At 32.0% G+C, this 66,081-nt stretch overlaps 10 protein-coding genes across 12 annotated transcripts; 4 read left to right on the top strand and 6 right to left on the bottom strand.

Moving 5' to 3' along the window:
* Positions 1–18,248: 18,248 nt before the first annotated feature.
* LOC109599429 (uncharacterized) lies at positions 18,249–24,554 on the bottom strand. Its single transcript, XM_020015420.2, has 4 exons — positions 24,460–24,554; positions 23,791–24,403; positions 23,534–23,742; positions 18,249–18,407 (listed from the first exon to the last, which is right to left on the bottom strand). Exons 1-4 carry the CDS (start codon positions 24,552–24,554, stop codon positions 18,320–18,322), a joined length of 1,005 nt encoding a protein of 334 aa, XP_019870979.2. The 3' UTR covers positions 18,249–18,319.
* Positions 24,555–25,049: 495 nt separating this feature from the next.
* LOC109599426 (nucleoside diphosphate kinase 6) lies at positions 25,050–25,908 on the top strand. The gene is made up of 3 exons (XM_020015416.2): positions 25,050–25,358; positions 25,405–25,565; positions 25,617–25,908. The coding sequence occupies exons 1-3, from the start codon at positions 25,144–25,146 to the stop codon at positions 25,778–25,780; spliced, it is 540 nt and encodes a 179-aa protein (XP_019870975.1). The 5' UTR covers positions 25,050–25,143; the 3' UTR covers positions 25,781–25,908.
* Positions 25,909–25,934: 26 nt separating this feature from the next.
* On the bottom strand, positions 25,935–27,228 carry LOC109599425 (enkurin domain-containing protein 1). Its single transcript, XM_020015415.2, has 4 exons — positions 26,958–27,228; positions 26,492–26,902; positions 26,202–26,444; positions 25,935–26,143 (listed from the first exon to the last, which is right to left on the bottom strand). Exons 1-4 carry the CDS (start codon positions 26,995–26,997, stop codon positions 25,983–25,985), a joined length of 855 nt encoding a protein of 284 aa, XP_019870974.1. The 5' UTR covers positions 26,998–27,228; the 3' UTR covers positions 25,935–25,982.
* Positions 27,229–28,008: 780 nt separating this feature from the next.
* Positions 28,009–29,258, bottom strand: LOC109599421 (endonuclease III-like protein 1). Its single transcript, XM_020015412.2, has 4 exons — positions 28,810–29,258; positions 28,589–28,759; positions 28,381–28,540; positions 28,009–28,329 (listed from the first exon to the last, which is right to left on the bottom strand). Exons 1-4 carry the CDS (start codon positions 29,200–29,202, stop codon positions 28,064–28,066), a joined length of 990 nt encoding a protein of 329 aa, XP_019870971.2. The 5' UTR covers positions 29,203–29,258; the 3' UTR covers positions 28,009–28,063.
* Positions 29,259–29,276: 18 nt separating this feature from the next.
* On the top strand, positions 29,277–30,542 carry LOC109599416 (endonuclease III-like protein 1). The gene is made up of 4 exons (XM_049961647.1): positions 29,277–29,686; positions 29,742–29,912; positions 29,967–30,120; positions 30,173–30,542. The coding sequence occupies exons 1-4, from the start codon at positions 29,369–29,371 to the stop codon at positions 30,412–30,414; spliced, it is 885 nt and encodes a 294-aa protein (XP_049817604.1). The 5' UTR covers positions 29,277–29,368; the 3' UTR covers positions 30,415–30,542.
* Positions 30,543–30,783: 241 nt separating this feature from the next.
* Positions 30,784–31,961, bottom strand: LOC109599436 (nucleolar protein 12). Its single transcript, XM_020015435.2, has 4 exons — positions 31,834–31,961; positions 31,633–31,737; positions 31,339–31,513; positions 30,784–31,235 (listed from the first exon to the last, which is right to left on the bottom strand). Exons 2-4 carry the CDS (start codon positions 31,719–31,721, stop codon positions 30,822–30,824), a joined length of 678 nt encoding a protein of 225 aa, XP_019870994.2. The 5' UTR covers positions 31,722–31,737; positions 31,834–31,961; the 3' UTR covers positions 30,784–30,821.
* Positions 31,962–32,017: 56 nt separating this feature from the next.
* On the top strand, positions 32,018–44,971 carry LOC109599435 (TATA-binding protein-associated factor 172). The gene is made up of 15 exons (XM_020015434.2): positions 32,018–32,171; positions 32,502–32,536; positions 32,602–32,843; positions 34,074–34,381; positions 34,442–34,640; positions 34,691–34,866; positions 34,921–35,902; positions 35,956–36,168; positions 36,224–36,904; positions 38,815–39,387; positions 39,446–40,811; positions 40,865–41,077; positions 41,130–41,351; positions 43,547–43,808; positions 44,619–44,971. The coding sequence occupies exons 2-14, from the start codon at positions 32,523–32,525 to the stop codon at positions 43,803–43,805; spliced, it is 5,448 nt and encodes a 1,815-aa protein (XP_019870993.1). The 5' UTR covers positions 32,018–32,171; positions 32,502–32,522; the 3' UTR covers positions 43,806–43,808; positions 44,619–44,971.
* A 1,293-nt stretch (positions 44,972–46,264) lies between these two features.
* LOC109599439 (DNA fragmentation factor subunit beta) lies at positions 46,265–50,486 on the bottom strand. The gene is made up of 4 exons (XM_020015445.2): positions 50,327–50,486; positions 48,911–49,172; positions 48,678–48,847; positions 46,265–48,195 (listed from the first exon to the last, which is right to left on the bottom strand). Exons 1-4 carry the CDS (start codon positions 50,481–50,483, stop codon positions 47,606–47,608), a joined length of 1,179 nt encoding a protein of 392 aa, XP_019871004.2. The 5' UTR covers positions 50,484–50,486; the 3' UTR covers positions 46,265–47,605.
* On the top strand, positions 50,465–51,826 carry LOC109599438 (uncharacterized). 3 transcript variants are annotated; one of them, XM_049961649.1, is made up of 4 exons: positions 50,547–50,673; positions 50,741–51,077; positions 51,414–51,559; positions 51,615–51,826. In XM_049961649.1, exons 1-4 carry the CDS (start codon positions 50,584–50,586, stop codon positions 51,654–51,656), a joined length of 615 nt encoding a protein of 204 aa, XP_049817606.1. In that variant the 5' UTR covers positions 50,547–50,583; the 3' UTR covers positions 51,657–51,826. The 3 variants fall into 3 exon arrangements, with proteins under 3 accessions (XP_019871002.1, XP_049817606.1, XP_049817605.1); XM_020015443.2 differs by having other exon boundaries at positions 50,465–50,605; positions 51,414–51,826; XM_049961648.1 differs by having other exon boundaries at positions 51,414–51,826.
* A 999-nt stretch (positions 51,827–52,825) lies between these two features.
* LOC109599418 (probable tRNA (guanine(26)-N(2))-dimethyltransferase) lies at positions 52,826–54,917 on the bottom strand. Its single transcript, XM_049961645.1, has 6 exons — positions 54,589–54,917; positions 54,229–54,537; positions 53,801–54,175; positions 53,586–53,748; positions 53,012–53,529; positions 52,826–52,959 (listed from the first exon to the last, which is right to left on the bottom strand). The coding sequence occupies exons 1-6, from the start codon at positions 54,696–54,698 to the stop codon at positions 52,875–52,877; spliced, it is 1,560 nt and encodes a 519-aa protein (XP_049817602.1). The 5' UTR covers positions 54,699–54,917; the 3' UTR covers positions 52,826–52,874.
* Between the last annotated feature and the right edge of the window lie 11,164 nt (positions 54,918–66,081).

The following is a 66,081-nucleotide window of genomic DNA, read 5'->3' as shown; positions in this document are numbered from 1 at the left end:
CGATTGTCTACAAATTCGTGCGCGATTAATCGTCATTATTCGACCGGTTCAATTATTGTAATTTCGAGTTTCGGTGAAAGTGCCAACGAACGGAATCGGAATCGATGCCGTTCTTTTGGATAAATATCAGGACGTCGCCGAAACGAACGATTATTAACTGTTTTTTTTTTGAGACATTTTATTGTGGCTAGGCGCCACGTCGAAAACGTGAGACAACATTTTCACGAATTAATTTAAGCACGTGGAGAAATCTTCGGGTCGAGTTGAAAATCGAAAAATTTCAATTCGTAATGTGGGCGCGTCTGGCCTAAATTAAGGAAGTAAACGTTCTGTTTGTTTGTCGAATTTTTTATAAATATGATTATTTCATATTCCAGTATGCAAATTGGACAGACGATTTTTGCACGTGCCATTTCCGCCAATGGTTTTCAATTTGCACTGTTTGCAATGTCCTTCGAACAAAATTCACACCGTTTTGAAAAGAAAAAAATTGTGTTGGTCCGTTGAATAGAAATGAGTATTTAAATGTAACAATGTAATAAAATAAAACACACACAACATTATCTTTATTCATTTGCAAAATCTCGATTACAGAAACAATCAAGAAAATTACGAGAGCGACGCGAATAGAATAACTAAACAGCACATTACAATTGCAAATTGTTCTATCAATATTATCGGTTTTGTAAAAAATCTTCCTCTGGTTTTGTCCATCGTTTTATGTAATTTATTAGTTAGACGTCGAATTAGCGTTAGATTTTGTGCGTCAATGCTATTAAATATTTAATCTATTACCCGACATTACCAGTTAATAAAATATTCAACAAACACAATCTATTTTTAAAGATAATGGTTCAATTGACCAAAAAATTACACTGGAACTAGATTAAGCGGGCGATTTTCGAGATTGTGGCCCGAAGGTTTAGAAACGATAATAGAGTCAAAGCCTCATTAGTCCCGTCTAATCTCCTTTACTCCGCATTAATTGATAATCAAAATTATAATATGGTACGAGCGCAATAATCGACTTTCGATGCAATTACGGCTAAATCGCCGTCAATTAAACCACGCGGATGCAACGAATCAAAAAGACTGGGAACGAGTTTCTACAGTGCAATCTGAAAAATATATATATGTACGCAGTTGTTGCGAAATTCATAAAACAACAAATACTAGTGTATATTGACCAATGCACCTAAAAATAAACAATTTAAGTACATTAATAATTCAGAATGTGTGTAAATTGCGTAATGCCTAAACACAAAATTAGAAAGTCCGATTGCGGTATAAATGCTTGTTTGTCACATATTTTATTTTAGTTCGATAAAGGCCCACGAGAAAAATGATGCATGTGACACGTGTTGTTTTAAAATTAGCACCACGAATATCCCTTATTTGGGACAATTTGCATCTCGGATTCCTTTCGGTGCTTTGACTCTCGATGTTTTTTCATTGACATTCATCGTTTTCCAATGCGTGGCCTTTATTAATAAAGAAATCTGCACAAGTGCATACATTACTTAGGTTATTGCCGTTTCGGTGGGATCTTCTCTATTAATATTTCATTTCGGGGTCCTTAAACTCACTAATAATTTCAGCATAATTTCAGTCCTTCAGTTTTTAAGCAATTGCTCCAAGTTACATAAATTCGACGGTTTTTCAGCGTGCCAAATTAGCAGTAGAATTAACTTTTGTACCGAAACAGGACTGCAATGATGTTCCGATTTTTTTACGACTCTTTGTGACCAGCATATTTATGGTGTTTTTATGTCAAGCCACAAGTTTATTCCACAGATGTTTCTTGGTCGGCACTCTTGATTCTTCCATAAAATATTGCCTTAAGAATCTAGGTAGACTTACACACTCACATTCGAACGTGATTTTTAAAAAGTTAGAAAAGATCTTGGGGTTAATTGGGTTCTTGTTATAAGAGATTTTAACTCTCTCAAATTGTATTTTTTCATAATAAAATTCAAATCATTTTTTAAATTTAATATTAAGAACTAAATTAATATCTTCTATATGTTTTTTGTTAATTTCTAGAAGAACCAGTCATATTAAAATGTTCATAGACTGATAAAAATTTAATAACAACATAGGCTAACATCTAATTAATAACTTATCCAGATAGTAGTTTTTCTTAAAAAACCTCTAGACGAAACCAAATCAAAGATTTAAAATCAATTTTTTTAATAGAATACCAATAACTTAATCAAGATCCTCTTAGGAACAAGTGAACAACAAGTTCTAGAAGAACCAATCACATTAAATTATTCACGGAGTAAATAAGTAAAATTAAAAAATATTTTCTTCTAATTCTAATTAGTAACTGATTCAAATTGCGACATATAAATAACTAAATCAATATTTTCTTTAGAACAAGTGTTTTTTAGATTCCAAAAGGAGTAATCAAATTAAACTATTCATAGAGTAAATAACTAAAATTAAAGAACATTTATTTAAATTGATTCCATATCATTTTGAAAAAAAAAAAATTAGTAATGATAAACATTTAATAACTTCAAATGCTCTTATCCAGATTGTGGTTATTCTTAAAAAACCTCTAAACGAAACCAAATCAAAAGTTTATAAAGTAAACACTTCTCGAAGTAAGTTACTTTAAATTCATTCTGATATTTTCAATCAATAAAAGAAAGAAGCATTATAGTTTTTAGAGAAAATATCCACAATCAGAAAAATAGAAATTTCATAAATAAGGAAGGTAGAATGAAGTCTGTAACATTCTGAAATCATGATTTTTCTTAAAACACACCTAGAAAACACTAAATGAAAGATATAACACTGAAAGAGTAAAATACATAATTCATATCAATTTTTAAATTAAATAAAAGATTAATAAGTTATTATATTTCTTTAAAAACTTCTAGAAGAACTTTTTCTGAAAAAGCCATCAAATAATAAAGATTTCTTAGTTGAAATAATATCAAATAAGAAAAACATTTTCTTCGGGCCGTAGTTCAAAAGCACCTAGTATAACATAAAAACAAAAATAAAACATTTTTAGAAACATGTTCAAAATGTGACTGTTCTAGTTGAAAAACCACAAATAAGAGAACCATCGGTGAGATAAATTGATAGTTGTTTTCTTCATTTTTTGTGTTACATGCAAGATTAATATTAATACCGGTAGCTACGGTTCGGAACCAGTTTTTTGGGTACCTAGGGACCATGTATCGATTTAATCTTATACCTGACTTCGAAGTCATTTGTCAGTACATGGGCGTAGACCATAATGATAAAACCAATACTAATATATTCAAAATTATTCAGTTAATTCAATCCCGAAAATGCATTTATGTTAATAGTGTGGGGGGGGGGGATTTTATGGTACGACCAAAAGTGGACTGTAAATAACACACAATTGGACGATGTCGCATTAGATTTCGATTTAATGGAGTGTTTTGATAACGAGATGATGTTGTGATGTTGGTTTCGAATCTCTGTCTTCGTGCCACATGTCAAGTGTTCAAAACTCAATTTTTTTCCACTCTAGCCAATCCCTCCACCACTGCATGCAGAACTTGTTTCTTGTTTTTTTTTTCAGCGTGCGATTCTCTTAAAGGGGGAGCCTTTTCTACAATCCATCAACCTGTCATTGGGTGGGTTCAACACCTGCGACCGTGATGGTGCAACAAAGTGCAGTCGGATTCTGGGATGTTGCACTTGCTTAAAATTTTGAACCCTTTCGCCAACATCATCCTTATGCGGATGGATCTAATGTGTTCGAATATTTTACGAGCGTAGTGGAATCGTATCTCCCGAAGGCATCGGAAAGATTTCCTGCAATCAATGCGAAGCCGTATTCGTTTAGTACAGGAGATTTATTATTATTTTAAAATTCCATTAGGCGAGCGTAATGAACAATCATAAATACCGGGTTCGGACACCTTAAACTTTATCTTTATCTCGGACGATGGAGTTAATGTGGCTGCATTAGAACTGGCCGCGATATCATCTTGATATTTTTTTTATGGTGCTCGACGGTGAAATTTATGTTTTTACCGGTTGTAGTCTATTTTTTTATAATTATAAATATTCACTTCCATAAAAGATAATGAGGTTGGAAAATTTTAAATTTTCGTTTATGACAACGTTAATTAAAAAAGTTTATCAACAAAATTGGAAGGTAATAAAAGTAATTATGGAACTTGGTGGAAAATCCAAATCAAATATGTATCTATACCCAGAAACGTTGAATTATTAAAATTACTAGAACCATACATAACCATAATTTCGAGGCTACGCTAAAATTATTTCAAGTTTAAAATTCGAAACTATTATAAATTGCTTCTTGTGTTGAATCGATTAACTGGTTTTTTACCTGGGAAATTATGTAGATTGTGGGGTGCATAAAAAGGGTTACAATAAAGGATGGAACAAGTGATGTTTTTTGTAACTAAGATGGATGAAGGAGCATTTTCTATAGAGGTTTATCGAGTTTCATGGTTGAATTTGTATAGTAAAGAGTTGTATTATAGTTCTTGATGATTATGTTATTTTTTCAGGCTGTTGAAGATTGAGAACAATTAAAATGTAGTTGAAAAGGCATTACGGCTTCAGCAGCAGGGATTTAAAATATTACATTTGTCACTAGGTATCATTATTATACTAAATGAAACATTATTTTTGTAATAAAAAACAATAGTAGTATTAATATAAAAAAAAATAATCTTAAACATTATTAATATGCCTAGTTAGTTCTGCATAAAATTTAGTAAGTTATGAAGCCATTTTTAGATAATTTAAAACAAAAAATATTTAATATAGTTTAGTTAGTAATCTTTTTAACAGTACAATGTAAAATTTCTAAAATTTTTTAATTAAGACAATAGTGAAATCTCATAATCATTTTTTATATAATTTAAACATTTTTAAACATCGATAATACTTTTATAGATAATTAAAATTACAGTGAAATTCCCTACTTTAGCAGTTTAGCAATTTTTTAAACAATTTAAATAGTTTAAAATTCCCATAATGGTTTTGTACATATTTAAAGCAGTATTGAAACTTCTTAAACAATTTTTATACAGTTTAAACATCATGTTTCTATAATATTTCTGTAATAATAGTGAGACTTTTTAATAATTTTTTATACAATTTAAGACTTGTATAGTATTGTATTGATTAAGTAGTAGATTAGTATTAAATTTTCATAATATCTTTGTAGATAATTAAGATATTAGTGAAATTAACAATTTAAGGTAACTTTAAGTATTTTTTATACAATTTTATTATACAATTAAGATACTAGTGAAATTTGTTAATCAATTTTTTATACATTTATATTTATTTATACATTTTAGAGAATACAATACTATAATTGAGTAAGACAGTAGTAAAACTTCTAAATCATTTTTTTACAAAATGTAAATATTTAAAATAATAGTGAAACTAATTAGTTAAGAATTTTTTAAATAATTTTTACAGTTTTAAACTGTAAATTTATCAATTTAAACAATATTAAACTTTCATAATACTCCTACAAGTTGATTGAGAGTATTGATACTTCTTAATTATTTTTTTTACATAATTTAAGTATATAGATTCAAACTCCCATAATGGTTTTGTATATATTTAACTTCTAATTTTTATATAATCTATACAACATCCAACTTTCACAATACTTCTATAAATAATTAAGATAGTAGTGAAATTTCTTAAGCCAATTTTATACAGTTTAAACAGTACAGTTACAATTAATAATAGTTGTGTACATAAATAAATCTTACCTAGAAGAGTTAAACGATTTGACGTAATTAATTAAAATAATAAAGCATTTTTTTTTACACAATTTATAAAAAAGTTTCCAATATCCTAATCATTCCAGTAACCCATTAAAATATAAGTTCCCAAATAATTCTGTATAAAATTAAGGGAGGAGGGTGGTATCCTTTAGACTGTTTTATAAAGTCAACCAGTGTCAAATCTGGAGGATACGCTGACCCAATTCGCCTTAACGAAAAAAAAATTAGTTAACACCATACGTAGTGTCATTAACATTTCGCGAGTAATTTATTGCTTTGTTTTTCGCTGGCATAACGCGAATTATCATATAAATTATTCCGACCATAATAATAAGCCAATTTAATATTTGGCAACTTTTTTGCCGGTCTATTTTCGGCAGGTTACAAGTCCGAACCCGTGTAAATAAACTGGATTTGGCGAAGGAAACAGGGTTCATTCAAACCTGTGGGAATGCGAAAGTAAAGCTCGCGGCTAACGTCCAAATTGCCGGTGTATTTTCGAGTTTATTTACGTATGCGATAATTTTAATTATCGTGAGCGATTGAAGGAAAACATCAACATGAATGTAGTAACTGAAGATAATGTATTTTTATTGGCTAAAAATAAATGGATGCGATAAGTATGGGTGTAATGCATCCTTTTGTTGCGTCATTATCTTTTGTGGTGTCGAATCTGCAACGAAAACAAGGACGATGATAATAAATCTACCGAAATAGAGCAGACGGTTCAATAATGCCATTTACAATAAAAACGCAGCAAACCAGTTTTTACTGGATGCGTGTTTTTCAATTTCGCAACGGCAGATTAAACCAATCGATTGGATGAATAAATAACAAAATAATCTGTGTGCATGTATCAATTTATTTGTGTCCACTGACACATTCTAAACTGTTTCGTTCACCCCCGTAGAAATTAATCAGTAGTAAAGTAATTGAAAAGTTAAAGCACAGAGGTCTGAGCTTGTGGAAATTTCCACTGATCGATGCAACACCGGTTTCTCTATCCTTTTTGTCCGGTTTGTTTTGGTTGTGGTTTGTCCATCAACGCAAACAAATGTCTGTCTTAATACATATTGAAAGGATTACTTGTTTTTAACATTTTCTGATTACCACTGTTCTAAATTCGAGATATGGATTTAATTAATAAACTAATCAGTTCCATTAATCGAGACAAATGCTTTTGATAAGCACAAATGGACTAGCGGAATTAATTACAATACATTTTCTATACAATTTAGAAAATTATCGGAAATAATTAGTGTATTGTTCGTTAGGTTGTAAAAAGATGTGTTCTTGAACTTAAGTGTCGTGGACTAATGTGGTCAATTAAACTGACAAATTAGCGCTTAGATTGATATTAACTGTAAATGGCTCTATTTTACAGTTGTTTATTTGCTTCATGAATTATGTAATGTTTTTATTCTGAAATAGTCTACTTTTTAATAAGTTTCTCTATTAAAATACAATACAACGTCTAACTTTGTTATCAAAATAACACCGACTTTAACAAGAATCTTTACAGTTACCTTAATTATTTATAGTACTACTTTAGAAGCCGGACATTCTTTAAAATGTATAAAAAATTGATTAACAATTTTCACTACTATCTTAATTGTTTATCCAAGTATTATGGAAGATTAATATTGTTTAAATTATATAAATGTTGCCAGTCAAAAGACTATTTGATTGTTTAAATAATTACTTAAATTGTTAGTTTCACTAATATCTTAGTTATCTACAAAGATATTATAAAAGTTCAAAAAGGTGTAAATTAAAAATGTGTAAATAAAAATCATTAAAATGTTTCACTACTGTCACATCTACACTACAGTACTATACAACTCTGAAATTGTTAACAAGTTTCACTACTATCTTAATCAATTACAGAAGTATTATAAAAGTTTCATATTGTCAGAACTGAATAAAAATTGCTTAGGAAGCTCCAGTAGTGCCTTAAATACAGAACCATTATGGGAGTTTAAAACTGTTTAAATTGTTTAAAAAATTGCGTAATTGGTTAGTTTCAATTATTTACAGTACTATGGGAGTTTAAATTGTATAAAAATGAGATTTCACTACGGTCTTAATTATATACATAACTATTTTAGAAGTTTGGCACTGTCTAAATTGCAGAAAAATTATTTGAGAAATTTTAGATTGCATGTATTGTAATGTTGTATTGTATTGTACTCAGAAGTAGTAGGACTTCCATGGAGAAAATATTCTCTTCAGTGCATTCGATAGTCAATGAGGACGTATGTATTATCAACATATGCAAGTTTGACTTTCTCAACATTTTTAAATATGTTCTCTGTAGCTTCCTGAATTAATTGCTAACCAATTAAATCAGTGACAAATTATCATTCTCTCTAAGTTCAGGTAGTACTGTGTCAATGACTCTAAAGAGTTTGGTGTTCTTTTTAATTATTAGATTATTTTTTGGAAGCTCTAAAAGTGTACAAATGGCTTAAGTAAGTAGTTTCACTATAATTTTAATTATTGACAAAATTATTTTGGAAATTTAAAATGTTTAAATTGTATAAAAAATGATTATGAGGTTTCACTACGGTCTTAATTATATACATAACTACTTTAGAAGTTTGAAACTGTCTAAATAGTAGAAAAATTATCTGAGAAATTTTAGATTGCATGATTTCCATGGAGAAATTATTCTCCTCAGTCCATTCGATAGTCAATGTGGACATATGTATCATCAGCATATGCAAGTTTGATTTTCTCAACATTTACGTCATCCTCTGATTCAAAAAACTTCTACATTTGTAAATATGTTCTTTGTAGCTTACTGAATTAATTGTTAACCAATTAAATCAGTGACAAATTGTCTTTCTCTCTAAGTTCAGGTAGTAACGTTTTCGTTATTCAGTTTATTTTCTGTGTCAATGACTGAACAATTAGGTGTTCTTTTTAATTATTAGATTATTTTTTTTTTGCTCTGAAAGTGGAATATCTTCGTTATCTGTGCCTTCTAGTTTTGTAGTTTGAGGTCACAATGATGTGCAACATTTTTTAATATTTTAGTACGTAATGGTTCCAAGCAAAAGAAAACGTAAATAGCTAATATTTGCTTGTTCACTGAATTACATAGACAAAATACTCAAAGTGTTTATTAAAATGTCCGAATTACTGGAGCGTCCATGTTAGTGTGTGTCCACTGTACATGGTTTTGTTATATTGTGACCCGCCTTTTGTTATATTAGTTTACAAAAATTTGTTTTTTTTTTGCGTTTTATGCCCCACTATGATTTTTTTTTAGAAATTGTGGCACATTAAATCTGAAAATCGCTCTTAAAGTTTTTTTCAAACAATGATTTCTTAATTCCGTGATTTTTAAATTTTGTGAGCCAAATTTTTTTTAATAGACATTTTTTAACTGTACAAAATGGAAAAAAAAATACAGTACAAACAATAAAATCCAAGTCCATAAAATCGCATGTAAACTTCTAAAAATAAATGGGAATTATTTGAAAAAGAACTTCACGGACTCGATTACATTTATCGTTTCCAAATATCTGTCCAACACGCGCACTAATTTCTCCAATGATTATTTGGGGGTTTATTTTCGTAGATAATTTTTCGTTAGTGACATTGCCGTGTTTGTATTCCATTTTCACTTGTGTACAAATGGATTTTATTCACGTCCACGTACATACACGACTGCAGTTTTCACAATCAATATTAAACAATCGCTTATCGCGTCGAGGTTAACGACTCCGCGCTAATCGATTGCTTTTTAAACCGAGCCGCACGATGCGAAAATTGCACTCGCAAATTGCAACGCTTCTCTTTATTTCGAACGATATATATATTTTTTTCTTCAGGTGAGGAAATAATTTACAACCTAGACCTTGACCAGTTGTTTTGCTTTTGCGAAAATCTGGGTATTTGGGACTCTGATGTATTATTTATTGTACGATTTGATGTTTTATTAAACGACTATTTGCATAGTTTAAATGCTTTCCTTTTTTATTTTTTAATTTTCACATATTTCCTATGCATTTTTGTTCATTAAAATGATTAAAAATGTATAGGCGTTATGTGATCAAAAAAATGTTTGTGGTAGTTTCAGACGCAAAATCAAATTTGCAATTTAACCTAGACCTTGACCACACAAATCAGAAATGTAATTAAGTCAATTGTATTCTTCCAATTGCAAAATTTCAGGAATTTAGGTCTGTATGTATTATTTATTGTTTTTCCCTTCGTAAAATCGATGTTTTATTAAACATATCGTAAAATTAGGCGTCAAATACGTCATAGTATTTTGTTTCTTAAATTCAAATAGCGCATTAAAAATTATAAAAAGAGTTTATTTACACGTTTGATCATTCAACAATCTTTTTAAAGACACTTGCCTTTGAAACAATAAAGTTTAAAAACTTTGTAATATTGTATGTAATTTAGGCAGCTCCAAACTTCCTAAATTATTTTTTTGTATAGAGATAGTAAATCAGTGGTAAAACTTCATAATCAAATTTCCATGTAATTTAAATCGTTTCAAAGTTTAGAGTGTATTTGTTACAAAAGAAAATTTCAATTCAACAATCCAACTGTAATTAGCATTAAATAGACGATTAATGTCTAGTATACTTTTATTAATATTAGTGAATAGTGCTAACATCTCTCGTCAGAAACACGAACCGCAAAGCATACACGAAACCAAATGATGTTTACATACGCGCCTATTTATCTAGCGTTTCGAAATCTGTTGATGCGGGTAAATATTTGATTTTATCTCAGAGATACGACTCATTGTTCCACGACAGACAGTATGTCGTTTTTTTGTATTTCTTCCAAATTCCCAATGATGTTAAAACGTCGGTGACAATTCACCGCTTGATTATAATTTATAAACCAGCCCCCGGTTCGATTTCATTTATTTCAACAATAAACATCCCCAAGTGAGTCAAAACACGATAAAACAATCCGCAACATTGTGTCTTACGAGTAGAATCGAGTTAAGTTCGGTGCTACCGGGCAAATAGAACGACGACCCGACTTGATATTTACCGATAGCACGGCCGAGGATAACGATCCTCCCGCCCCGCGGTTACTGCCACACTTGCCGCCTTTCGGCCCCGCTCGCGACGATCCATAATGCAATAACCGTGTTTATGTTGTTAGGTGGTAAAGTTCAAACGGCGGAGCCACACGAAAAATTCATGTTTCTATCTGTTTTCCGTTTCAATTTAATTTCAACTTTTCAAAGAACTTTTAATAATAATTTATCAAATAACTACCGTATTTGGGATGACATTTTATTACAACATTCATAATAATTCGTTCAAAAATTCATAAGAGACTTCAGTATGCAATTTAAACGGTTCAAACAACCACAACAGTCCTATATATATATACTTCAAGACATCTGTAAAACTTCTAATTCAATTTTTAATTTAGACACTTCCTAAAAAAGTATGTATACAATTAAAGGAGTTTCTTTATATTTTTATTTTACATTTGTAAAATGTCTTAACTTGCTTATGTAATTTAAACAGCGCCTAAATTGTTATTATATTATATAGACTAAAAAACACAGTTTTATGAACATGTATACAGTTAAGTTAGTTAGTTTTGAAACTTTTAAGAATTTCTTATTTAATTTAGGTTTCAAACTTTTCATATATAAATAAAACAGTTCTGAAACTTCTTAAACTGTTCTTCTTTTTATATTGTTTCAGTTGTTAAAATTCTTAAGCAATTTTTATATAACTTAGACAACGTCAAATATTTTGAAAGCAACTGTTGATACAATGTAAATACTTTAATAACAATTCAGTGAACGATTAAGGCAGATGTTAAACTTCTTAAACAATTCCAGGCTATAGGCTTCATATAATTAGTAGTTTGAAACTTCCTATACAACTTTTTATTATGTAGACAGTTTGAAACTACCTAAATAACTCCCAATTCTGAATAGTCTTTACAATGAAGATGTAGTTTCAATGTTCCTTAATAGTTATGTATACAATTAAAGGAGTTTTATTTAATTTAGATAATTTGAAATTATTTATGTATAATTAAAATACTTGGCAATCTTCTTAGGCTTTTCTTCTTTCTATATTGTTATTAAAGTTCTCAAGCAATTATTTACATATTTAGAATTTTGACAGTTTCAAATATTGTGAAAACAAACAGTTTTCTATACTCTAGACATCGTATAGTTAGCAGTTACAAATTATCTTAACAGCTCTACATACAATAAAAAGTTGTGAAATCTTTTATTTATTATTTAGATAGCATAAAACTATCTAATCAATTTCCACTAGTGTGTAGACTGATTATACAATTAAGACACACTTATGAAAGAATTGTTTTATACAACGTATGTAATTGCAATCCTCCTTACTATACATATACATAATGATTTTTAATTAATTAAAAATAGCTGAGTAAACAGTCAGTCAGACAATTTAGTTTTATAAAGTAAGTAATAAGAAACATTTTTTCTAGTTATTTTTTCCTCATCGAAAATTCTAATAAATCTATTTTGGACCGAAAAACCCGTTTGGTGTTTTCATAAAAATTTGGCAGAGCCTCCGTCGCAATTGAAAATACTCTATGATTCAAACAAAATACCCTGTGAAAAAAATGAACTAAAACACTTATCGCGATTATTTATTTTTATTGAATTTTATTTCTGTGCAGGCGAATTGAGACGTATTTATATTATGAGGTGACATATTTGTGAGTATAGAATTGGGAATTATCATAAATCAAGCAGGAGTGTTGTCCTTGAGTAAAATAAGTGGATTACTTACACCAAAATGTTTATAAACATTATAAAAATATTTCATTTTGTTGAAACTTAATACTACCAACAACTACAACTACATTTCTGCCATTTCTGGCATTTAAGTGCCTGGTTTTTGTTTTAATGTTATAATTAAATAAGTTTGGTACACGTGTAATATAAAATCGAAATTCAAATTTTGCGACAAGTACATTTGATTTGTTAATACAATTGTTTGGTGACGTGTTGTTTGTGAGCATTTGTTACCAAGGAAGAGCACTTATGTAATTGTCAATGTTTAACAACAATTCAATCGTCAAACATTTGATTTAGATAACGAGAAACCAATATGCACAAAGATGTTTGTGTACATTATCTACTATTGTTATTCGAATCTCCAACCAACTAAACTAACATTAATTTACGACCGAAATTTATGACTGATATTTAATAGTACAGACAATAAAAACGTTATTAAACTTTATTTTTAGTCGGGGCGATAATTAAAACACTTCATTTCGTTTTCGTTTTCTCACCCCCCGAAAATAGAAAATAGAAACTCGGCGTTCACCACGGTTGTTTACGCGTTGGAGCAGGTGAATTATTCGATTCAGCTTATGCATTTATTTCTGGCGGCAATAAAAGAAGTTGTTTCTTATAACTTAACTGGTTTAATTCGTTGTCAGACCGAAAATGACACTATCAACAACACGTACGTAATGTGGCAACACAAAATGATTGGGCTCAATCGTTAAGTGTTGCATCTCTGAAAGCTGATTAATGAACTTACCGCACTTACCTTTACAACCTGATACGCATTGAATCTAGTGTGTAGTAGGTAAGTAAGTACGAAAGAGCCATCGTTTTTAAAAAGCGTAAATCGAGCACGAAATACAACAGTGTGTTCGATCCAAGGCCGTAGCTAAACAACAATCATATAAATTAATTGCCAAGCCCGAACAGATGTGGGTGCATGTGTTTTATGTTTTTCTTACAGTGGCCTGACAAAAAAAGAGCCACAGCACAGCTTGTTGTTGTTCTGTTATTTCGTGCACATGGAAATTTATTATCGGGCTGTGTCGCAACGCGACGAGAGCTGGAGGAGCTGTAAAATCGGAGATGTAATTGGAGTAAGGCCATGTGTGAGTTGGGACCGTAAACAATGCGAAGTTTTATGGGAAATCTATTGTATGTACATTGTCAAATTCTATTAATTGGAACGAGAGGAATTGTACAAAGTGGACAGAAACAAAAACGCTTTATCGTTTTTATTAATATTTTCACCTTGGTCCGTCACATGAACGCACAATAAAAATGTAAATGCGGGGTATATTTATTACAATTGTCCCGTATTTGTCGCAGGCCAAATTTCAAGCAGCGTAACATCTACCGGCCCGGAATATAAAATTAGATTGCGGTAAACTGTTTAATTGTGTGCTCGTGCAAAAGCCATGAGGAAATAGAATGATAACCGACAACCAACAACTGATATCTTGAAACTGAAAATACCTTGCGACATGCCAAAACCCATAAAACTTAGAATAAACCTGGATGTTAAAAGTCAGCTTCCGGCATGAACAAGCCAAAATTATGATCTGTTAAATCTATTATTTTGTAAGTATATTAAACGAAGATATGCATAATGCATAAATTGATGATTATTCATGCACTTTTTAAACTAACTATAAAAAATCAAACTTAAATATATTATTATTCGAAATTATCTAATCTAATGTAAGATATGCCCCCCACATGGAAACTAAATAATGATAAATATTATTCTTTGATTGATATTAACTAATTATTTAATAAATATATATTTACTGATAAAATTTCCCATTGTTTTAATTTGATAAAGTGCTCTTCGGAGATGTACAAAATCACGTACATAAATTTCCAATCACTCTCTAAAGTTCAAATCAAATTTCATAAATGTTTTGTTACACTTGACGTATAACCTTTTGAACAATAGAACAAACATTATTTTTTTACTCTATTTAGATTATAATTATTTTTGTTACAATTAAAAGAGTAGTGATACTTTTTTCATATATTAAATATTATTTCTAAAGAATGTAGTGATTCTCAAATTGTATGTATACACTCCTTAACTATTCTTATATATTCCTACTCATACACATGAAAAACAGTAAAATTTTTATACAATACAACGGTCATTTCAAACTCCCATAATAGTTCTATATATTTCCAAACATTAACTACAACCCACCTACTAAAAAACTCTGGGACATGATTTAGATATTGTGTATAGTGTATAGTGGATATTATATAATATAATCAGGGGTGTATTGTGTTGGACGTTACCAAAAAATATTAATAATAGTTCTATGTATAAATAAGACAATAATAAAACTTCTTAAGTAATTTTTATACAATTTATACAGTTCCATGCTTATTGAACTCTTTTGTAAATTACTTAAATTTTGAAATTTTAAAATTTATATTTATTAAACTTTAAACTTTGAAATTTTAAAATTTAAATTTATTAAATTATAAATTTTGAAATTTTAAATTTAATTTTATTAAATTTTAAAATTTAAATTTATTAATTTTAAATTTAATTTTATTAAATTTTAAAATTTAAATTTATTAAAATTTTAAAATTTAAATTTATTAAATTTTAAATTTTTAAATTTTAAAATTTAATTTTATTAAATTTAAATTTATTAATTTTAAATTTTGAAATTTTAAATTTTTAAATTTTTAAATTTTAAATTTTTAAATTTTAAAATTTAAATTTATTAATTTTAAATTTTGAAATTTTAATATTTAAATTTATTAAATTTTAACAATTAACAATAGTGAAATTTCTTAAGCATTTTTTGTATAATTTAAACAGTTTTAAACTCTCTAAACAATTCTGTACACAATTTCACTATAAAATGTATATACAACTAAGTTAGTTGTGAAACTTCTTAAGAACATTTTTGTATATACTAATGATATTTTTTAAGCAACTTCTTGCTTCAATGATGAAACTTCTTAGACAGTATCAAACATTCTAAAAAGTCCCCTAAACCGTTGATATTTTTACTATTTTTCAAACAATTTTTATATTATTTTAAACGTTTCATTAGCGAAACTTAAATATTTTTTATACAATTTAGACAAACTTACTAAATTCTTTTGTATACAACTAAAATAGTAGTCAAAACTTTTTAATCAATTTTTTATACAATTTTGAATTAAATTTTAGTTATCCATTCAATTGAGATAGTAATGTATTTTTTATATTATGTGAAATGGACAGTTTAGATCTTGATAATCGATATTATATAAATTTAAGAAGTAAAATTTTTTTTAATTTTTAATTTAGATAGTTCTAAATTTCATGTACAATTCTATGTACAATTAATAATGTAATTAAACTCGTAATGAATTTTTGCATATTTTCGATAGTTTCTAAACTTTTATAATCGTTAATACAGTAAGTCTAGTCCACAACAAAAATAAACTGTATTTTATAAAAGTTTCAAGGATTAATACGTTTATCATCGTTAATTAAGTAAAAAATGTGTCCGAATAACATTTAGCACAGCTTTACTTGTGTGTGGGACATAATGGATTCTGTATCGGAATCTAACCAGAAATAACCAGACTCGTCGGCCAAACCAAATATTTTATAATATCTAAGCAAATCCAGAGCTACGCCAATATTTACCCGTTTTCCGGGATTAAAAATCACGCATCGATTTCGCAACCCCCTGCAAAAGAAAAACTACAAAAGCATTTCCAACATCGGCCCAATTACGTGGAAACTGTAAACATGTTTTTCCAAAAGTCGAGAAAAATAAACCGGGGGGGTAAATTAGCCGTCCCGGAAAATTTGTTTACATGTCGAACATCCGGACGCAAACAGTGTTTGTCTGTTCGATAACAATCCGCCGAATTGCTTTCATTTGATCAGCGAATTCAAATTTATTTTGATAAAGTGTTTATGGTTGAACAATGTGGGCAAAAATTCGCAAACAAATCGCCTGGCAAACTGGCGAATTAATGTCGCCGTGCAACAATCCAATTTGGATACTTATTAGCACACGTGTGTCGGCCCACTTGTAACATTTTGCAAACGTGTGACAAAAAAAATAGGTGGACATATAGCCGTATGTGGGTTTCGAAAACTGTCAGAAATGCAGCACACAGAAATAGAACTTGCATATAAATTTGCAGTGCAATTTTTGATTCGCTTTCAATTTCTATAGCGTAAACAACCCGGAAATAGATAGATAGTACTGTTTTAACAGGTTGAAAGTCATATAACATCAAAGCGTCCGAAAATTGTTGGGATTATTAAAATAGATGATTTAATGTTACAATATTAGTGAATGTTTGACCCTGTAACTCCTGAAATGTTTCTGGCAATAGATTAGACTGCCTGGTACCAATTGAGACTAATTACACCGCAGAAAAAATTCCTGGAAAAAATTTGTACAACTGGGTGCTTTCAAAAGTCGGTCGCACACTTAAATACATTTTCCTGGCTAAAAAAAAACAATAGTTAATTAATCACTTGCGAGTATTTAAAGTTTAGACACGTGCAAGAACAAGTTTCCAAATTCGATAGTGAATAATTATTCAAGTGTTATGATTTACAGTCAAACGTCAGAATTTTACGACCCGAGGCTCAGTTATTGGAGTCTTGTTGTAATGTTAATTAACGCAGCGCAGAAATTCACGATTGATTTATTAGTGTAATTTTTTTACGTTACATACGCAACACGGATTTAGGAAGAGCAGAAATCGGGAATTTCATCAGCCCGACAAAACAACAAATTTTCAGGCGCCGCATGAAATAATTTCAGTCGTAATACGTTTTAAATTCGTACTATTTTCAACTGACCTTACATCGCTTTTTAATTCCGCCTCACAATATTCATATTGTGTATTTTATATTTAGACGTTTTTGCATGGACGACACGTGATTAAGTCGTGCACCTCAAAAGCGTATGATGCAACAAGCTAGACAATCTCGATCAGGCGAGATGATAAAACTATTATCATACTTACACTTATTTATCATTCATGTTTATGCACTAATCTACTCAGATTTACAACGATTTCATGTCTAGATACAAACGATAAATCAGACCCCTTGTCGTCTTTGGCCAAATGCTTTCTTAAGTCTTAATTCTTTTCTTTTCTTATACAACATACAATTGAGAAAATTATAAATAAAATTACAGATATTTGCAAACAAACAAACGTCGTAAAAATTATTTGTAACTTCACACAATTACTTCAACCAAATTGTAAAACTCACTTCAGATTCTTATCAGTTTTTTACCACTTAATAAATAGTTGACGTATATATTAATCATTTAAATAAACTTATGACTTAAAAAAAATACACTATTGTATTAAAAAAAAAGTCATGCAACTCAAGCATGATCGCCTGGGAATGGATTTCCAGGGAGACAATCTAACGCAATCGTTAAAATATTACGTTATTTATTGTCCGCGCATTTAAAACCCTCTCAACGATCGGATCCATTAAGATTCTTCAACGCATCCATTAATCTTTTCGTGGATGCAGTCCGATGCCAAAAATAATTCTTTCAGCGGTAGGTCCAGATATTATTTATAATTTAATCTGTAATTTTTCGCCCCATCTAGATTTAATCTGAACGGACGGAAATAAAAATTTTAAAAATAAAAACAGTAATAAATAAATAAAACTAAAAGTTTGATAAAGTTTAAGTACTCTTGTTTTATTGTTTTTTCTAATTTAACGGTTACAACAAATATCGAATCAAAATGCAGCATATAAAACATATATAATTTACGTCTTAGACTTCCGAGATTTCTTTCCTTTCTTACTTTTATCGTCCTCTACTATTTCGCTGCTGATTTCAAACTGCGTCTCGAATCTGAAAAAGAAACCATAACGAAATTAACTTATTCATTCACCCTCTAGGGTGGGAAAAATTATAAACACCGACATTAACGATCATCCCTTTTCAAATTGATCGTAAAAACCGGACGAAATTTCGTGGCATTTCCAAACATTAACTGCAACCCACCTACTAAAAAACTCACCCCCTGGGACATGATTTAGATGCAAGTGGATAATATATATAATCAGGGGTGTATTGTGTTGGACGTTAAGAAAAAACGTATAAAAATTTTAACCGATTTCGTTTACGAGTATTTTACGATTCTTAGATGCGATTTAGTTGAGTTTATGTTGCTTTGTTATATTGTTAAGGGGTGCTGGAAATTTCATTACGATGGAAAGTAATGCATTTGTCACAGTTAATGTATATTAAACAACTTGATGTTGTTTTTGATGATTGCCATCTTATAAATTTCAAACGTCACTTAAAGAGGTATTTTTTAATATTCAAACTTTCACAGTTAATCAAAATCGGAGGAATCCCGCTTTGTTTCCCACTGATTTAAGTCGTTTTTACCGTGAACAAAGACACGGGGTGACAGTTTAATACCACTCGAAAGGGCTTTTGATGAATGCTAGAGCTACTTTCGGAGACCTAGACAAAAAATCGCGTGACATAAGTGTGTACGATTGGCATTGCAGTGTCGTAAACCTCGACGAGATGCAAAGACACATTTGGCATTTTAATGAGCAAAAATCAAAACACGAATCAAATCAATCCGTTTGAATACTAATATAAAACTGCATGTGTATGTGATCGGAAATAGTTAGATTGTATTTTCGAGAGTGGAGAAACCTTGCGGCGATTTATGTCCTCCACTTGTCCGGTTATGACGGATCCTTTGCCATTTAATACGGAAAAATCCGGGCTTTTCTATTAAGGGTATAAAAGTCGATCGTGACCGGCCTTCCACCCTCTACTCATATTATGTTTTCTCCCTTGGACATATTGCTCTGTTTGAGGCATATGGATTAAGAACTGTTTTAGATGTATCACAAGTGCATGACGAACTTGAAACTTTTGCTATATTCTGTTTGATAGAATACAATGTTGAATTTCGTTCTTGTAAATCGTGTTGAAACTTAAAAGTGGCCAGAAGGAATCATTACAGACGAACAGGCAAAAAAAAAATGTTCATAAAACATCATAAGGATCTGGTCCAGCATTTGTGACAATTGAAGTAGCATTAGAAATCATAACTCGTCACCGATAAAATCTAACGACCAATAAAAACTTACACGAACCCGTAGATTATTTCCGATCACATCTCCGTCAGTTGGACGGCATAAGAAACGCGGAATTATCGAATGCACTTCTAGATGCATCTGTATTCAATTCAGGTTCTTGAGATACGTGTTCATTCGTTGGGACTTTGTTCGGATGATCAAAATCAAATGTAATTGTCGCTAAAAGTAACCTTGTTGTAAATCCTAAAATGGGTCTTTCTGCCTCCGGAGATTTACATGATTACAACTCGGATATAGATTTCTTAACGCCCCAAAACCTATGCCTACAAAAAGGCACGTTATAAATTTTTCTTGTAACCGTGAAATATGGAACAGTAATCCCCACACCCAGACAATTCCGATCCACCTTTTGCCATTTTCTCTCGGCTGCTTGATGTATTGAATCCGTTTTCGACCCCGCCGCCATTTTTTACACTTATCAGGGGGACGTTCAAAGTAATGGACTACGGAGAGGGACATTTTTTAAAACCACTGGCCAATATGTATTCGAGGGTTCGCAACCCTTGCAATAAATACAACTGGGTCTATAAATAGGGACGTTTATTTTCTGTATGAGAATAATTGTAATATCTAATGTGTTTTGTACCATCATGTAGTTATTAAAATCATTATCATCTCGCTCGTTCATCGTCGACGTTAATTATTTAAATCGAGTTTAAGTGAGGCCGTAAATTAATACGTAAGGATGCTGTATTGTATTGTTTAATGACATTAATGGTTGTATCAATTAAGCGCGTCCTGAAAAAACATCCACATACGGGACTAATTAAATTTCTGTCTTTTGCTGGTTGACACGTTGTTATCGTTGCGCCCTTATGACATATTAGCATTGCGTCTTCGGTTCCAGTTAGTTGACGAGATCCACACAAAGGGTACAACAATTGATGCATCGGGTTGTAAAAAAAGCGTCCAAAAATAAATGGCTTTTAAAAAAATGGGTCGTAAAACGCTCCCATTTCCAGATTTTATGGGACACACGCACGGATTTACGCCGATTCGTCCCAGCAGGAGAAACCCCATAAAAAGCCTACAGTGATCGAAACCCGATAAATAAAATTTATCAAAAAAACTGTGCTTCATTAGAGGTTCTTGATATCAGTTGAGTTGACAGTGCGTTCTTGAACCGAATCCATTGAAGTGCACCCTTCTTCACCTTTTATTTAAGTACCTATTAACAAACTCAAACATCGGCCTGCACAAAGACAACAGTGTTTGCCGTTCGTCCTATTTACTTTTCCAGTTACCGGTCTGTATTTTCTTTCCTCCGCATATTACGACACAGTACGATCGCAACGATAATTACAAAGATCCCAGTATAAACGGGACTGCATGGGGGAGAGTTTTCGACCTTCCGTCGATCTCAAATCTAGTTTCCGCACAGCTGAGCCCGTAAAAACGCCACGGGGTAAACTATAAAAGTCAGAGACAACGAAACAAGTTTTGCAACGACGTTTTTCAATGCACTATTAAACTGGGATGTTTTTTATTGTTACGTCGTTTTATAATATTGTAGTTTTGTAGCTATGTAATTTCGTAGATTCATTAGTTTCATATTTTCATAGTTTCATAGTTTCACAGTTTCACAGTTTCACAGTTTCACAGTTTCACAGTTTCACAGTTTCACAGTTTCACAGTTTCACAGTTTCACAGTTTCACAGTTTCACAGTTTCACAGTTTCACAGTTTCACAGTTTCACAGTTTCATAGTTTCATAGTTTCATAGTTTCATAGTTTCATAGTTTCATAGTTTCATAGTTTCATAGTTTCATAGTTTCATAGTTTCATAGTTTCACAGTTTCACAGTTTCACAGTTTCACAGTTTCACAGTTTCACAGTTTCACAGTTTCACAGTTTCACAGTTTCACAGTTTCACAGTTTCACAGTTTCATAGTTTCATAGTTTCATAGTTTCATAGTTTCATAGTTTCATAGTTTCATAGTTTCATCGTTTCATGGTTTCATAGTTTCATAGTTTCATGGTTTCATAGGTTTTTCTTCTAGTCTTTTTAGTTATATTATATAGTAGTCTAAATAAGTTTGTATCTATCAAAAATAATAGATCGTAACGATGTCATCAATTATTTTAATCTAATTGAATCGAACCGGTTAAAAAATTGTTGGATCCATTACACGATCTAAAAATAGTGGCAAACAAAATAATCCACCTACTTATTCTTATCACCAGTAACTAGATTAATATACAAGACCCGAATTAAAATACACTCGTTTTATTTTTACGTCACCAACCTTAATTCATTAATAGAGGAGCCGAAAAATTCCGTAAACAAATATAATTCGTCTTATTTAATGTGAATGTGACAATAACGAGAGTGTTCACTACGTGTAGAAACTGTGTGTTCATGCTAATAAACAAAACAAAAGTCACTAGAGCTGTGAAACTGTTCAAGGGGAGAGTTCGAGTCATCGGTTTTATGTGATTCTTTCACCGATCTCCCTTCTAGCGTTTCGATCACATGCACTCCATATTCTTTATCGCGTCTTTGTTTCTATTTATTTCCTTTTTGCTACGCGTGAGTGCGAAATGTTCGCTCGTAAAAGTCATTCGAAATGACGCACAGTAATCGCAACCAACACAAATTCACCACCCTCAATTTCGGAGGCAATTTTGTCAAAATATCAGTCGCAAATAGAACAAGCAACGTTCCAACGAGACGTAACTGGAGCCAGAAACTGTATTCAATAAAGGAAAGTCGAGCGATCTTATCTTCGGTTGACGTCGCGACGCTTCTCAGAACAGGCCGGTTTTTTCGCGCGGTATTTCGAGTTTGGCAACCGCACAACGGCCAATGCACCTGATAACACCGATTATGTCTATTTCGAGCGGTTGCTTCATTCCAAACAGGTGGAAAAGTGCCATTTTAAACTTTCAATGTAGCATCTATTAAACGTAAAAACATGCAGTTAGTTATGTGACGCACCGAAATTATTTAATGTGGACAGTTTTATCGTTCGGGGTGCGACTTGCACCCCTGCAATAATTCGCGGGGATGATTCCGTCGGATTTGCATGTATGTGTGTGTGTGTGTGTGTGTGTGTGTGAGGTCCCATCTGGTTTCCGGGACAATGAAAGTCGATTTCATTAAGCGGGGGCGTTTTATGTCCGTAGCACGGTTTTACGAGCCGCCGATAACGCGAGAGGGTTGGAATTAAGTTTTTTTACGTAGGAATACGGCCCGTTACGCCGTTTGATGGATTTACGGGGGATGAGGGTGGTCCCGTGAATTTGTCGATCGTTATTTTTGTTGCGGTGACATGAGTGACGGTCTCATTGGATTCTGTTCAAATATATTAAGTAGTATTGAAGAACATGTCAACACAGTTCATCGTCGCATAAAAAATCAACGAAACAAACAAACACACAGACAAGAACAAAACGGAACTCTGTAATATATGTCGATGTTGTGACATAACTTTGGCAATAAACCGGTCGCATAAATCCACCGAAAATGTGACTAACAACAAATGACTTTTGTTATTCAACAATGTGATACACTATTTTAGATGTTTACTACTAAAGAAAGACTATTTTTTAAATGAAATCGGTCAGTAATAATAATAAAACTAATAAAAAACATTTTGTTAAATTTGTATCTGTTCCAGCAGACTCCCAGAGTCCAAAGCAAACAACAATACGTGCCGAACGATGCGTAAAATTGCCAGGCACTTAAAATAACGCAAAATATTGCGAATTTAATCCAGCTGACCCATTTGTCGACCATACGGCAAAAATTCACCATCACGCACGCAAGTGGTGTATTTTTAATTTAGTATGGCACGTGTAAAATAAACAACAGCACACGGAAGTTATGGAGCACAAAAATAACTTTTCTTACCGAATTGGCGGAAGTCCTTCTAAAGCAATACTCTTCTTTTCGTTTTTATCTTGATCCTCTTTTTCAGTCGACAATTGAATCGGTGGCAATTTAGTCGATAGTTTCTTAGGAACCTTTTGCTGCGAAACTTCACACGTCCCTAACTTCTTCAAAGTCTTGGCAAAGTTTAAAAAGTTGTATTCACTTCCTGCAGCCTCTCTGTCCACTTGCTACAACATCCGACAATGATGAAATAAATAACAACATTGAAAACTTACCTCCAAAATTTCGTCAAGAATGTCATTAATAGTTGGATGATCAGACTGTACTTCGCTTGCAATCGAAGGAGTAGATTCCTCCTCCACCACAACTTGCGTCTGCTGTGCCAAATACTTGAACAAATCCTCCTGGTAATCCACATCCGTTGAAACCTCGGTGATCTCAACCTTGTCCAAAGATACGTCCGTTGAAGTCTCACATGTCGGATCCCTGAAACTAGGGTACGGTGGCCAAATATCAAATCTGGATCCTTCCGACAACTCTTGTTCCGAATGCAAAGTAATCGCTGTCTCCGATTTGACTGGAACTTCCAATTCTTCGGGGGGTAATTGAATGTCTTCGCGACGATGAGCCCATGTATCTGGCGGCGACGGTTCGGGTGGCAAGTCCGACGTCCACGCCAGATCTGCTTCGTAAATCGAGGGTATGTGGTGGAAGTAAAATTCCATATTCAAAAATTGGATGAAGGCGTCAAAAGTACATTCAATCACGAAGTTGTACATTTCCTTTTCCAAGTACTTGTCGTAGATGTGGTTCATAACTCGGTCCAGAATTTCTTCACGGATCGCATACGGTACCATGTCATCTTCCTCTTCATCATGAATTTGTTGTCTAAAAGATGGTGGTTAAGTTTAATAATTATCGTTTGTAGTTTTTAGAACACTTACAAGTAGCTTTCTCCTGTATATTTGTTCACGAATAATGTTTTCGATCGGGTGGCCGACAAAGCCGATTTTGATTTTCTTACAGTTAGTTCTGTCATTTGGACTAGTGAAATTATGGATTAATCACTTGTCAATTAAAGGAGAAATTCATAATTTTAGTCAGTCATATGTTCACCATCATCGAGTAAATATGTTTAATTAAATACATTAAATTATTTTAATATTAAAGTACTACTCAATATTTTAAAAGCATCTTAAAAAATACTGATAATCAATATTAAAATATTAAACTTTAATTTCTATTTATTATATTTATATTATATAAGTAAAGATTGATGCAAATATTAAATTTAATTATATTTTTAATTTGTAAAACAATAAATATCACGAGGAATCCCCAAATAATTCAAAAGACATGAGAATTGTTCGCAGAAATGCGCATGTGCAAACAATATAAAATATTTAAATTATTTGACTAACAAATATTCAATTTTATTAAAGTATATAAACGAAAATTATTTTTTTTTAACTGCTTCGTATAATATTAATATTTTTAGTTTCTGTTCAGAATTCAACTTCACACATATATATATATAACCTAAGTTAACCTAAAAAATGTCACATTAATAAATAAAAAGACAAGTGAGAAATTACAACATTTAATTAAATTTGGTACACTATTTAATTATGATGGATAGATTACAACTGACTTTGGCTATATTAAAACCACACGTGGTTAAAAACCCAATATTCGTTCAACGAATTAGAGACATAATTTTGAGTTCTGCCTTCAAAATAGTGCGCTCTAAACGCTCACAAATAACATTATCACAAGCTGAGGAATTTTACGGTGAACACAAGAAAAGATTCTTTTACAACCGCCTAATAACTATGATAACAAGGTAATATGCAACTAAGAGTCCTAATTAAACTTAAAAGATATTTTAGTGGACCTTCTGATATTTTAATTATGGCAAGACCAAATGCAATACAACACTGGAGAAATTTAATGGGACCAACACAATTCTTTAGAGCTCAATTTGAAGCACCTGAAAGTATAAGGGCACAATTTGGATTATCGGATACTAGAAATGCTACACATGGCTCAGGTTTATTGTTTCATTAACTTGATGATATTTTTTGCAATTATTTTATTTCAGATTCCCCAGAATCAGCCAGAAGAGAAATACGATTGTTTTTCAAAGATTTTGATTACGATGATTGGTTTTTAAAGGAAGAAATGCATTTTAGGGAAGAGAATGTACATTTTTTGGCTGATATTTTTGTTCACAGAATAAATAATGATGAAGAAACACCTACTTAGTAAGATTATAAATGGAGAAGACTTTATTATCAAAATGTGTTACCAAAGTTATATTATATATGAGTACCCACATTGTTACCTATTTAACAATATTTGGGTTTTTAAATAAAATACTATTTATGAATCGATTTATATCTATAATTGCAAAAATATGTCAGATTTAATCACACAATTTAATTTATTTACAAGTTAGCCTAAACAATCAATCATTTATTTTTACATATACTTTAGGTCTTTGAAATATTTTTATTCCTCCATCAATTTTCTTCAACTCCTCCTCAATCTCCATCTTCCTCTTTCTCATCCTCAAAGTATCACTTCTAACAGGCATAGCATTGAGCTCTTGAATTCTATCTGCGTAGCCTGTAACAAAATAAAAATTAATCCAACTGCAGAATTACCACCTTCAAATACATAATACTTTGTCTCAAATTCCTCAAAGTAATCTTCCTATCCTCCTCAGGCAAAAGCACGTAACCAGCAGGACATTCTTCAACATCAGTTTCAGCCTCTTCCTCCTTTTTCTCCTGCAAATATTTGGGTAGAGCTCCAGCTTCATGTGTTCCTAAATCGGGTTTCTTTTGTGGCGCCTTCACGTGTTTAGGTTTGATGTTTTTCATGTTTTCCCTGACAAAGTCTCGTCCCATTTTTGTTTCTGATAGTTCTAAAATATTCCATTATAATCTGGATAAAATGAATAATGAGTGTTACCTAAACTTTCCATGCCTTGGCTCAAAGACTCATCGCCTTGTCCGCGTTTGGGGCCGACTTTTGCCTTGGGTCTGGCGAATTTGATCACCCCAGTCTCGTACAGTTTGCCAATGTCATCACTCCTTTCAGTCTGCATAGACCTGTTGATGAACTTCTCTACTTTCCTAGTGATTGTAGATTCCTCCTGCTTGACAACGCGTTTTTTCAATGTGCTGTCATTTGAAGTAGACCTTGTCATATTTTGAGAGGATTTTTCCCTTTCCGCCCGCGACATCGATTTTCTAGGCACATTTCTGAATCGGCCCTCTTTTACTTGACGTGGTTGTGCGATCGCGGTATCATGCAAGATACCCTGCATGTGCTTTATTTGTTTAACATTTTCTTTAATGAAATTCCGTCTGTGGACAGGTCCTAAAATTATTCAATTTGAATATTTAAGTGATTATATGAGAACGGGGTGACTTACTTGGCTCTGGGAAAATGCCCCGTAAAGTTGTAGAATTCATAGCTCATTTATACGACGTTACATCAATTAATTTTTAAGAGGAAAACTATCAAACATCCGTCCCTATACAAATTGACAACAAATTTGTATTTTGAAATTGTTTGTGCAACCTGCAACATAACAGAAAAAAAAATACCACAACTCGAATTTTAAACGAAACATTATCGAGTTTTTTTATCGGCTGTCTCGAAATAATTTGTTGTATTCAAAATTTATAACCAATTTCAGTAAACGCTTGAACAAACTGGAAAAATATTGATCCATGTTTTAGTTATTTAATTTTAATTATGTTGGTACTGTAGTTCAAACAATACATATAGATGGCGCCACTAATTCCTTATATTATTTTAAATTATTTTAACTTTGTTGGAGTTATATGATAAATATTTGGTAAGTTTGTATTATAAACATATATTTATTCAAAAAGTATCAATTATACAGTTATATGGTAAATAAATATAGAAGTTGCAAATATGGCTACAAATAAATAATGCATTTAAACCAATAACTTTAAGAAATTATTTATAAAGACAAAAGGCTGTGTAATTTGAAACATTCAAAAATAATGTTTTCATATAAATTGTGATTTAGGAGAAAAATGTTTTCCCAAAAATATATTTTTAATGAACAAATTCACTTCAATAGTGAATTATAACTATTAAAAGCAATGATTTGTTCACAAGTTCTAATAATTATAAAAACTGCAATCATTTTCTTTATTACCATATATAGGTGAATAGAAATTCTAATTTTCTGTCTTTAATACATCAGGAAAATTAATTGAGCACTTTTGAATATAATGTATGTTAAAATTGGAGAAAAGTTGTATTATAGTTGTATGGAATTAAATAACTTAATTTTTTACATCTGATTGTGAGTTAGTTTGTAATTATTGTACATTAAACATTAACATTAAGTATTTTCTATTTTTCTTTTTGTAGCCACTGAAGAATATTTCATACAAGTAGATAATTTATTTAATGCTGTCTTACATTTGACAAAATAAACTTAATTATAACAAATATTTTATTAAATAAAAATTTGTTATAAACGCAAAATAAACACAACTACTTAATCTTCTTAACTTTTTTAGATCCCAATTCTCTTTTGATATAGTCTATTCCATATGGACAAAGATCATGATTTAAACAAGTGGCACATTGTGGCCTAACAGGTTGACAAACCTGCTGTCCAAACCCAACGAGTAAGTGATTTACTTCACTCCAAAATTCAAATGGTAACCAACACTCCAAAGCTTTCTGTGTTTCCCCTGGTGTTTTGGTGTTCACCCAACCCAATCTATTGGAAATTCTATGAACATGTGTGTCAACTCCTATAAATAATATATATAATGTCATAGCTGATTTCTAAGAAATATTGTTACCGATGCCTGAAATTTCCCCCCAAGCAGTTTTCATGCATAAATTGGCCATTTTTGGTCCAACTCCAGACAATTTACATAAATCCTCAACAGTTGAAGGAATATCTCCATTATATTCTTTCTTTAAAATTTCTGTTGTCTTCTTTATGTACTTCACTTTGCTCTAAAATTATCAAAATATATTTGATTCAAATAATTTGCAAACACCCACTTTCCAAAATCCAACAGGATAAATGAGTTTTCCCAATTCTTCATCAGTGGTCTCTAAAATGTTGTCAACAGTACATCCATGTTCCCTCAATCTTAACATGGCATTATATGTGACCTCATCTTTAGTTTGACTACTCAACATCAAAGCCAATAATGCCTGGTACCTCTTCACCTATAAATAATATTTTAAATAATCGTATAAATTTCAAGAAGCACACTTACCTCTGGTGAGGCTTTCTCATCAACACATCTATCACAGCCCATTGTGTCAACAGGTGCATCACAATTTTTTCGCATTTCCCTCACATTTTCCAAAACTGTTTCCCATTTATATGGTTTATTGTCATCCTGAGTCTCATATTTAATTTTGATGTGTTCACGTTTTAGTTTTGATGATGTGGGCTTAGGGTTTTCATGTGGTTCTTGTTTTATTTCAACTTTAATTGGTGATTCACTATCTTGTTTTACTTCTTGAGTTTCTTGTTTTTCTTTTGTAGTTTCTGGAATTTGTTCAGCAGCAGATATGTGTTTGGAAAGTTTCTTTCTTGTTTGCATTTTGAATTTGGACAAATCAATGTTGGCTTTACTCATTTTTAATATTTTTGGAAAAAACATAAGTTATTTAACCAGTTGTTTGTAAACAAAACCGCAGTGTAAAACAAAACATTACTAAAACTAAATATTAGTTGGTAGAACTGGCGTCCGTCACAAAGTTTGAAATCTCTGAAACGTTTCGATAAATCTGTGAAATTAATACATATACATTTGAATTTACGGTAAAATGCAACCTAATCAACCTGCAAAGAAAAAGACACGCACAGTCGTAGACAAAGAAAACAAAAACACCTCGCCCAGAAAAATGGTAAATAAGATGCAACCGAACGTTGAGCAGTCCGAAGTGCCTCCGTTCGAAGGATCCAGAAAACAAAAACCGAAGCGTGAGCACATTATAATTCAACAAGATAATGAACCAATCGGCATAAAGCCCCCTTACATGGACGAGAATTTGTTAAAAATAAAAAAAATGTGCAATTTTCCGGAACAATTGCCAGACGATGAAAAATGGGATAAATATGCTGACAAGGATGAATGTCCAGATGTAAAAATTCTTTAATATTGGGAAATTAATTAATTATTAAATTTTTCATTGTCAGGTGAAGAGATACCAGGCGCTTGTGTCGTTGATGTTGAAAAGCCACACTAAAGAACCGGTCTTGAAAGCTGCCATGGAGAGATTGTTACATCACGGATGCACCGTGGCGAAAATCTTGGAAACACCAAAGGAAAAGCTCGAGGAGCTCCTCAAACCGGTTATATTTTACAAGGTCAGTATCGAAATTTTTCTCTGTTGTTCTTCACAATTCTGTTTTTTATTCCAGATCAAAGTGGGGTACATAAAAAACACCACGGCGGTTTTAGATGCCCGATTCGGTGGAATCGTCCCTAGGAGTCTCATGGACTTGAGTGTGCTTCATGGTTTGGGTCCCAGTAAGCTACTAGATTACATGAGAACTGCTTGGTCAGCTAGCTTCGGTAAAAACACCTATCGTTTTCCTACCATTTTATAACCATTTTATTTTTGTAGAAGTGGGTCCGCATCTCCATAGGATCGCAAATAGAATAGGTTGGGTAAACACCACCACACCAGAGAAGACTCAGAAGGAGTTGAAGGAATGGCTGCCCAATGAGTTATGGACGGAAATTGACTTTGTCATGACTTGTTTCGGAGAACGAATTTGCCACACGACCAAACCCAATTGCAGCAAATGTTTAAATTACGAGTTTTGTCCGCAATTGGGAGTCGAGGATTGTGATGCCAATATCTAGACATCCTTACTAGTTTTATTATCTATTAATCTAGATATTTTTTTTTGCAGTATGCATTTTAATTTTATGTTAAGTTATGAAACACAAATGTTGTTAATTTACTAAACAATAAAGGTTTAATTTTCAATTATTAGCATTGATTTTACAAAATTTATCAGTTGACACGATTATAAATAAATCGTTAAACCAATTTTATGAGTAGTATTGTTCTTTAACTAGTCATAGAATTTAGTGAAAACTTTACAATTTAACAGTTTCAATTTTGTCTTAAACCTGAATAGTTGTAATTCAACCTGCTTAAATTTATAATATGGATTTAGTATATTTATATCTCATCTATTGCGCAAAGGTAAGAGAAACAATTTAGTATAAATTAAAAAATATTTATTAAATCATAGTCAATTTTTCTATACTTTTGGTTTACTCCTACCCCTTTTTTTAGTATTCTTCTCTCTAATCTTCATCCTTTGCTTTTTCATCTGCATTGACTTCTTTTTCTGTTTCTGCCTCTCCAATTTATTCTTCATCTGAAAGACTTTGCTTTTTTGCACGTTTTTTGTTGCCTGTTTCTTTAGGGTTCTCTTTATTTGTAACTGTGATTCGAATTTTTCTTTGACCACTTTCAGTTTCTGTTTTGATTTGGATTTAAGCTCCATACCCGGAATTTCTTCTTTATCCTCGTCTTCATTTTCTTCCTCTTGTTCATCATCTGATGATTCATATTTGGGTTGATTGGCGCCAATCCAGTTATTCTTCTTTGCTATGTCATTTGTAGAGAGTTCAACAACACTCACTGTCATATCGTCATCTTCATATTCTTCCTGTAGATAATTTTTTTAATTAATAACAACTTTTAATATTGAAATTTAAACATAACATAAAAACAGTTAAATAAAATATACGAATTTTTAATAAAATAAGTACCTTCAATAAATTTTCAACTTCTGGAATTGGTCGATGTGAGACCACTAATTTTTTATAAGATTCCTTGGCCTCCTGCTTTAGACGTTTTCTCTCTTCCTTTAATTCCTTTTCTAATTTTTCTTTAGCATATTTCTTCCTTTGTAGTTTTCTTTTGTGAAAACCAGTTAAAAATTCTCTGCAAAACAACACATCGTTAGAATAAGCATGGTTTTTTGAGGTTATGTTCGAAAAAATTTTAAAATGATAAAAAAATAAGAATTGATATGTGTAATGTTTTTGTTTTGTAATATTTACCTTCGCTTTGCTTCATCAAAGACTAAATTCACTTTGTTAAATTTATTTTTCGATTTTTTTGCTCCTCTTTTGACAGATACGTCACCCATATTTGTTTATGTTAACCTAAAAAATATCAATGCTATGACTGTGTTCATAACTTCTCTAAAATGTCGATTATAAAATTATGACAAGCACTAAATTAAAATCTAAAACACTTACAAGTGAAATTATGTGAAATTTTAGTATGACATCCTAGAATAGTCAATTAAAACTTGTTTTTAAAATATTTTATGAACAGAGACAACAAGTTGGGTTATCAACCCTTTCACACCTTATGTCAAAATTCCGACCAATCAGAAGCAATTCGCAGCATAAAGTCGGGCTCATCGTGAACATGGCAGCCAGTATAAATTTGAAACTCGAACGATGAACTTCCCTTCCGTAAAATCTGCATATAAAAACATATTTTCGTCGATTTTTATATTAAAATGTCCGAAAATCAGCATGAAACGTTATAAAATGTCGTTACAAGTGAAATAGGCAGCCGATTGAATCGTGTAAGTGCCCAAAAGTGATGGAATTGTGGTGAAATTCGGTGATAATAGGGAAAAATTTGCCCGACCGTAATCTCCATATTAGAGGAAATAGAACTGCATCGTTGGATGTGATCTGATTGGACGGGTGTCGTGCAGTCACTGTAAATCGATCAGTTCTAGGAATTAATTGATTTGCTATTGTGCAATTCGCCACAAATACGAAGTAATTAATCACGAATTGAGGTGCAACAATGAAAAAATTAGGCCAGAAATTTCACTGCATTCCATATGGACCATCCATAAACAAATTGCAACAATTTATTCTAATAGCCAACATTTCTTCCATTGCAGGTTGATAAAGCAACTATCAAAATGACTTCAAGCAGGTAAAACAACCCCAGACAGTCAAATTAAGTTGAATGCCTGTTTTTTATACATTTATTTTTTTTAGATTGGACAGGTTGTTTGTGTTGTTAGAAACTGGCAGTTCTTCAGTCACAAGGTCAGCTGCTGCCAGACAGTTAGGAGAGGTGCAACGGTTACATCCCCATGAACTTAACACTTTATTATCAAGAACTGCCACATACTTAAGGTCTCCCAGTTGGGAGACCAGGATTGCTGCTTCTGAGGCAGTTCGGGCAATTGTCAGCAATGTACCCCAGTGGAATCCCAAAGGGGTGGACACAAAAACAGGTAGAAAATTATGTAATTGGATTTGTTGTGGTTTCGTTGTTTGTTGAAATTCTAATCTGGTTTTGAATTGGTAATGTTTTGTTTGTGTTGATCAGATGTAATAAATGTTGTTTGTAGAGTTGAATTTTAATTAGTTGAGGCCATTTGTTGGAAAATCCAGTAATTTTTCATATCTGAAATTCTTGGGAACTTTATAATTAAAATTACATTTATAATGACAACATAATTTAACATTTTATCTGGCAAAATATGTTTCTTATTTAACAAATTAATTGATATAATATTTGATTAAGAATATTTCGTTTTTATTTTAAAATATAAGGAATTTTATGAATTCAATGATATTTATTGTCTGGATACATTTTCGATACGTTTCTTGTGTTATTAATGAATATTTTAAAACATTTAACCACAAATACACATCATTATTTAATGACTACTGATTGTTTGTGCAGAAAACTGCAAATAATGGCATATTTAAATTTTATTAGTATTAACAAGAGACTCAAAACTATGAAAATATAAATGTTTGTTGTAAGAATTTTGCATATAACATGAATATTTTTAATAATGAATAACAGAGTAATCGGATAAGAAACTATAACGGCAATTAATTTCTTTAGTTAATAGCCATTTGATTGAAAACAATATCTAAGACTTCGCAATTAATATTTAATTTCAAGGCTATTCTATTACCCTGTTTTTGTGTGCGTGTTTTCGAGAAAATGACGCTTTTAACCGTATATTCTAACATAATAAACAACTATTATAAAAGAACGAATCAAATTCACACCCAAAATCAGTAACTTGTTTTCGTGTCGCAATAAACCGTTAAAAAAACCCACAGACGCAGGTAATTGCGCTTAGAACATGCAAATAGGGGGCGATTTGCATTGCATATTTGTACAAGTCTGACTGCGATATTTCAGGAATGTTGGTGTAGCAACTGCTATCGGTTTTTGCCTTTGGTAATTTCTCTTATCATTGCATTTTACAATGAAATTTTATCGGATTGTTTCAAGACTTGCGTGTGACCCATGGTTATCAGTGACCAGAACTATAGTATCACAGGAAATAAGCTTAATGTCACAAGATTCGTAATTGAGGATCGGTGTCCCGACGAACGGTGCTCTGATTAAAGTTTATCGACAACATGCGTCATTACTTGACTTCAATTTAATTTTTGACACGCTTAATAGACTATCAATTAAATATTTTTTCTTGTAACAGAGGATGATGGACAGTGTCCGTCTCTCTCGGCGGTGGGTCGGCTTCGGTTCGAACAGTTTGATATGGGAAAGGTGCTGGCGAACAGCACCCATTTAATGGCGTCAGAGGGCAAGGAGTTCGACGTTGAGGAAGATTCCAGCGCAGGAGTCGACACGAAAGAACGAATGGCTAAGCAGAGACAACTTCTTAACGCTCGTCTGGGTCTCGACGTTGCTGCCAATCTTGGTTTCGACACCGCCGGCCTATTTTCCAACGAAGACTTGGTGAACACCAGTCAAGAGATGCCCGAAAAATCCACCGACAACAGAGTAATAATATAAATTACTTATTCCTATTTAAGAATATTTAATGTTGATATTTTGTAACAGAAACCAGTGAGGGATGTTATATCTAGTTCAAGTGAAGGTCTAAGCTCCCGGGAAATGAACAGGGCGAGAAGAAAGGCCAGAATGGCTATCAGTAAACAAAGATCCCGTGATCCAGCGGAAGACACAAGTAACGGTTCCGAGGAGCCGGATCGGAAGAAAATTAAGGTTGAAGTCAAGGAAGAGTACACAATTAACTGTGGTAAGTCTTAAAATTTTCTATCAGATTGAATTTATACAATGCTTCGATAGATTTAGAGGCCGGCGACGCTGGAGATTGGCCGTTAGAATGGTTCTGCGATCAGCTTAGCCAAGATTTGTTTAGTTCAGCATGGGAGGCAAGACATGGAGCTGCAACTGCTTTAAGAGAAGTGCTGACTGTTCATGGCACGGGAGCGGGGAGGGCGACATATTTACAAACTTCCCAAGTACATTGTAATTGTAATAATATATTAAAAATACTAACGATTAATGTGTTTCAGATGGAGGAGTATCACGAAATTTGGCTGGAAGACATGTCTATACGGTTGCTATGCGTTTTAGCTCTAGATCGGTTCGGTGACTTCGTTTCAGACGCGGTCGTGGCTCCGGTACGCGAAACTTGCGCTCAGGCCCTTTGCACCGTCCTCAAACTAATGAACGACACATCCTGTACGGGAGTCTTGAAAATTCTCCTTCAACTACTTGACCATCAGGAATGGGAGGCCCGCCATGGCGGTCTTTTAGGACTTAAATATTTACTGGCCGTCCGAGAAGATCTCATCGACACCTTGTTGCCGGAAGCATTTCCTTTCATACTGCAAGGTCTGTCCGATACGGTGGACGACGTAAGCGCAGTCGCCGCTTCCGCGTTGATTCCCGTTTCAGAAAAGTTGTGCCAACTAGTCCCTCACAGTGTACCCCTAGTCATTGACAAGCTCTGGGACTTGCTGACCGAACAAGACGAACTCGCAGCCGCCTGCAACAGTTTCATGGGTCTCTTGGCGGCCATCCTCAGTCTCCCCCAAGCTCAAACCATCATCCCGCCTCAACCGCTTAACGAAGTCGTACCAAGACTGTGGCCGTTCCTCAGCCACAACACCTCATCAGTCAGAAGGGCCACGTTGCAAACGTTGGGCACGTTGTCGGAAAGGCCGCCACAAGGTGGTCACATAATGTGGGACGCTCAGTTGCTCCAAGACGCTTTGAGGCACGTCTATCAGCGTGTGTTGGTTGAACCGAACGGAGACGTTCGCAATTATGCGGAGAAAGTGTGGCAGCATCTGGTCGAGAATTCCGGACTTGTTGAGTTGTTGCATGCCGCCTGTCCGTGCGTTAAGGTTTGGCTTTCGTTGAGCATGCACTCTACTAGGTCGCCACTGGACCCCAACCTTCTCATAGTTGCTAAATCGCCTAAGAAGAAGAGTACCATTGAAGGGCTCAACAATTTTGATTCTGAGGTGTCGCCAAAGTGGTACATTGGAGGTAATTACGATTATACTACCGCTGTTTAGTTCAAACATTTATTTTTAATTTAGGTAGCGAAACCACACCGATGGCGGTGAGAGAAAATAACGCCGTGCAGGTCCGGTGTATGACTGCTAGGATGCTGGGACTATTGTCTTGTTATATTATTAAACCAGCCCCCGGGATTGACTACAGCACTGGCATAGATAAACCTATAGAATGTTACGAAAAAGTATTACTAGTCCATTTAAATACGAATTCGGCGCTCCAACGGATGATGACAGGTATATTATACTTTCTTAATTGTTTTAAACGCCAATTCTAATAATCATTTTAAAGGATTGGTTATATCCGAATGGGCGCGTCAAGACGCAGAGCCCAAAGATTGCCCACCCAACTTGGGACAACGTTTGAACGCGTGCCTAAATGATTGTGTCTATTTCGACGAAATCGCCGTAAGCTTCACGCGTTTGGCCCAAGAAACCCGTGACTTTTTAGCCACACTTAAACACTACAAGGTCCCAGTCACCACTGAGACGGAAAACGTGCTAACCCTGCAAAATATACAAGAACTTACTGGCACAAGCACACGTGATATTTTGTTCAAATGCAAAATTAAGACCAAAGTTCAGGAGAGTTTGGAGGAACGTAGGAAAAGCATCCAGAACTGTGTATCATACACAAGTAGTGAACAACTCAAATTGAGCATCAGCGCTTTGGCTGCCTTGTCAGGTGCCATTGTTATGTTTAAGTGCTTACCTGAAAAACTCACACCAGTGGTTAAACCTTTAATGGAATCTGTAAAGAGAGAAGCCGATGAAAATTTGCAGAAAATATCGGCGAAACATTTAGCTTGTCTTTTAGAACAATGTAGAGGCAGAAATCCGTGTCCGAACGACAAGATTATAGCGAATTTATCCATGTTTCTAAGGTGTGATCCTGAATTTACGCCCATTATTGCCAGACCCACTTCTGGACATAGCAACAACGCGGGAGGGATTGAAATTGATAATTACAATGGTAAATAGTGTTTTAATTAGAAACTAAATTTTACTTTAAAAGTATCGCATTCAAATCTTAACTGTTAGTTAATTATGCAAATTGCCGTTGAATATCGACTAGTATGAAATTTAACAATACATGTATAATTAAAAAAATGGGCAGTATTTTTATCCAGTTATAGCTACTAAAAATGGTAAACATGGCGACATGTTCTATAGTTGTCTCATATTTGTTAGTGTTTTACACTATCAACATGGGTGCTGCATTTTAAACCAAATAATGATATTAATAATAATGATAGTTGAACTAAAAATTGAGACGTCAGATATGTTTTAAATTTTTATTTTTGAAATTTTGATGTTAAAATGGTAATAAGTATTGAATTTAGACAATATATCAGTTTTTTATTCTTTGTAAAACAACATTGTAACAAAAAACTGCACGTTTTAAATTTATATGTCTAAATTGTCAAAATTATTTTAGTTTTGATAGTTTTTTAAGCGAGTTTTAATTCACGAAAAATAACTTTTATTCATTTTTTATTTTTCATTTGATTTCGTTTTGTTTACTGTTAAAGGAAATAAAGGCCATGGGACGATAAAAATACCGAATGGGCCCCAGAAAGGTATCGGGCTCATAATTGTAGGGAACTTTGATGCTGCAAGTTTCAGATCTTTATATGTTACCGTTTTAGAATAAGTCAAAAAATACTGAAAATCAGTAAAAATTGTTATTCTCAGCACCTTGTGAATCGATTGATCTAAATTCCGGATATGTTTTGGTGCATGAAGGTAGCTTCTGGGAAAAAAAATTTGAGCTATATCTCTTCATAATAACCTTAAAAAAACAAGGTTATTTTCTTAATTTTGGTTTTTAACTATGTTACGATAACGATAAAAATATGAAACTAATTTTTTTGAATTCCTCATTCAATTTTCCATGAAATTATGAGCTTCGGAAATATTTTAAAATGGTACGTCATATTGAAAAACAAAATAATCGGTTTTTTGTTCAAAAATCGACTTCTTTTTATGATTTAACTGATGATAAAATTCAGAAGTTTTGCGATTACTGTACTAGTGAAAACAACAGAATAAAATAGGAACAGTCATATAAAAATGATGAACTCTAGTAATTATTATTAACTTTATTTTTAACTATAATGATTAAATCAGTATAAAATACTATTGTTTATATAATTCAACTACGTTTTAGAGAATTAGTAGAAGGTTCTGTATTTTATCATTTCAAGAGTTAAATCCATAAAAAGAAATAGATTTTTAATTTTTTTCAATGTGACGTGCCGTTATAAAAAATTCCCGAAGCTCATAATTTCATGGAAAATTGAATAAGGAATTCAAATGAAAAAATAGTTTTATATTTTTATCATTATCGTAACATGGTTAAAAATGAAAATTAAGAAAATAACCTCTTTTTAAGGTTCTTATGAACAGATATAGCTGTATCCTAGAAGCTACCATGATGCACCAAAACATATCCGGTATTTAGGTTCATAGACTCACAAGGTGTTAAGAACAACAATTTTTACTGATTTTCAGTATTTTTTGATTTATTCAGAAACGGTAACTGATAAAGATCTGAAACTTACAACATCGAGGTATCTTATGAGTACCAACATTTCCTGAACTTATGAGCCCGATACCTTTCTGGGGCTGATTCGGTATTTTTATTGTCCCATGGTCTTTGTACTTTTGAAAAGAGTTATTGGTTAAACAGTTCCCTATTTTTATAATTATATAATAATGAGATATTTTACTTTTTTTACAAAAAGTGTTGTAATATATTTTATCTAATACTGTTTCACAAAACAAATATAAAACATTTAAATACTACAAATAATAAGAGAAAATTATAAATTGATCAAAATGGTGTTGGTCCACTTTCCATTCTTATACCTCCAATTACAGGAATCGTAACGCTGTTTAACCAGCAAGTGAGGGCGGAAAAAGCAGCATTCAGAAGATTGAACAGCACAGGACGCGGACCAGGTAGACCGCCTACCACCGACATACCACTCGAAGACATGTTCCGCGAAGAAGATGAGACCCAAAAGAGGAACCATATCCAACGTCGTGGTGCCTCTCTCACACTCTCCGAAATAACGCGTCATTTCGGCGCCGATCTGCCTGTCAAATTGCCCAAATTGTGGGAAATGATGATCGGTCCCCTGATGGAAACCGTCACCGAAGGTAACTTCGATCCCGCCGAACTGAAGGACAAGGACGAACTGGCAGAAAATCTGGTATGGTCGTTGGTTGTATTGGAGGTGGTCAGTTCCAGTTTGCACGAAAGTCTACTGCCGGAATTGATGGAGAAGGTGTTGGTGAGGCTGTGCGTCCTACTCTCGCATCCATACAGAGCTGTGCGGCACCTGACGGCCAGGTGTTTGGCATCTTTTTCTAAACTCGACTCCGTTAGAGTTATGGAATTGGTCGTCAGTCATGTGCTGCCAAAACTGGGAGCTACCGACTGTGATATAGGTGAACAATTGATTTTGTTTATTTAAATTTTGTAATAAAAATTTAAATTTATTTGTAGATCGTCAGGGGGCGGTCGAGGCAGTCACATGTATAGTAGACGCCCTCCAGTTGGATATCATACCCTTCGTTGTACTTCTAGTAGTGCCACTTCTTGGACGTATGTCCGATCAGAACATGCTTGTACGTTTAATGAGTACTCACAGCTTCGCTAATCTAGTCCAATTAATGCCGCTCGATGGAGGCGTGCCCGAACCACCTGCCATGAAAAATAGTCTGTTGAACGCACGCCGTGACAAAGAGAGGGAATTTTTACAGCAGTTATTAACTCCTTCTTCTATCCCAGATTATCAAGTGCCAGTGCCGATAGCAGCCGAACTAAGAAGTTACCAACAAGCGGGCGTTAACTGGTTAGCGTTCCTTAACAAGTACAAATTGCACGGCATTCTGTGCGACGATATGGGTCTCGGTAAAACGTTGCAAAGCATCTGCATATTGGCCGGTGATCAATATAACAGAGATCAAAAGTATAAAGAAACCAAATCACCGGATTGCGCTCCACTGCCGTCACTTGTTGTTTGTCCTCCAACTCTCATAGGGCACTGGGTTTATGAGGTACAAAAGTTCCTGTCACACAAATACCTGAAGCCACTACAGTACAATGGATCGCCCAACGAAAGGGAACGTTTGCGTTCTAAATTCAAACGTCATAATCTCATCGTCGCATCCTACGACATTGTTCGCAAAGACATCGCGTTCTTCTCCAAAATCCGTTGGAACTATGTAATTCTAGATGAAGGGCACATCATAAAAAATGGTAAAACGCGGACCAGCATGGCCATCAAGGATCTGATGGCGAACCACAGATTGATTCTGAGCGGTACCCCGATTCAAAATAACGTGCTGGAGTTGTGGAGTCTGTTCGATTTTCTCATGCCGGGATTTCTGGGTACCGAGAAACAATTCACCGCTCGATACTCGCGACCGATTTTAGCCAGTCGTGATCCCAAATGCTCGCCCAAGGAACAAGAGGCGGGAGCGTTGGCGATGGAAGCGTTGCACCGACAAGTGTTGCCGTTCCTGTTGAGGCGAATGAAAGAGGACGTGCTCGACGATCTGCCGCCGAAGATCACGCAAGACTACTACTGCGAACTGAGCCCGTTGCAAGAGCAACTGTACGAGGATTTCTCGAAATCGCAGGCCCACCAGACTTTACAAGAAAGCATCTCCTCCGGCGCCACTGCCAGTTCTATTCAAGGAAATACGCACATTTTCCAGGCGTTGCGTTACTTGCAGAACGTGTGCAATCATCCCAAGCTGGTGTTGAGCACCTCCCATCCGCAGTACCAGAAAATTATCGAAAAGCTGCAGCAGAACAATGCACGTTTAGAAGATATAGATCACGCTGCCAAATTGCCAGCATTAAAGTACGTATTTTTTTAATGGTTTGTGTATTTATGTTAATTTTGACATGTTACAGGCAACTGTTGCAAGACTGTGGAATAGGCGTGACTTCAGAGGCGCAAACATCTGAAATCGTAATTAACGAGCATAGAGCTTTGGTGTTTTGTCAGTTGAAAGGAATGTTGGATATCATCGAGAATGATTTGTTCAAGAAACACATGCCGAGCGTCACCTATTTGAGGTTGGATGGTTCGATTCCGCCCAGTCAACGTCATTCCTTCGTTACACGGTAAAAATTTTATTTTTACTTATTCGTCGTAATTAAATTTATGATGTTACAGATTTAATAATGATCCATCGATTGACGTGCTCTTATTGACCACACAAGTAGGCGGTTTGGGTTTGAATTTAACTGGTGCGGACACTGTGATATTCGTAGAGCACGACTGGAATCCGATGAAAGATTTACAAGCGATGGACAGGGCGCATCGTATTGGACAAAGAAAAGTCGTCAATGTGTACAGATTGATCACCAGAGGCACACTTGAAGAAAAAATCATGGGGTAAATAACTCAGTCTTTTATATATAGTAGTAACTCCGATAATTCTTCCTTTGTTATCATTGAATACACTGACTTGACATTCTCATGCTGCCATAATCTAGGGAAATATTTGTTGACAAATATTACTATGTATAGTAGTAAAAAGGTAAATTGAAATATGTAATTTTTTTAATCTCCAACGTTTAGAGTAATTTTTAATCAAAGAACAATACATGAAAAGATGATCACTAAATAACTTCCGGATACGTATAATAATTTATTTTTTATTATAAATACTAAAGTTCTTTTAAATTATATATTGATAATATAAGTAACAATTCTAATGTTACATGTTTGATAAAAGTCTTAAGTCATATAATTTTTAAGGATATAACTTTTAATAATTAAGTTATCTAAATAAGTTTTCACTATTAAATGGGGCACATTTGTCCACAATTTATCCTTCCCCATAATATTACAGAATAAAGTTACATTTCCTTCATTCTCATTCAATACGTCACGTAACTCTCACATGGTATCATACTCAAGAGAAATATACACTTATGGATACATAGATATTTACTATAAACTATAATTGCCATAAATATGATAGCTTAATAATATATATTAAAATATCCACTGTGTAGTTGGTTAATATAATTTATTTAAAAAATACGCAGATTTTCTATTTTTCGTTGGACAAGATTAAGCAATTTTTTACTTTCTTGTTTCGTCTGATTACTTTCTTTTTTCGTCGATTATTTATCAGCGGTCTTTTGCTTACTATATTTATTTAATAATGGGTCGGAAGCAAACTTATCATACGTTGTAAGAAAAATTATAATTCAGAGTGGGAGAAATAAGTAGAGATTGCTAAAAGATTATGGTTAAATAAGTTGATCGTTTCTTATATTATTTAAAAAAATATTGGACTTTGAAGAAAACCGATATCTGGATAATTCCATCTTTTTTCATCAATTCATTCTTATCCTCAATTTTAATCACAGCCCAACTGGAAAAAATGGGACATTCCAAAATTGGTACAAGCTTTGTGCGAAAAATGTTACGACATATGATCTAATTCACTGCAATTCAAGGAGCTTGGAGAAAATTGATATGCCCCATATTGTCAATTAAATTTTTTTGCTGCATTATTGCTATATTTATGTGCCACTCAATTCTGAAAAATACATGTAACATTTTATGGAGTATATGAAAAAATATTAGTTTTTAGGATAAAACATAAAACATTAGTTAATCAAAATTATTTTAACCTTTTATATTGTTGTCATTGTTATGACAATGACAATGACCACTACTGTGTGCCATGTATGAATAGTAGAGAAAAAACATAAACATAGAACGTAATAGTAATACAACATTTTAACAATGAGAGATTTTATTTTTGCTCTTCAATTAGAATAATAAGAAACAAATAATTGGAAATCAAAAATTTTAATGTAACATGTATAACTAAATTCATAATTTTTATGGACAAAATAATATATAATAAACAAGTTACTTCATTAAGTAAGTAAATTATACTTTTTGTCCTATAAAATACATGTTAGGATTTACTTACCAACTTTTAACTTCTAAAAAATTAATAGGAAAAAATATTTTGAAATAACTGAATACAAATAATCACAAATTTTAAATAATCGGATATGCAGAATGCCATTGGTATTATATTGCAACAAATGTGTTATCAAAATATATTTTAATAAAAGATGTAATCTTCTTTATAAATTAAAACAAAATTACAGCAACATCAAAACTTTTAAACCTGTGCTAAAACTAGTGTCCAAGACATCGTAGCTGTAAGAACAGTTTCATGCAACTTTCTTCTGATGGTAGACAGACTTACAATAAATCCAACGCCTACACGAAGCCTGGATATAGAGAATGTGCGATTTCGTCTAGCAAAAATAATCAGAAAATGATCCTGTCCTCTGGTCTGGTAAATTAAAAATAAAATGTTGAACACATCCTCAAAATTATATTTACCGTCTAGGGCTGCAAATATTCAAGTAATATTACTGGTCAAAATACAACATTTTACAAATATTTGAAGTCTATGTAATTTATTTTGTATTTTTTCAGTATAATATTTGTTTACAAGTATATGTTGAATATGGTGCAAGATGAAATTTTATATTGTACTTTGTGGTTCTTACTTTGATTCATCCAATTAAACTACTTCTGGTTGATTACAGATTGCAAAAGTTTAAAGTCCAGACAGCGAACACAGTGATTAGCGGTGAGAATAGTCACATCGACACAATGGGAACGGACCAGCTGCTCGATCTGTTCCAACACAAGCCAGGGGCGAACGGCACCGGTGACGGACAGGGATCGAGATCAGGGACTGGGAGTGGCGTGAAGGCGATACTCGAATCGTTACCCGAGCTCTGGGACCAAAACCAGTACGACAACGAGTACGATCTTCGCAATTTCATGGCAAAACTCAAGTGAATGGTAAGTCATATTTTATTAACGATTACGCTCGTCCCAGTTTCTTTCAAAGAACACTGGCAATTTTCGCCTCTTTTGACCAACGAATCGTTTTTATGTACAGTTTGTTAAATTATTCACGAAGTTTTGAACAAAAACGAGCCGAAGCGTGTGGTTTTCATGTGGACAAACACGTCGGCTTTGATGACCGTCGGAGAAAATGATCCGGACGGAAAATTGGGTCACCAACCACACTATGTGCGATATTGAAATTTATTACGGAATCGTTCCAGTTTCTCGCGGCGAGATTCTTTTCAGCGCAATATATGAAATCACTGCTCTTCCTCTTTATTAGTGTCTTGGCAAAAAATGAGGACATTTCGTCTTGTTAAGATTTATTTCATTGTTTTTGATTTAATCACGGTACATACGTTAAGTTAGCCTTGGGAGATTGGATTTACGTCAGGGGAGTTAGAAATTACGCCATCCTTGACCCGGATTCGTTGTCAAAAAACTCCGGTGGGAAACTTCCAGTTTCCGGAACGCGTAAACAAATTGGAAATCAGGTCGCCGCTGGTAGGGAACAAATTCGGCCCGGTTTGACCGGGAAATTGGGTTAACGGGACGAGACCTTGACACGCACGTACGATCGATTGTCCCGGTTTTGTGTTACAGGTGTGGAATATTATTAGGGTTGTCCGGGTGAAATGATTTCAGTTTCCGTTCTTATTTGATTTGAGGAGATTTTAAGTACTTTTTCCAATTGTAAATATTCACTACTTATTACGTTATTAAAATAGTTCGTTTTATTTTACAAATTGTATTTAATTTCAGGTTATCTTTGAAAATGAAAGCAATAAGGAGAATCCGTCAAACGTGGGAGTGTCTAACATAAGTGAAACTACCAAAGAATATTTATATTTAGTTACGTTTTTCTGTGTTGTACCTTAAATAAGTAATTTATTAATTTAATGCAAAAGTGAATTCTAGTTATATTTGGTAGTTTAACGATAAAATCATTATTCATTTCATATTTAATTTATATCTCATTTAGGATTAAATAAAATTATATTATTTTTTCTTTTCTCTGAAATACAATAAATTGTATTTTATATATTGTTCTTAAAGACTATTTTATGCGATAGTAGTATAAACCATGTATTGTAGCAATAAATGTTTTCAGAATATTTAAACTTTTTTACTTACCTTCACAATTCAAAAGATAACAATTTTTTTATATATGGCTTTTTAGGATGTATAATGTAACAGAAACCACTTGTGACATATTTTATTTCACCGTTCCATAAATTAAAAAATAATACAATTTTATCTTTTAGTGTATGATACCTGAGTTCAAAAACAATAAATTAGCTTCCACAGTCGCCAGATCGAAATCCTGTAGATTTTTTCTTGTTGTACCAACAAGAAGAATTGTGGATCAGTACGGCATGTGATAATTTACGATCAGCAGAAACATTAGAACTAGTATGCCAAAATGGATTCGACGGATCCAAATTTGCATTCAAACCAATGGGAACAATATCGAATAGCTTTTGAAGATAAATTGAAATAAATTTAAAAAAAATTCTTTTTTATTTTGTTTCTTGTTGGACTTTTCTTACATTTTTTATTAAATCGATTTCTTATGTACAGTGAGTATGTGGTTAAAATTTGTCGCACAAGTTAAGTTCCAATATAAGCAACTCACAACTGAATAAATTAAAATCAAAATTTCTAATATTTGTAACACACTTTATTCTTTATAATGTTTATATTTGTAGTCCTTTTCGTGTAAGTAGAATTTTTTAAAAATACAAATTGAAATTATATTTCTTTGTAATATAAATTATTTCAAGTCTTGATACATTTTCAGTTGAAAAATGGTTGAAATTACAAGAAACTATCATAGTCATATTAGAATTACTTTAAAAAGGACAAACTAAAATGTATATGAAATGCCTGGGCATTGTATACATAAACATTATTATTTAGATATTATTATTGATTATAAATTTATTTTATCAGTCAATATATAATATGATTTGATCTCTTTCGTGTTGACTGATTTCAATAAAATTAGAGAATATTTTATTTTTGTTAAAAGGGGTAAGTATAATATTAAGATTATTTTTGAGGATTTAAAATAAAACGAAAAAAATCTAATCATACGTTCTATTTATATTAACACACTATAGGCGGGTAGCAACTAAGTTGTTGAATCATAACAAAAAATAATTGATAATTTTTTCAGTTCCGTATGTAAACCAATAAAGTAAAATTATCTTACCCCGCTTTTAAAGTAAGTACATTCAAAAAAGGACAGACAACAGTTCTCGAGAGGTATTTTTACCCAACCCGCTTAAAATGTGTTAAGTGAAGTAAATTTACAAAGAAAAAAAGTTTTTTATTCCAGTATACAATGTAGATACTTACCTTAAAAAATTAAGATTACTTTTCAGGATTTAAAATGAAAGAAAGAGTGCTCATGACACATTTTATTTGTTTTAAACAGGGTAAGTATTTCAAAAAATTACATCAGTCGTATGTATTTTATACACAGTTAATAATAAAATAGTTACTACTCTACAAGTGATATGACTTTTGCTGTATTTCATCAAATATATATATTTGGCGCTAATTTTTCTGTATAGAAATATAACATCTACGTTTTTTTAAGCTGCCTAAGCAATTACAACTTGCCCAAAAAAGTATTAACGATTGTAAACATTTTTATAATTCAACTACAACACAAATTCGTTAATACTTCACAAGCTCCTAGCGGTTATTGAAAGCACTACGTTATTACATGTACTTTTTTCTATTTTAATCACATTTATATTTGACAAGCATTTTATTTATACTGATCAAATTAAAACAACAATAAATTTTAATATAAAAAATAACTAAATATTGCTTATATGTCTCCATATATCTACTATATTATATTAAAATGAATACATCCTTAAGCTCATATTTTTTTTGTAAAGTGACCATTTTTGAAAACGAGGATATGAATTTTCAAAATGGCAGTAAAATTTTTATAGATATATTTTTCTAAACTCTACAACAAATTTACCCCAAAACTCACAGGGTTGGAATAGCAGAGATTTTGATTGATATATCTCAAAAACTCACACTACAAATTCGAACACCCTGTATAAGAGTTAACTTAGAGCTATCCTATAATCAAACTACAACATTAGTCTAAACTAGTAATTTTCTGCCGCTAGGGTGTATAAAGAACATTTCTGTTCTTAATTTTATTTACAGCCTTAATACTACATAGAGTTCCGAAATATAGAATATTTGAAAATAGCAAATAAATATATATATTTAACAAGTATTGTCTAAGAAGCACGATTCAAACAGTTCCATCGCCATATTTTGAAACTCTTGACATTTATAGTACTTTGCCTCTGCTATATCTGACAAGGATACCATTTACTAATTTTAAACGCAACTAGCAAATGCTGGCGGACGTAATTAATAATCCATTTTTAAGCATGTAAGTAACACAATACAAAAAAGTTAATATATCACAGAACGAGTAACTTGTAAGTTTGATCACAGGTGAAAACAGACCGAAAATACACCTTAATTGTTTGTCATTTATAAGAGAGGTCATAGGGGCATAATACTAAAACGTTTGGCACGTCTGAGCTTTGGGGACGAGGACGTATAAGCAGGGTGAGAGAAAGGAACGTAACACCCTGCATTATACTGACAGTCAGCCTTAAATGTTGCGTAAGATTTCCTAGTTCTTCTATTAATGTCTCTGTATCATAATTTGTGGTTTAACTCGACAATAATAGAAGACGTGTTTACTCGATGACGTAGGGCCCGGCGATTTGAGTAGTATGCGCCCCCTTGTCGTGGCACACAATATGCACGAATTTCATGTTGTGCACCGTGAAGAGATCATTAAAAATAGCTTTGTAATCCAGGGAACAGTTAGCGTTATCGTCTCGATCGCGAATGTGTTTGGAATTGGAGAGTAAGGCGGTGCGGATGGCCGGCACCACCGACCTGGACCGTTCCTTCGTGTGGTCCAGGTTCCACGTCTGGAATATTATCCGCTCCTCCCTACTGGTGTAGGGATTGATCGCGTGGATCGGATGGTAGAGACAAGTGGACTTGTCCCAGCGACCCTGGCACAAGAACGAGCCCGTCGCGTCGCATAGACTGCTCAGGTGCGTGTCTCCACCGGCATGGCCCCTGTCGAACAAATGGCCCTGGTATTTACACAGCTTAAGTCTAGTTTGCAATTCGTTTAGTAAATTTTGTAAGGTAGAACGCGGCATGTCGCCCAACTTGGTCAGGTCGTCCTTTGTTTTGTAGTAATAGGTCCGTATACGGTCCTGTGCTCGCCTGTACATGTATTCCTCTTTTGTTTTCGCGGTGGTGTCGAGGCCTGTATCATTTAAAACGGTTGGATTATCTGTGCCTCAAATGTTTCATTAAATTTTCAATATTTATCGGTGCACAATTATTCCTTTCTAACGTCAAAGAGGAATTTATCATTCACTCAAACTTTTAATCAAAGAACGTTCGTCAGTTGAAGTACCTTGATTAAAATTTTGAACATGTTAATCCAATTGAATTAGAACACCCAGCATCACTCGTTTTCAATTTCATCCCGAGAATTAAAAGAATTAATTTAAAATACAACAATCCCTTGAGCTATATCCAATTTCTTTCTGGTAATTTCGTCCGCCACACGATATTTTTATTTATAGCTTATCGATTGATGTCTTATATTTCCTATACTTATGTAATTGATACTGAGGACAAAACTAAAATTACTACAGATATATGTTATACTTATTTAATAAACACAAAATTCAATATGTAGTAATTTTAGTTCTAAAATATTTAGTTTGTTTTGAGCGTTACCTTCGAACCATTCCGGATGTTCGGCCTTCGCGCTCAGCTTCGTCTTGTCCCCATCGATCCCGCGCAAAACTTCCGCCAGCTTGAACACCTTATTTTTCATTTTCTCCGTGAAAAACTCCTGTACTTTCTCGCCGGCGCTCAAGTACTCATCATTCACCTCCCTTATCGTCCTAATTAAAAGCAAAACAATTTAGTATCGCCTTCTGGCGGAAGAAACAGTGAAAAAAAAACACCTGTAAAGTATCTCCGCGTCCGTATCAGCTCTTTCACCCTCTTTGACCCAGATGAGGAGGGTTTGCGGGGGCAATGTTTGAAAATAGTCGTCGTTCTCGACAAATGTGCCGTCGGTTGTTTGAAACGTGATTTGCGTCGAGGAGAATTTCAATTTGAACTTGTCGATCGTTTTCTTCTTCAGATCGTCAAAGTTACGTACCGCTATTCCGACACGGGTTCTTCGTTCAGCGTCTGTCACCTTAAAGCCTCTGGTCGACATTTCTGCAAGAAAATTTCTCATTGGAAAGATGCACGAGATTGTGCTTGCCAAACCATGTAAAATAATAAAACACGGTTACTAAAAATTGAATATGATTTGTATTTTTAAACATTTACGAAACGGAAAAATTTTATATATTTATTATAAATAAATATTTATTGAATTGTTTGTTTTTCACTTTAAAAACGTATTAGATATTAATATTCGCCCTCAACTAATAGACTAGTTTTAAAAGCACTTTTATTTTAAATACATTTAAATACGAGAAAAGTAAAAAATAAAAACATAATGAATTACTAGTTTTTTCACCTTTAAAACTTTGATAGAAATTATTATTTGTCATTAACAAGTATACTAATATTGAAAATTCTTTTATTTGATTGTTAAAAATCATGTGAAATATAAAATATATTTGTTTTTTTATGATAGAAAAATTAATTATGCTTTTTAAATAAGTTTCTTCAAATTGAAAATGTATTAGAAAACCATTATTAATTATAAATAATATATTTAATTATTTTTTTACAACAAATGATTTAAATAACCATATTTTATTTAATATAAATAAATTTTTAAACTAGTCCCTTCAAATTAAAATCGTATTGGAAATTACTGTTCGTCATTAACTAATTTACTAAAACAGTATATTTGTAGGAAATTAAATAAACATATTTTATTTAAGTTAATAATAATAAATTTTTAAACTAGTCTCTTCAAATTAAAATCGTATTGGAAATTACTGTTCGTCATTAACTAATTCACTAAAATAATATATTTGTAGGGAATTAAATAAACAACTTAAATAAAATAAGTTAATATGATAAAATTATGCACATCATAATGTAAACAACTTGGAAATCGATAAAGCAACTAATTTGCGTGGGTCGTAATTACTGCATTTCTACAATTCCAATTCTATAACGCGTGAAAACACAACGACTCAAAGATTATAATTGAAACGTACAAAGCGCAAACGTTCGATCCCAGAAATGCACTAACAAAGACTTTCGCTGACTAGCAAAATCAATGACGACCCTGAAATAATCTGGACACCTCAACATAATAAAATCGTACTAGGAACTCGGAAATAATAAATAAAACAAAAGAAAACATAATTAATATACTTTATTAGCAAAAGGAAACACTAATAGTTTACCTAAAACGCAAATATTGAAGACCACACACAACCACAACGCAAACAGGACTGATGCAAACTTGGTTGCGTGCTGCACTTTATATGCTGCAACGTTGCCGCTGGTCAACTGGGCCAATGTCATTGTCAGGTTTCCATTTCCGCGTAACGAAACGCGCATGTTCCCAAAGAAAATCGGTAATTTCTGTAACCTTGGAAAACTGTTTATATATTACATCGAATATTCACATATTTTAAGCAAGTTTTCAAATATTCCTTGAATGATTTTGAATAATGAGACTGGTAAGATTTTGTATATGGCGAATTTTTTTTTCTTCCACATGGTTGGAAAACCTGTTTGGCGCCAAAAGGTGTTAACGTTGTCGACTTGATTATTTGTAGATACATTTTGTAATATTTGTTTTGTTTTCCTGATAGTCATCTATAATGAAACGTAGAGGAGCTTTAATAGTGGTGGAAGGTGTAGACAGATCAGGAAAATCGACACAATGTAATTTATTAACTCAAAGTCTAAAGGCTAGAAACTACACTGTACAAAAGGCAAATTTTCCTGATCGAACAACAGCAATAGGAAATATAATTGATCAGTATTTGAAGCAGGAGATCAAGTTGACTGACGAAGCTGTGCATTTACTCTTCTCCGCCAATAGATGGGAAAAAATGCACGAAATACAAAAATCTTTGGCTGAAGGAACTACTTGGATCATTGACCGATATAGTTACTCAGGAATTATCTTTTCTTCTATTAAAAAAAGTATGTATTAAAGTTGTTATGCAAAGTTGATACATTTTATATTATTAATTATAATCTTAAAGATATGTGTTATTTGATTTAATTGTGAAATATTTGATATTCTTAAAATTTATGTTCATTTTAATGAGATTTCATACTTACTCTCAAATCATAAACGAAAATTAATTTGAGAAATATTAACATAAATATACATAATTTACTAAGCATATACACAGGCAATTTGTGCATATTCTCCTTTTAATATGAATACATAGGTTTGAAAGATCTTGAAAATAAACAATTTTAAGACAATGTTGGTTTAAATAAGCTCTTCATAATGACTGATTTATTTTTCAGATATGTCTTTTGATTGGTGCAAAATGCCAGAATCAGGACTGCCAGAACCAGATCTAACATTTTTACTTATGGTGGATGATGAAACATTGGCACAAAGACCTGGATTTGGTAATGAAATCTATGAGAAAACTGAGATTCAGAGAAAGGTAAAGCATCTGTTTAAAAAGGTATATAATTTTGAGCCTACATGGGAAATTATAGATGCCAGCAAAAGTAAAGAAGAAGTGCATGATAAAATGTTAGACTTAGTCATACAGAAAATTAGAGAAGTTGAGTATAAACCCTTGAAATTTCTAAAATTTTTGCCAGATAAAAATATACTTAGTTATTAATTTGTGTTTAGTTGTAAGTTGTAATTTTATTCATTGTAAATAAAGATTTATTTTATAATATATTTAAGTGAAACAACATAATCTGTGTTATTTACTTCATATATAATATTGGTCATTAATAGGGGTGTTTATTTCTTTGTTATAATTTTTTACAATCAAATAAAGTATGTGTATTTTGAAAAAAGTGGTTCTATTTTCCTCACTGAAATATGTTGGATTAAGTACCCTACTTACACGGACACAACAGTCACCAACGATTGCGATTATTTTTGATTTTTACAAACAATCACCACCTAAACTAAAAATTATGAGTTTAATTAATATAAAACATAAAATATTTAAATGTTTAAAAAAATCTAATTTACAATTTATATGAATATATTAAATTTACAATTGAAATGGAAAAATATATTTTAGATCTTACAATAACAAGAACTAATGAAAAAAATTCATAGAAAACTATGTTCTATGATTCAGAACCACGTTAACGCAAATGTCCGTTTTTTATAGTTTTGTTAACTTATCTTTGAATACATCAGTGTTCACCCAAGACAAAATTAAAATTGACTAGAATACATTACCGTCATGAATAAATTTCCAATTACAACAATCGAAAGGTTAATAAAAAGACACAAAACGAAAATTTAACAGACACTTTCCAAATGACACAGTATATATTGTTATAGTTAATAAAATTAACTGACTTAAATAAAAAACTCAATTTAATAAGTATTTAAAAATATTAAACAATAAGAACATTGCTAGATACCTACACACTTATAATCATAAATTGGAGAATTGAAAAATCTTTAAAATTGTATATGAAGAGAATAATGGATAAAATATTAATTTTTATTACAGATCTTCGTTAGCATTCGTATATTCCTTTTTTCCGTCTTATTAAGCATAATTGTTAACCAAAGGTAAACCTATCTTTAACATATATCTTTAAGTCATATAACATTTTTTAATTTCATCTACAAATATTGAAACTAGTCTTAAGTAAAAGCAAATTTAGTATATTTTAAATGAATTATAAGAGAAGAACCCTTATTAAAAAGGAATACCAAATTACTTCAATTCTTTTTATATTTTTTTTATTTTCTATACAAAACACATCAAATGCAAATCAATTCTGGTCATTATCTTGTGATTCGTCCCTTTTTCGTTTGCCTTGGTTCTTCTTACTTTTTGCCATCTTTTCATCCCCAACCCTACAAAATTAAACCAGCATTAAACGATCTTAAGTCACTTAAAAAAACATACATAGCAGTAGATCTCGTTCCAGGTCCCCAAAACGGCAAAGGATTCTCCTGAAAACGTAAAAATCCCATTTTTCTTGAAGCTGGATTCGCCTCCGGATGCACTGAAAAATTATATTCCTTCTCCACCTCTTTATCCAAGATATTCTTCGCTGGCGAATTTTCCACCAATCGCTTCTCTGAAACTGGGTTTTGTTTCGTCCAGCAACGCATTATGTCCCAGATAACTCTGGGGGGCGCGTCAGTTTTCACGGACGTTTTGTGCATGTGCGTGTACGACACTCTGTAACCGGCATTCAAAATTGCCGATCTTAAGGTGATCATCGGCGGTGTAGAAACGTGAAGGGTGCTCGCAAGTTTATCCAATACGTAGTACAAGGGTCGATCGTTTAATTCTTCCAAAACCATGCTCAAAACTCCCTGTATCCTTTTGTATGTGCCCAGTCTTTGTTCAGTGTTAGAGAGGGTTTCGCGAACGAAATTCGGTTCGTGTATTGGTGCAGACCAAATCGGACCACCAACCTAAAAAAATATGTTATTTTTAATTGTATTTATAATTATCTTGAGTAATGAATTACGTGGAATGAGCTGTTGCAATGTTCGCATTTTCTGTCAACTTTTGGTCCGGTTGGAAGACAAAATTTGACTTGCATCGGATGCTTTTCATTAGGTTTCACAATGCCCAAAGGTTGCAAGACAAAACTATCACAGCCAGTGCAGTTGTATACATATGATAATTTACTAAAATATCATTAACTTAACTTATTTATTATTTGTTTATCTGAAAATATACCTTGTAGAGAACTTGCACTGGTGTGCTCCAGAAAATACTTGCACAAATACCCTAATGTAAAAATCAGCAGAAATGCTCAACAAAGGTACAATATACCTGCCATATCTGTTGGCATGTGATTCAATGCATTGCAACAGTAATCTGAGAGCCATTTCATGGCAATACTTTGATTTTAATGATAGAGCACCATATTTTGAATAACAGGTTTCAGGGGAATTACCAGCTAATACTGCCATGTCAGTGGCTGTTACCAAAAGTAATCCACCATCCCTTATTGCTTGTACTGCTGAATCCAAAAATATTGATGGACAACCATATGGATCTAAGTCTATTACATCAAACTGGTTAGTTCTTTTGTGCTCATACATTAACATGCTACAAAAGTACTAAAATTAACAGAGAATATTATTAATATAATATTTACTTACACTGCATCATTTTGACATGGTGTTATTAATTCTTGCATACCATTTTCTTCAACATTTCTCTTAATATCTTCAACAGCTTTGATAGAAATATCATTGGCAACAATTTCTTTTATGCCAGGTATTTCTTTAGCATATCTTATGCTCCTTAAACCTGTTGCTGACAAAGCTTCAAGTAAATACAGACCATCCTCATATTTTTTACCACATTCCCTTTTTACATCTGTTGTTTCAACTATATCGGTTTCCTTTCTCTTATTGCTGTTTTTCCAAGGCAAATACTTTCTGGCAAATGTGCTGATAACTGTAAGACTGAAGTACGGAATAATTTTTGAATTTTGAATCGATTTTAGATGGTTTTACCTTAAGTCACGATTGAATTCTTGAACTGGGTTGTAGAACACACTACCTTGTGTGGTTATTTTGGCCAAACCTTCCACAATCGCTTTAGAACTCATTTCAGAACATGTCATGTATATTTTGACGAGTTTAAACTAACCACACATTTTTTTAAGGTTATAAATATGGTGCGGATTAATAAGCTTTCTTCTTATGTATATGTATGCATACAAATATGTAATATATCTTTCACAATTTTGTTAAATCAAGTTAACATAGTTGAAAATGTTGTTGTGTTAAACAAAGAAATATACATATATAAGAATAAATAATTTTTTGTTTCATCACACAGATACAATATTGTTTCTAAACAATATTTTTTTTCTATCAAATTGTTCATGCGCGTACTTGTATTTATATTATTTATTGGCTTTTGTTATAATACTATTAAACCACTGTAAATATGGTTGTATAACTGTGGTTAAGTGTTCTTAAAGTATTTTTGAAAGTACTGAACTGATTGTAAGAACCTCCATGCAATTGAAGAAAATAATTGAATTCTAAATTCCAGGAGGTTTTAAAATGAAGTAAACACTTCTATAGTCTAAATGTTTGAAATTAAAACAACAACAACTTATATGAATATTTATGTGGATAAAACTAAACTATGAAATTTAAAAATTAAAATTAAACCACCGTTTGGAGCAGCTACTATGGGTGATGTGTTGTATATGTGGAGGCCTTGTTAAGCATAGCTTTTTTTAAAGTGGAGGTATGGTATTTCGCGTATCTGATATCACATACTACAGTTATGTAGAACCACAGAATACGAATAGAATATGGATCAAGAATTTATTTGTTCATTAATTTTGAATATGCCAAAGAGGGTGGAAATTGTTCGTAGAGCAAGGGGGACTGACCAAGTACTGACTTGAAAAATGTAGCTGTTAATTTTACGTTTTATATAATTTTAATTAATTTTGTTTTATTAATTTCCCAAGGAATTTGGTGATATTAGTTTAGGTACTAGTTTAAAAGCGAGGAGCCGTCTGTTAATTAACTTCTTGGTATTCCCTGAATAAGATTTAATTTAACTGGAATGGAGGTGGAACTATTTTCGCATAATAGCGGTGTAGTTTCCTGATGACATTCCTTTCGCTTTGTCAAACAAGCATTGTGTTAAAGACGACTCCAAGATACTTAGCTTGTTTGAACGATTGCATGTCTTCATTATAAAAACTCAATCCCTCTGGAATTTCCAATATTCGTTTCTGAAAGATTAGCCCCTGACAAGTTCAACAAAGTGATCGGGTGCAACTCGGAATTGTAAGTTAGGGATGATTTCATCAATATGCTGCCTGAATCTATTGATTATAACTGTTTCTGTCACCTTATTGCTCGAAAAGAAGACTCTGATGAGTTTATAGTCTTGCAGAAAACTTTGGAGGACATTAAATTCATTGATTTTTTCAACTTTAGGGAAACAGATGAAAAGATACATGATTATGCATGTGTGGTCGTCTTCTTGGCTGCATCAGTTCTAGCGTGGAATTCCCTTGATAAGAAATATTGTAATGTTAATAGATCCTAAATTACCTTCAATGAAATTAGAAAACTGGCAGTCTATTTTCCGATCTGCAAATAGTTAAATATTGTATATATTAATATTCTGTATTACAGATTTTAATTTCTCGTGTTTTGTATGAATTATGTCGGTTAGGGTGGATATAAATATAAGTTGAAAATTTTTACAGTGTTTATTGAAAATCATATGTTTTTGCAATGACACAGAAACAAGGCAAGTGTCCAATAATTCACAATAAGATAAACTCAATTTGCCTAGTCGGCAAACTCCTCCCACCATAAATTGAAGAGCATATTTCAACTTCTTGAGTGTCTGCTTAAAAAGAGGATGGTTGGGATATTTCCTCGACTGTAACAGTTATTATTAATAAAAGAATAGTAACATATAATTCAAAATCTGTTTGCAAATGAATGTTCTCTAGTAGTTGTAGCTCCATTTGTGGTGGAATGTGGATCTCGTTCAAGTTGGCTGACAACCAATTTGATTAGTCTGATGAGAGATACTTTTAAGAATACATTGGTGCTATTGGTGGTAAATCTTTTATTATAACGAGATTCTAGGACAACACAGATAAAAAGTGTCAGGTATTCAGAGTCAACACTGGTTATCAGGGTGCCGACTAAACTGCTATTATAACTCCTCCCTTGTCAAGAAGAAAACAATAAGGGGAATTGCTTTCTTTCGTCGTCCCTGGACGGAATTTGAGGACTCAAATTGCGTTTAAGATTTTCTATAACATGTGTATAATAACATAAGGATTATGATTAAAATAATTGTTATTGGGATATCGCTCCATGTGACTGGAGGGACCTCGGTTACTTTTGGTATTCTCAATAGGTTCATTTGGTTATTAAATTCATATATCTTACTTCTACCTGGCTACATCAGAATCGTTGATTTTCATTCGATAATTTTCAGGAATTTGTTCCAAGTTAGGTACTTCTATGATGGCTTATTCTTTCGATAGGTATTGTTATTATATTTTGATTTGGATGAAATAGAATAATGTATTTATTGTTTTTATTGTTTGAAAATTAGCATAAATATAAATGAATTTATTTTTTCCGCATTGAATTTGTGATTTGTGAATTACTTTATCTTAACGAATTACAATTTTATTTCCTAGATATTCTCTCACATGATCAATTTAAATTTTGGTTTTGATTTACTTTGCTTTACTGAATTGATTTAGAAAAATTTATCAGTTAAGTAAAATGGGTATATGGAGTTTAAACTCTTTCTGATAACATCGAACGCTTTTTATTTGTTTCAGTCGGTTTTTTGATTTTTATAACGCAAAACATTTCAATCAAAGAAGAATGTACACTTTTGATTGGACTATTACTATTATATTTGAATTGTCAGAAATAGTAAAATATATTTGGACATTGTGTGCTTTACAGAAATCTAATAAGAGAGATATCTTAAACTCAATTCCGTTGTCATTATTAGAATTTTTTTACCGTTCTTTAAATAATTGGATGTTTTAATTCGCTTGGCAAAATTTTTTATGAAGCGTCTGTACTAAGAGGTCAAAGAATGATTTTATATCTTTTGTGCTTTTTTCTTGGGGATAGTCAAATGGCATACGTACGTATTTTTCAATAGAATGAATTATAATATCCTGTATCTATTAGTAATTTTATTGACGGTTTACTTAATTTTATGTATGGCAGGCAATTACCTAATTTTCGCATATATTTCGCTTGTTAAGTCTGGCCCCAATCCAGACAATTTTCGGAGTACTGATTTGGATCGAAATTGTTTATTTTATGGGTTTTCATTACTTTGGAATTTTGAAGTGTTATTAAAATTCCTTTGAATAGTTATAGTTCGATGTGGAGGACATTGATTCGAGTCTATCGTTACGCGTGATGTGGGGAACATCGGTTCAAGTTTATTCTGTGGCAGACTGATGGGAAATTTTGTTCTTGAATAACATAGCACATGTCAACTGCTACTTTAAGTCTAATTTTTGTTTGTAACAATGGTGGTAAACACCTTACATAAGTTGTAATAACGATCTCACAAGAGTTCAAATTTCCAAATTTCTTTTCCGCTAAAATATATATATATAAACAAAATCTAGAAATTTGAGGTTTATGGATATATTAGTAGATAATAAAATATTGCATAGTTTTTAATGATTCGTTAAAAGAAATTTAGACTTATTTGCTAAATGATTATGCGTTGGATTCCAAACATTGTCGTCAGTGTGTCAGTAATCTAGAATGCTACTGAAAAATTGAAACACTTCATGGTGCTTAAAGATACATTAATAATAATTTGTTTCCATTAAACGAAAATCCGCGTTAGTGCACGAATAATGTTTTTCTTTCCTGCGGATATTATTCACATATGGTAGATTTGAAGAACTTTAAATTTGTGTTATTAGTAAAAGTTGATTTTTTCTCATATTATAAGTAACGAAAACAAATTGAACTGTGATATTTGATATTAATGTGACAAAAATTATTATTTTGATTAGTATTGCTGAGGTAGTCTGAGGGATATTGTTCAAATTATAAGCAATAACAAAAAAACCCAGATACACATAATTACCATCCATTCTCAAGATAGTTTTCACCAAATACAAGAAGAAATCACACATTAACTGCCTGAGTTATTAAAAGAGAGTGTGATCATAAAGATAGCTTTGCATGAAACAAATTTCGCAAAGAATATAACGTCATAAAAGAAAATTAAAGTTTAAACCCATGGTTATGGAAGAATATCAAGTAAAATCCAAACTGCAACGACTCACTAAAGCGGTGCTAATGATGGGCAGACAGAATCCCTGATTTCATGTATACCAACACCTTGCTAAGAAACGTTTGAAACACAACGAACCGGCTTAACCGTGGTGGAGGCGCTTATCGTAATGCCTTGCAGAATCAAGCCCCAACTCGCGTCTGGGAGGTAAACATTACCATTAGATAATATTAGTACATATTATTTATTTATATATTTTATTCGAGATTATTAGAAATGTGGTCGAACTCCGTAAAAGACAGGAAAAATTGGAACAATCGACATCGGATATTCCTTAATTATAAAAATTAACTAAAATTAATAATTAAGGCAGTTTCACTTGTAATATTGAGTTGCAATTTTAAGTTGAAATTGTAATATAATAAGTGTGGTCAAATATAAGTAGAGCTGCTAGAGTTTTACTCAATCAATCATAAATTAGATTAAATTAAAAAATTACAGTACATATTCTGTTTAATTCAAAAATGCTTCATGACCTTTGGAAAATAATCCTCTCATGACTGAGCTTAACCAATAGCTAACACGAACAAAATTAAATTCAAATTATAAATAAGACCCTTAATTATTATTACTCTTTTTATGAGATATTAGAAAACTTAATTAAACATATTGAATTTTACTGAAGGGGGATCTACACTTGATACAATAATACGTGAGAAGAATTTTGTGGATCCCGATGATGCCACCATCCACATACAAAATATAAAAAACATGTGGATGAAGACAAAAACGCCAGTTTAGGACATCAGAAGCTCTATTTATTTCGTATCTACACGAATTTGTTGGCGAAATAAATATAAAAGTAGGCGCAATTTCTTCATTTTTAGTTTGATAAGGAAACAATATATTTTTAATTCATTAAGTAATGTACATTTTCTGCTCATATCGGAATATAAAAAACTGTTACATAATATCTCAGAAAGTAATAAAATATCAGATGCGGCCCTTTAATTATTTCTGAAGCCAAATAATCCAAGATGCCACCACTGAATGTTCTTCTACGCAATTTAATGACATTATTGAATGTTATGAACAAATTATCAAGTTTTACATCTTCGTGATAAATCATTTAATTTTAGTTTGTCTTTAGTAGCTTGTGCACACGGTGGTTAAGATAGATAAAAATGCCTGTGTACAGATTAGGACTTAATCAAATTTTATTTACGACGCAATTAACACCAGTCTATTAGTACCGTAAGACACAGGCTAAGACAAAATAATTTACATGGAAGAAAGCCCGCCAAAAAATTTCATTTCATTTTAGACAGGTAAGAAAAAAATGGAAAACAGTATTGTTTTCTGATGAAAATAAATTTAATTTATTGGATTGGATGGATTAGACGTCCAGTCAACAAAATGTTTGAACTTAAGTACACCAAAGGATTAATTAAGCATGAAAGTGGAGGAATAATGGTGTGGGGTTGTTTTTCTCGGTTTGGAATGGGGCCATTAGTAAATGGAATAATGGATAGGTTTCAATATTTACACATCCTTATCAATTGTATGCTGCCGTAAGGTGAGGAAAGTCTTTGTCGTAGATTTTCCAGCACGATAATGATCCGAAGCATATAGCCAAAGTTATAAAAGACTTTTTTGCTTCCAATAGCCAGCTCATAGTCCCAATATAATCACAGAACATAACAGAAAATCTATGGAACATAATAATTCTTAAAATGAGGAAAGTTCACTCAGGAACACTTCAAAACTCAGATGAATTCTTGAAACTATTAATATTATTTGGCAAGATATTGACAATCTTGTTTCTTCCATGAACAGATGTCAAGAGATAATAAAAAATAATGGATATGTTACTAAATATTAATAACCTAGGTATTTTATTTTGTTGCTTTACTTTTGACTCTTGTTTTATTTTATAGTACTACAGTTCCTAGTCTTTTTATTTTAAATCCAGAAAAGAAAATAGAACTTTTTATCTGTAACTGTGAAATTCCATTCCTAATTTAATGGATAAAATCAACAAAATTATAAATATAAGAGCAATTTATTGATGTGAATTTGGAAGATTAAAACAATAAGCTATTGCATAATTTCAAACAAGCATTGATAAGCATTTATAGCGAAAATATACAAACTTGTTCTTATAATTCTTGGTTAATTTGGGTGTGCTTAACGTGATAAACATACTAATTTTTGTACATTTGAGACACAAATCCCGGTTGGTTTGGTAAACTAGGTGAGCTGAAAAAGTGTGTCATACATGAATATATAAATATAACAGTTATTAAATTTTGGAGAAATATGTGATCAATATGTGCCCAAAATCCAAATTTACAAATTGCATCATTATTCATTAATTATACGTACAAAGCTAAAACTGTAATATTTTTATAACCTAAATAATTTTATACAGTTTTGTCTGGATTAAAAAAATTGTCAATCTTTAAAAGGTAAAAAGTACCTTTCTTTAAAGGGACATATATTTGATTACGAAAAATCGATAGTCATTCAAATTATTTAAGTTTCATAAAATAATAGAACCTATTGTGAAAAATGTCTTATATTGTTTATAGTCCATATGATTATGTGAAGTCAGATATATTATTTCGTTTTTTATATTTTAAATTAAGGTCTGAGATTTTTTATTTACCAAATTTATATCATTTTCAATATTTCAATTTTTTTGTCTAAACCATTATTAAAACTTCAACTAATTTATTAAAAATTTCGATGTACCTCATTCAACATAAAAAATTAGTATATGAAATTAAACATAACAAAATAACTACAATTATTAAATTGACAGAGTGTAGTATTCTAAATTACCAACAAATGAACAATGCATTCCAATTTCTATTCACTTATTTTTATTTCTTGCATTTGACTGATTATTTGATTTGAATATAAAATATTCGATTCTGAAAATCATCCGATTATCCCACCACTGTTTAAATGATGATACACTTTTAAGAGTTTTTGTAAAGTTTCCTGGATTTTGAGTCCATTTTGTTTGCACATTATCAAAGAATTATTTGATATTTTTTATATTAGTGTATGTATGTTCTATGGCGATCCAAAATGGATTCAAATCCAAGGACTCTGTAACCCATTTGAGTACCGATGTTTAGAATATGAAACCGTTCACGAGATTAAAACTGTGCTTTAGATCAGCTATTCTCAACCGCTGATCAGATCGACCACCAGTGATCCATGTAGAAATTTTACTAATCCGCTGCCAATTTTCTCTTATTTTTGTTAAAGGTAGTAATTCTTTAATACTGGACCAACGCCAGATTGGGAAAAACACCATTAGTGTTTCATAGTGGGAATTTGGCATTTTGCCTTAAATCTTCGTGTAGTTGGTCGTTTACATATAGTCAACAATATGAGAATCAATTAAATTAAAAAAAAGTTTTATTAAAGTTTGATGCGTCGTTCCAAATAACTAATAATATCACTTTTCCTTTCTTTGACAAAATCCATTCTGTCCGTTTTTCGAGGATCCTCTTTAAAGATTTCTAAAATAGTTTTTTTAGAATGATTTTTGTAGTTGCACAAATCCAACTCATTTTGTCTAAAGCCTGATGACAATTGTACACAACAGTTTCAATATTTAACAGCGATTGACAATAAAAGAATTAAAATATAAATTTATAATATAAAAAAATATACACAATTGTAACACAAAATGTTAATAATTGAAATTCTCGATAAAATTAATTATGGTTAAAGATTCAAATTATTTAAGTTTCCATACTTTTTGCCATCAGAATATGTTTAGACAAATTAATAATCGAATTTGTTTTATTACAAAATTTCGAGCCACTATTTTTTGATATCTACTCGATAAAAATATAAGACACTATTCATAATTTTTCCGAGTATAAATACTACCTTAATGATCATGTTACATATGATGATAGAGTTGAAGGTCTCTAAAGGTCGGGGTATCGTTGCCCTAAAAATGACTAGGTCTTGGAATAATGGTCTTGGATACTCTAAGATTTATTAAACTATATAAACCAACATATTACAACAACCATAATTGTGGAACAGAAGTCCTTATGAATAAATACGCATTAAAATTTATTAATAATACAAATCATACATTAATAAAAAATAATTATAATTATATTCGTGCTAGTATCACTTGATACGAATATAATAATACGTTGAAGGTAATCAATGTGAACAATCATATTCGTGCTAGAATCATTTCGTACGAAAATGTGTAACTACTGCATACATCTGGGATATGTACACAATGACAAGAAGAGAAATATGAAAAAACGTGGGGTGCAATTATCTTTAAAAATATATTTTAAACGGTAGTTAAACAAAAAATAATTCGAATAAAGACTCCTTATTGGAGTTCAGTCATTCTGTTCATACAGCGCAACAACAACACATGTTTAACTTTTTTCTGTATTTAATAACTTACCCTTTTTCCCATCAATATCATCAATCTTAATTTAATGATATTTATAGACCACTGTTATTCAAGTAATAAATACCACATACAAAGTTTATTTACATATACATATTATTATATTTAGAATTTCGGACAATTATTCTAGAATTTGGTACTCGGATACCGCTGATGCAAATACTTAAGTGCTGCCAGTCTCATCACTACTACAATTTCACTAAAGCGGTTACTACACACATTTATTTGCTAGCGAAAATAGAATTTTAATTATTTTTATTAGAATTTTCTACCACATTCGATGTGGAAGGGAGTATCATAGCCCTGAAAATTATTTTGTCACACAGCGATAGATTTGGATACAAGATAAGCGAAAATACTAAAATAACTCTCACATTAATAAAAAATAAGACGTTAATATAAATAATAATATTCGTGCCAAAAATCAACTCTTACGAATATGATATATGTAGAGTGGTCCCTAGGTAATGGATATATTGAAATGTAAAGTACATACTTTACTAGGTTTTTACTTAACATCGATTATGTGAGAGATATTGGAGTCCTCTTTCATATTTTTATTATAAAAATCTAGTAACCCAATATTCTCGAGGGAAAATTTAGCAACTTTTCCTACTATCCACTATTACTATAAGTACACAATATTAAAGACAAAACGACATACATTTTTTCTTAATTTATATTTTGTGTAAATTCATAAAAAATCGGTTACGAGATATTTCCTATTTACGGGAGAAGTGCATTGATACACAGGTTAAAATGATTTTTTATCAGTCGAACGTTCGAAAGTCCATGCCATCAAATAACCTCTTTTATTTTTTAACAAGTGTGATCACATGCACCTACAAATAGTTGAAAATTTTTAAATTTTTTAATTTGTAGTTGAATTTCGAAAATAAAAATTGACGTATTTTAGAATTTTACTTAATTCTTATGTACACTTCTGGGTTATCTAACAGGAATGCAATGGCAAGTCATTTTATTCTTTTTTATGTTACTTCTATTATTCTATATTTATAGGTCTATTAAATAATATATACTACATGCAAAACTGATTTATTTATTAATTCTTTACAAATATATTTTACTTCTGATATTACCATACCACATACTTTTGAACGATTACTAAAAACAATTTTATCATGTTGTTTGGAAACACTTAGATTATTAGGATTATTGTAAACAATAAGAAAGACATTGTTTTATTATTTTTATCTAAAATTGAATTTATTAAAGGAGCTTAATTAATCATTAACTAATAAAAATAATAATGTTAGATCTATAATACTACTTTTTTGTTAAATATATTTTTATTATATACATATATTGATAATAACATTTTTATATGGTATCATTGGATCTGTATAAATATGTCCATAATTTTAATTAATTTTATTTATTGCGATTTAATGATATCTTAATTTAATTTTATTTTGATGTTATGTGTTTTTGTAAAATTGACTCTTCTCCTTTCTTGATAAAAAAATAATAAGAACCATGTATGAAAGACAGAAAAATCTTAACTTTATAAGTAAAATATGGGACTTGGAAGAATAGAATAGAAATGTTACATATTAACAATTTTAAAATTGGCATTTAACTTTTGTACCAATGCGGTGTATAACTTCAGCCTTAAATTATACACGTTGTACAATTAATTTATGTGTGGCTATACTTCTCTCCAAGAAAAAGCCAAATATTATTCCACTAATATATTTGTTACCAGGTAAGAAATTTATTTATGATTATGTAACACACTGAATCGTCTAAGAATGATCCAGTTTTCTTTAACATCCAGAAATTGTAATTAGTTGTTGAATTATTTGTTCAGGGAAAACTTAATTAAGTTTGTTTAAATATATTTAGAGAATATTTCCAATTTTTTATTGCAATATTTTAATTAATCTAAAATATGTTGAAAATATTATTTAAAGTTTAAAATCACCTCTTGTTGTCCATGGAGGAACCTGGAAACTTTTGTTGGAAAAAAAATGTGTATAAAGTTGAATTTTCCCTGTAAACATATAGGTTGTGATAAAATGATTAATCAAAATCTTTGAATCATTGACAGGGTATCTATTTCCTTCAGGACCTAGATCGCCTATAATTCTGATCAGAGCAGATTAGTTTCAAAGTTGTCCGGTGTGCAAAATTTCAAATGTATGCCAAGTTGACTTTTCCTTGTAAATACCTGTGTAGGTTGAGACTTAGTGATCAAAGAAAGTATCAAAATTGAAACAGTATCATAGAATGTGGTCATGCTGTCTAAATAGTAATAATAGGTTAGGAAAAAAGTTATGAATTTGTCAGAACTAAAATATTTGTTTGGACACACAGCATGTGTGAGACAAACTTTATGGTCAAAGACCAGGCGATTTATGTTGTTAACGGTATTTTAAGGTACTGGCAAGGTGACCAAAAGATCAACTTTGAAGGAACATTGTCGGGAGCGTGTCTGTGACCACCAGTGTCCAGCTTGCTCAAATCATTTTACACTTCAGATCAGAACCTTATATACAACATGTGCGAAATTCAGAAGTTGAAGACCAGGAATTTCATGTTGAAAGAAATTTGTGCAAAGATGTGCAAAAGTTCAGGCTTAAAACAATATATTTAAGCGGTGGTTATGCTTTTTTGTTATGTCATGAATGCATGCAACATAATGGGAAATAAAAGTGAAATAGAGATGAATTTAGAAGTCAATTTAAAAATGTGTAAGAAATATTTGTATATATATCTTTACAAATACTCCATT

Source organism: Aethina tumida, chromosome 1 (assembly GCF_024364675.1).
Source record: "Aethina tumida isolate Nest 87 chromosome 1, icAetTumi1.1, whole genome shotgun sequence".
Taxonomy (NCBI): Eukaryota; Metazoa; Arthropoda; class Insecta; order Coleoptera; family Nitidulidae; genus Aethina; species Aethina tumida.
This window is presented reverse-complemented; position numbering and strand designations above follow the sequence as displayed.

Bases quoted from the DNA above. Each gene is read 5' to 3' on its own strand.
- LOC109599438 (XM_049961648.1), top strand. From the start codon at position 50,584: ATGATTTTGAATAATGAGACTGGTAAGATTTTGTATATGGCGAATTTT. The intron at 50,674-50,740 runs GTGTTAACGTTG...TTTTCCTGATAG, and splicing joins AACCTGTTTGGCGCCAAAAG to TCATCTATAATGAAACGTAG. The intron at 51,078-51,413 runs GTATGTATTAAA...TTTATTTTTCAG, and splicing joins CTTTTCTTCTATTAAAAAAA to ATATGTCTTTTGATTGGTGC.
- LOC109599429 (XM_020015420.2), bottom strand. From the start codon at position 24,554: ATGACAGAACTAACTGTAAGAAAATCAAAATCGGCTTTGTCGGCCACC. The intron at 24,404-24,459 runs GTAAGTGTTCTA...ACCATCTTTTAG, and splicing joins TATACAGGAGAAAGCTACTT to ACAACAAATTCATGATGAAG. The intron at 18,408-23,533 runs GTAAGAAAAGTT...TTTCTTTTTCAG, and splicing joins GAAGGACTTCCGCCAATTCG to ATTCGAGACGCAGTTTGAAA.
- LOC109599421 (XM_020015412.2), bottom strand. From the start codon at position 29,202: ATGTTTTTTCCAAAAATATTAAAAATGAGTAAAGCCAACATTGATTTG. The intron at 28,760-28,809 runs GTAAGTGTGCTT...TATTATTTATAG, and splicing joins ATGAGAAAGCCTCACCAGAG to GTGAAGAGGTACCAGGCATT. The intron at 28,330-28,380 runs GTAACAATATTT...TATTATTTATAG, and splicing joins GGGGGAAATTTCAGGCATCG to GAGTTGACACACATGTTCAT.
- LOC109599418 (XM_049961645.1), bottom strand. From the start codon at position 54,698: ATGACATGTTCTGAAATGAGTTCTAAAGCGATTGTGGAAGGTTTGGCC. The intron at 54,176-54,228 runs GTAAGTAAATAT...GTACTTTTGTAG, and splicing joins CCATGTCAAAATGATGCAGT to CATGTTAATGTATGAGCACA. The intron at 53,749-53,800 runs GTATATTTTCAG...ATGATATTTTAG, and splicing joins CAGTGCAAGTTCTCTACAAG to TAAATTATCATATGTATACA.
- LOC109599436 (XM_020015435.2), bottom strand. From the start codon at position 31,721: ATGGGTGACGTATCTGTCAAAAGAGGAGCAAAAAAATCGAAAAATAAA. The intron at 31,514-31,632 runs GTAAATATTACA...GTTGTTTTGCAG, and splicing joins TTTGATGAAGCAAAGCGAAG to AGAATTTTTAACTGGTTTTC. The intron at 31,236-31,338 runs GTACTTATTTTA...AATTATCTACAG, and splicing joins AAGTTGAAAATTTATTGAAG to GAAGAATATGAAGATGACGA.
- LOC109599425 (XM_020015415.2), bottom strand. From the start codon at position 26,997: ATGAATTCTACAACTTTACGGGGCATTTTCCCAGAGCCAA. The intron at 26,903-26,957 runs GTAAGTCACCCC...GAATAATTTTAG, and splicing joins GGGCATTTTCCCAGAGCCAA to GACCTGTCCACAGACGGAAT. The intron at 26,445-26,491 runs GTAACACTCATT...GGAATATTTTAG, and splicing joins CCAAGGCATGGAAAGTTTAG to AACTATCAGAAACAAAAATG.
- LOC109599435 (XM_020015434.2), top strand. The intron at 40,812-40,864 runs GTACGTATTTTT...GACATGTTACAG, and splicing joins GCCAAATTGCCAGCATTAAA to GCAACTGTTGCAAGACTGTG. The intron at 41,352-43,546 runs GTAAATAACTCA...GGTTGATTACAG, and splicing joins CTTGAAGAAAAAATCATGGG to ATTGCAAAAGTTTAAAGTCC.
- LOC109599416 (XM_049961647.1), top strand. From the start codon at position 29,369: ATGCAACCTAATCAACCTGCAAAGAAAAAGACACGCACAGTCGTAGAC. The intron at 29,687-29,741 runs GTAAAAATTCTT...TTTCATTGTCAG, and splicing joins ACAAGGATGAATGTCCAGAT to GTGAAGAGATACCAGGCGCT. The intron at 29,913-29,966 runs GTCAGTATCGAA...TTTTTATTCCAG, and splicing joins AACCGGTTATATTTTACAAG to ATCAAAGTGGGGTACATAAA.
- LOC109599439 (XM_020015445.2), bottom strand. From the start codon at position 50,483: ATGCGCGTTTCGTTACGCGGAAATGGAAACCTGACAATGACATTGGCC. The intron at 49,173-50,326 runs GTAAACTATTAG...ATTTTCTTGCAG, and splicing joins CTTCAATATTTGCGTTTTAG to AAATGTCGACCAGAGGCTTT. The intron at 48,196-48,677 runs GTAACGCTCAAA...TAAATGATACAG, and splicing joins ACATCCGGAATGGTTCGAAG to GCCTCGACACCACCGCGAAA.
- LOC109599426 (XM_020015416.2), top strand. From the start codon at position 25,144: ATGATGGATAGATTACAACTGACTTTGGCTATATTAAAACCACACGTG. The intron at 25,359-25,404 runs GTAATATGCAAC...AAGATATTTTAG, and splicing joins CTAATAACTATGATAACAAG to TGGACCTTCTGATATTTTAA. The intron at 25,566-25,616 runs GTTTATTGTTTC...ATTTTATTTCAG, and splicing joins AAATGCTACACATGGCTCAG to ATTCCCCAGAATCAGCCAGA.